The sequence below is a fragment of the Bidens hawaiensis genome, unplaced genomic scaffold, assembly GCF_021521415.1.
Source record: "Bidens hawaiensis isolate Kalapana, Puna unplaced genomic scaffold, B.hawaiensis_p1.1 tig00010465_1, whole genome shotgun sequence".
Classification (NCBI taxonomy): Eukaryota; Viridiplantae; Streptophyta; class Magnoliopsida; order Asterales; family Asteraceae; genus Bidens; species Bidens hawaiensis.
The window spans coordinates 148,960-221,048 of NW_027491798.1; the positions used below are offsets into that span (position 1 = coordinate 148,960).

The 72,089-nt window shown below is 36.5% G+C and overlaps 3 protein-coding genes and 1 pseudogene across 3 annotated transcripts; 2 read left to right on the top strand and 2 right to left on the bottom strand.

Annotated features, from left to right (window-relative positions):
• Nucleotides 1–11,080: 11,080 nt before the first annotated feature.
• LOC143535298 (uncharacterized) lies at nucleotides 11,081–13,727 on the top strand. The gene is made up of 3 exons (XM_077029589.1): nucleotides 11,081–11,274; nucleotides 12,276–12,385; nucleotides 12,966–13,727. Exons 1-3 carry the CDS (start codon nucleotides 11,081–11,083, stop codon nucleotides 13,571–13,573), a joined length of 912 nt encoding a protein of 303 aa, XP_076885704.1. The 3' UTR covers nucleotides 13,574–13,727.
• Nucleotides 13,728–19,712: 5,985 nt separating this feature from the next.
• On the bottom strand, nucleotides 19,713–20,621 carry LOC143535300 (zinc-finger homeodomain protein 2 pseudogene; annotated as a pseudogene).
• A 6,835-nt stretch (nucleotides 20,622–27,456) lies between these two features.
• On the top strand, nucleotides 27,457–32,404 carry LOC143535301 (sugar transporter ERD6-like 6). The gene is made up of 18 exons (XM_077029591.1): nucleotides 27,457–27,919; nucleotides 28,301–28,363; nucleotides 28,462–28,551; nucleotides 28,962–29,021; nucleotides 29,158–29,223; nucleotides 29,321–29,386; nucleotides 29,488–29,563; nucleotides 30,198–30,262; nucleotides 30,342–30,434; nucleotides 30,508–30,588; nucleotides 30,674–30,758; nucleotides 30,836–30,882; nucleotides 30,961–31,023; nucleotides 31,112–31,171; nucleotides 31,248–31,313; nucleotides 31,429–31,488; nucleotides 31,594–31,708; nucleotides 31,772–32,404. Exons 1-18 carry the CDS (start codon nucleotides 27,695–27,697, stop codon nucleotides 31,882–31,884), a joined length of 1,494 nt encoding a protein of 497 aa, XP_076885706.1. The 5' UTR covers nucleotides 27,457–27,694; the 3' UTR covers nucleotides 31,885–32,404.
• A 7,921-nt stretch (nucleotides 32,405–40,325) lies between these two features.
• On the bottom strand, nucleotides 40,326–41,881 carry LOC143535303 (GATA transcription factor 19-like). The gene is made up of 2 exons (XM_077029593.1): nucleotides 41,444–41,881; nucleotides 40,326–40,826 (listed from the first exon to the last, which is right to left on the bottom strand). The coding sequence occupies exons 1-2, from the start codon at nucleotides 41,771–41,773 to the stop codon at nucleotides 40,521–40,523; spliced, it is 636 nt and encodes a 211-aa protein (XP_076885708.1). The 5' UTR covers nucleotides 41,774–41,881; the 3' UTR covers nucleotides 40,326–40,520.
• Nucleotides 41,882–72,089: the final 30,208 nt, after the last annotated feature.

Here is a 72,089-nt window from a genome sequence, read left to right on the forward strand (position 1 = left end):
TCGCTCAAGACAGACAGAAGTCGTATGCTGACAAGCGGCGACGACCGATTGAGTTTAACATTGGTGACAATGTGATGCTCAAGGTCTCGCCTTGGAGGGGGATTATTCGTTTTAGAAAGAGAGGGAAGTTGAGTCCGAGGTATATTGGACCGTTTAAGATCTTAGATCGTGTGGGTGAAGTAGCTTATAAGCTGGATTTACCCGATGAGTTAAAAGGGATTCATTCAACCTTTCATGTTTCTCATCTGAGGAAGTGTCTAGATGATGACACGTCTTACGTGCCATTAATGGACATCGGGGTTGATAAACATCTGAACTACATCGAGCAACCGATAGAGATTGTTGATCGCAAGGAGAAGCAGCTTTGTCACAAGGTTATACCTTTGGTGAAAGTGATATGGAAACATCGCAAGGGATCGGATGCTACTTGGGAAGCGGAAGATGAGATGCGCAAGTTCTACCCTAGACTGTTTATGTAATAGTTAGGTTTCGGGGATAAAACCTCTTTAAGGAGGGAAGACTTGTAACATCCTAGAATTTTCGTATTTAATAAAAGAAAATCGCGTTTAGTTATTGGGCCTGAATAATTAATTAGTATTATTAAAAATCATGGACTTGGACTAATTAAGATGAATTAAAGGGAATGGGCCTCAGGTCCATGGGCTTTAAGGGATATAAATATCCCCTTAAACCACCCTTAAACCCTAAACCCTCATTCTTACCATCTTATTCTCTAACACTAAAAAACACACACATATCACCACTCACATATTTCGGCCGAGAGAGAGGTGAGATCCAAGCCGAGCAAGCAACGTGATTCTTGATAGACCATTACTACGCGAGCTGCATACAAGATCGATAACCCGTAAGCAAGCTAACCTAGAGCAAACGAGCTCGTAGAGGTATGTCGTTTACCTTTAAAGTTTACGTTCTTATAAGCGTTTAGCCTCGAAACTTAGAACGAGAATGGATAGGGTATGAACGAAACGTAAAGAGGTAAACTTGATGATAAAACAACCTAATGAACCCGTAAACATAAACGGCTCGTTAAACCGTAGTTATGTTATTAAACGTTTTGAGCTTAAAGATCCAAACTTTATGTCTTTCCGGGCTAAGTTTTACCCGAACAAGGCCATGGGAATGATCGCGGGATTTGTTAACGTCATATCCAAGAATTTTTCGATGAAACGAGGGTGATTTTGGTGATTAAGAATGAACAGAGGCGAATGCTGAATAACTTCGCCTGCAAGCCAACTTCGCCTTCACGCAAGTTCGCTTGCAAGCAAGTTCGCCAGCCAAGTTCGCCCCTGACAACTTCGCCACAATAAGTTCGCAGCTAGTCAAGTTCGCCCGAAACTAAGTTCGCTGGCCAACTTCGCTTGTTGACAAGTTCGCCTATGATTAACTTCGCTGGACTCTAAGTTCGCTGACCCCTAAGTTCGCTTAAGTTAAGTTCGGTAATGAATCGGATTATGAATCAGACTTAAATCATTATGAGGAATTAGTTAACGAATTAGAAAATAAATTAAAATCCTAATAGAAAATGTGTTAAGACAGTTAATGAAAATAGAATTTTTCCAAGCTGATCTGGCAGCTTAACCCCAGCCAGGGGCTCTACCCCTTGGACCCCGCTAGGGGCTGCCGCCCCTAGAACCTCGCTGCCAAGGGCGCTGCGCCCAGACCCCCGTTAGTTGCGGGTAATGATTGAACTAGAAAGACGATATGGGTAGTGATAGTTAATTGATACGTGTAATTGTTATCCAGTTAGTCGTGCACAACTCAAGAAAGGGATTACTATAAACGGAGAATGTAACCGCATTCAGGTGAGTTTCTAGCCCCACTTCCTTGTTATGTTTTCGGGGCTGTGTGCATACTCGATGTGATAGTTAATACACTTACCTTGAGTGGTAAGTGTATGCCTTGTATGATTTATGTATGATGATTTCTTAACGGTGCGTGAACGATTTTCGAATATTGCATGTACCGTCAGGTGGTAGTTAAAGATGTGATTGATATGTATGATGTAAGATAAGATGTATGTATGAATATATATGATGTATGCATAATGTATGAATGATATGTTGATGGTACATGAACGCTCTTCGGAGATTGTACGTATTATCAAGGAAAGTATGTAAGAACAGGTATAGTACAGTTGCATGAAATAAAGGGACCAGACCCTAATAATATATGTGATGGTAGGGACCAGACCCTATTAATATCTGTGATGGTAGGGACCAGACCCTAATAATATCTGTGATGGTAGGGACCAGACCCTAATAATATCTGTGATGGCAGGGACCAGACCCTAATAATATATGTGATGGTAGGGACCAGACCCTAATAATATCTGTGATGTTGGGGACCAGACCCTTATAATATCTGTGAGGTTATAGGGTGAAAGGCTCTTTAAATAGGATGGATAGTTATGTATGTAGAATATGTATGATTAATGTACACCCCTTCGGGCACATGTGGAAATATGAGGACAGATTGTATGTTGCATGATTAACTAGAACTCACTCAGCGTGGCTGACTTTTAGTATGCACGCAGGTGAGTAGACTGAGGCAGCTTGCATAAGAGGAAGCACATGGCATGGACTGGAAGAAGCTGGCATCTCAAGGAAATGTTATGTTATTTTAAAGACAATGTTTTATGTTTAAATAATCTGAATGCCCGTTAGAACAAGAAAGGATGGTTATGTAATATATTGGTTGAATGTTTTAATATTCCACGAATGTTTTAATTAACTCTGATATTTAGAACTACGTTTATGAGTAAATCCAACGTCCAATGTGAGGCACCGGTAACGGGGCCTTACAGTATAATGTCCTCTTGTGGCGATTTCAGCAAGATCCCGAGACCTGTTCCTCTAACATTTGAAGCACCATCAGTGTATAGAGTCCACTTATCTTTGGTTTCTTCAAGTTGTTGGACTTCCAAGTCTGCTTCTACTTTAAGTTCACTGGTGAAATCAACCACAAAGTCTGCTAATGCCAGGGATTTGATGGCAGGCCTAGATTCATATGTTATATCATATGCACTCAGCTTTACAGCCCATTTTGCCATCCTACCTGACATTTCTGGTTTTCTCAAAACAGACTTAATAGGGTAATTAGTTTTAACAAGAATAGGATGAGTTTCAAAATAATGTCTAAGTTTAGTAGATGCCATAATAAGTGCTAAAATTAATTTCTCAAGATAATAATACCTGGTTTCAGCATCCAATAGACTTTTACTTACATAATATATGGGATGATGTTGACCTTCGAGATTCTTGGCTAAAACTGCACTCACAGCATTATTTGATACAGCTAAATATAGAGATAGAGGTTCACCTTCTTCGGGTTTTACCAGTAGAGGAGCTGAGGAAAGATAAGCTTTTAAGGACATCAAAACTTCCTCATGCTTACTGGTCCATTCTAACTTCTTATTTTTCCTCAGGATATCATAAAATTCTTTGCACTTTTATGAGGATTTGGATATGAATCTGTTGAGTGCTGCTATCCTGCCAGTCAGCCTTTGAACATCCTTGACTGATGCTGGGGATTTTAGATTCAGGATAGATTGTATCTGCTCTGGACTTGCCTCTATCCCCCTCTTGGTGACCATGTATCCCAAGAATTTGCCAGCCTTCACTCCGAAATGGCACTTCGCATGATTCAGCTTCATGTTATATTTGTCGAGGATAGCGAATGCAGTCTTGAGATCCTGGAGATGATCCTCAGCTTTTTTGGACTTCACCACCATATCATCAATATATACTTCCATCGTGTCCCCTAGTTGCTCTTTGAACATTATGTTAACTAACCTCTGGTAGGTTGCACCTGCATTTCTAAGTCCAAAAGGCATAGCAATATAACAATAAATACATGTGGGAGTCATGAAGGTTGTGTCTTCTTGATCTGAGGGTTCCATTTGGATTTGTTGAAATCCTGAGGATGTGTCCATAAATGTCAGCATCTCGTGGCCGACTGTAGCATCTACCATTGAATCGATGTGTGGTAGAGGGAATGGATCTTTAGGACAAGCCTTATTCAAGTATGTGAAATCCACACAGACTCTCCATTTTCCATTCTTTTTCTGCACAACCACCACATTTGCCAACAATCGGGGATATTGGACTTCCCTAATCATATTTGCCTTCAAAAGTCTTTCAACTTCTTCTTGGATAATTATGTTTCTCTCAGGTGCAAACATTCTTCTCTTTTGATGGATTGGCCTGAAAGAATTATCAATTCCAAGTTTATGTGTTATAATATCTTTGGAAATACCTGTCATATCTTCATGTTTCCATGCAAATGTTGACAGTCTCGACTTGAGGAAATCGAGCAATTTTGACTCAATATCCTCAGGAATACTCGTTCCCATCAGCACTTTGACTTCAGGATCCTCGGGATAAGGAAGTACTTCTTTGATTTCTTGTTCCCTGGCCTCTATTACGTCTCGTGCTGGCTTCTGTAATTGCTACGCCTGCTGGGGTTTGGCAGTACATTTCATAGAAGAGGTGTAGCAATTCTTTGCATCTTGTTGATCGCTGATGATTTTGATGACTCCCCACAGACTTGGGAGTTTCACACATTGGTGATAGGTGGAGGGGACTGCTTTCATGTCGTGTATCCAAGGCCTGCCTAATATAATATTGCAACAAGACAAACAGTCAATAACACAAAATTTTTGATTTTATTTACCCCTTCGACATATACTGGGAGCTTGATATCCCCAATAGTATTCTTAGTTTCTCCGCTGAATCCAACCAATACTGAGGAGGTGGGGATAATCTCATCCTTAGGAATATTCATCTTCTTAAGTACATCTAGTTGAATAATGTTGACAGAGCTTCCACCATCTATGAGAATCCTGCATACATAATGATTAGCCACATATAATGTTATTACCAAGCTATCATGATGAGGATCCTGAATATTGACTCTATCGCTTTCGTCAAAGGATATGGTCTTTTCTTGAGTGAGGATGGATGTCTTTGTTGGTCTGTCAACCACTTCTAACTTTCTTTGGTCAGCATTTCTTTTTGCAGCAGAATAAGAGGTTCTACAGATGTCAGATCCTCCGCATATGAACATGATTGTTCTTGCATCTGTTGGTGGAGGAGTCGCCTTTTCAGGAATATTTTCAGGATTTTGCTCCTTTCCCTTCTTCCGGCCGAGTAGCTCTTTGAAGTGGCCTTTGCTGAGAAGATAGCTAATCTCCCTTCTGAGTGCAATGCAATCCTCAGTCAAGTGCCCAAAATCTTCGTGGAAGGCGCACCATTTTGATTTGTCTTTGTAGGTTCCTTGTTTCTATAACTTCCTTGGCCACCTGGCTTTTTCACCTAAATCCTGCATGGCACACATTAATCCACCAATATCAACAGAAAAACAATATTCAGATATTTTAGGATATTCTTCATCATCTTCATCATCTACTGCATTAATCCTGGGTTTTCAGGCTTATAGTAAGGTTTTGATCGATACGATTTTCCCGGGGATTCGGATTTCCTGTTCGTCTGATCATACTTCGGGATATAGACCTTTTTAAAGTTTTTCTTATCGTCTTCTAGCCTTATAAACCTCAGAGCTCTGCTTCTTGCTTCATCTAATGACCTGCATGGAGTCATAACAAGATCATCATCGAAAGAGAAGTTTTTTTCTAACCCCAACTTAAGAGCTTCCACTGCCGAAGCCGGGTTTAGATTTGGAATCTCCAATGACTCCTTGCTAAACCTGGTAATAAAATCTCTCAAGGATTCCCTAGGATTCTGGGTAACCCTGTAAAGATCACCTGTCATTTTCTCAAATGTTCTACTACAAAAAAACTGGTTATTGAACAAGTTAATTAAATGGGAAAAGGAAGTGATAGTATTAGAAGGAATACTCAGTAGCCATTTCATGGTTGCTCCAGTCAAGGTAGACCCAAATCCGTTGCAAAGACACACTTCCTTGATTTCCATAGGGATTGGGTTGATCTCCATACGCTCTCTATACTGTGCAACATGTTCCTCGGGGTCCGTCGAACCATCATATAACTTCATATTTGGGGTTTGAAACCGTTTAGGGACCTGTACGTCACCAATTGATGGTATAAATCGAGATACTCTGTGAGTATCAGTGGGAACTTCAGCTATAGGACGGACTACACCAGGAACATTTGATATCATATCCTTGAGCTTCTGTAATTCCCGGGCTAAACTTGAACTTATGCCTGCATCCTGCAAAAATCCTTGATTAGCATTAAAGGGAATTGTATTGAAAGTGTTACCCTGATTAATATTCTGAGGAGCGGTCTGGGTGTTATAGCTTGCATTCCCAAACACAGTATTTCCTGGAGTGACAAAACGAGTGGCCGAAGTGTTAGCCTGCATCGGGATGAAGTCTCCCTGGTGCACCTCAGAGGACCCTACAAACTGCTGAGTCTGAGCAAATGGCTGCTGAGGATTGAAGGACCTTGATGGAGGCACTCCTGAGAATCCTGCTTTTTGCTGAAATCCTGAGGATACCACCTGCTGATAAGGACCTGAGGATCCTATCTGGTGGGAAAATCCTGAAGATACGGACTGTTGGAATGATCCTGAGAGTCCTCCCTGATGCGACAATCCTGAGGATAACGCCTGCTGATAAAGACCTGAGGATCCCGTCTGGTGGGACAATCTTGAGGATCCCACCTGATGGAACAATCCTGAGGATCCAGACTGTTGGAATGATGAGGGTCCAGGGTTGTACACCATGGCTGACTCCGGACGCACCAATCCTGAAGATCCTGGAGGAGTGAAATCCAGAGATCTCGGGATTAGTGGTGTAAACTCTTCCACCGGCTTTTTGGCCTTCCTCATATCTTCCAGTTCCTTCACAAGCATCTGGTTGGTCTTATTCTGGCGATCCATCTGTTCCTGTAGCCGTCTATAAAGAGACAGCAGGTCGTTGTTGGACACCATGATGGGATCTTGGGGAGACGGCCTTGATCCCGAGAACACGGGAGTAGCAGGTTTCTTCTGAGTGTTGTCAGGTTTCTTCGGGATAACGCCAGTAGGAGGAAGAGGCATAGAAGGCCTCACAAAGGAATCTGAAGCCGCAATAGAAGAAGAATCAATTTTCGGTTGGGAAGACATGTTGTGGATGTTGAGAGTAGGGTTTAGTTTGAGAGTAGATAATGATCAAAGCACCGTTTGCCCCACGGTGGGCGCCAAATTGTTTCGGTCAAAAATTAACAAAGTAACTTTTGATCAAATTAGTACGTGAGGTAAAGTGCTTGATGGTAAAACGAATGAACATAGTGATTTGATTACGAGGAAAAAAACCCTTCATTATGATAATCTCCGGCACAAAAAACCTTTTCACCGTCACTTTTATTAATAGTAAAAAGATGATTACAAGTGGTGGAGCTGATAGAATATCGAGAGCTAAGTGTTACAATGATTGCTAGTAGCTAAGTGGTGAGAGTGTGTGTTCCAAATGATTCTATCAGCTCATTTAAATAGAGAAAGTTACAACTGAAAGAGTCTTCCAATATAGCCGTTGGGGCACTCTTTTTTTGAGTCTATCCACGTTCATAAATGTTCATCCCACGTCTTTGACCGATTCTTTTAGGAGTTACTCATCAAACATGGTCCCACACGTGCTAATATTAATTATAAGTGCGATATTTCAGCATAATAGTCAATATTTGACCATTAACCATTACTTGGCCCTTAATCCTAGCGGTTATAACTCATTCCACACGTTTTATGTAACCACCAACCGTGTATTCGCATGGACTTAATCAACAATTAATATCTGCAATTATAAATCAACACCAAGAGAGAAATATCTATTTATTAGCATTAATACTCAGGATACTAAACTTATCTGAGAATCCTGAACATATTCGGGATCCCAAGCATATTTAGGATCCTGAGCTGATCCAGGATCCTGAGCGACCACAGATCCGACTATAAAATTTGGGCCCTAACAGTCCATATAGTATATATATTGAAGATTTATTGTGATAAAGTCAGTTACCATGTTTTCTCAAACAGTAACTGTTCGAGAAGTGTTGCATTAAAATTTCGATATGAAATTAATTATTCGTTTATGAACGATTTTGAGGAATCTAAATTTTCGTATCGAATGCATTCATGATATGCTTAAGGATCCTATAACTAAAGGTCTACCCGTAAGTATTATGAAAGCGCTTATAATCATAGGGGTTTATTGATGACCATGCACAACTACATATCATACTATCATGAATGATTAACTATTAAATTTCCTCATCAATTTTAATTTTGTACATCTCTTAACATGTTCTGCATGCATAATGACATATAGACGAATTAATATACAAATCAAACGTTCTGAAGGATTTACTTGAAAATTTTGATCATAACTACTTAGGTTTTAAATAAGGACTGCAGTATAATTAATGAGGGTCATGAGCTGATGTTCAATTCAATTATTGTATTTCTCTGCTCCAGTTTAAGTTTAAAGCTAAAATGAGTGTTAACTCCTGATCAAGCTTATTTAATACTCATAATAAATGATTACTCGGTCAAGTGGGAGAATGTAAGATTAAATATATAATTATATATATATATATATGACCATTATAATCATTTATATTATGATAGATCAAAATATTAACTATAAGCTTGGTAATTGTTGATGGGCCATATTACCTATAATTAACTAATAAAGGGTTTCCCCTTGGGTGTATATAAAAAGAGATAAATATTAACATCATAACATAATCTCACACATATAACAAGTTTGTGTGTCTCTTCTCTTCTAAACCGGGTTCCTCTCAAGAACCCTAACACCATCCTTAACTATACACCCTAAAGGGGAACTCGATCAAGATGACAAACATGTAGACTACATCATACTCTGTTGCGGTTATTACTCTTCATGCTGCAACAGGTTCATAGGTTTCTTTTTATTCATGTTTTCTATTAGTTACATGAAGAACTGATCAACAATTCTAAGGCTGACAAATCATGCGGACACAGTAGATTGGATAAAGAATATAAGAAGGGAGATTCATGAGGACCCGGAACTGGCCTTCGAAGAAACCCGAACAAGTTCAATGATCCGGTGAGAACTTGAGAAAATGAGTATTGGCTACATGTGGCCCATGGCCAAGACAGCAGTCATTGTGATGGTTGGCTCTGGTTAACACCTTTTGTTGCACTCAGAGCATACATGGATGCTTTACCAATTCAGGTTAATTAGTTGTAATACACATTGTTTTTGTTAAAGAATAAATCTTCAACTAAGAAAATCTAAACTCTTTTATTAATATTTTGAAAATGGTTGATGAAATAACTTAGTTTTCGAGGGGGGTGCGTAGGAACCGGTTAATTGGGAGCACAAAAGCAAGATCAACGGTGGTGGTGGTCGGAAAGTGGTGGCGGTGGAGTGGTGGTGCTGGTGGCTGAAAAGTGGAGATCATGATAATGGTAGTTGTGGTGGTGCATGTTTTTTTTTTTAAAAATCGTCTTCAAAGACGAAATTCAATTGCAATTCGAAATTCATCTGCTCAGATGAATTTCAAAAAAACACGAATTTCGATGATTTTTAGATATAGTTTTCGTGGAGATGATTTTCATTTATAAATTATCGGTCCAGACGGATTTCATGTGAAAACCATCGGTTTGCGTAAGAACCTTTACACGTGGCACAATTTCGTTTGTAGACAAAAATTATCGGTGAGAATCCAAATGTCACAGCGGAGATGGTTTTGGTTGGATTATTCTTAAAAACTTTTTGAAATTTGGGCTATTTTGAAACTTTCTCTCCTTATTTGGGCTATTTTAGGAATTTTCAATTATTATTATTATTATTATTATTATTATTATTATTATTATTGATGCCATTTACAAAACCGATCGATAATTGTTTGTTTGTCTCAAGTTTCTCGTATCGATTGGTAATATTTCTTATTATTTTTAAAAATTTGTTTACCAAGCTTTCTTCCTCACGGAAGAATGATAAGTACACCTCAATCCCTTTTGTTCACCTTCAATATTGTACTTTATTTTAGCTTTTTCGCTAACACGTAACTCACAAAACCTTTAAGACACCAAATGACTAGATCGTGGCTTACCCATGTTATGGCCAAGTTTTTAATAACTTTCAGAACTTGGCATAATAATTCCTTAGGTATCATCATTCACCCCAAGATTGACTAACTCAAAATGAGATGTTGCACAAAGCTTTTCATCTAACATTTATATACAAAGCTAATTTCAAAAGTATGGATGACAATGAGATCGGTTTTGGTAACTCAAATCAGTCTCTTAGCAATTATAAAATTGTATCTTGTATCCTTTGATATTTGAGAGTATATTTGACTCTCATGGATATAGGGGATCCCTATTCATGTTAAAATTCACATAGCCAGTTATGAGTTAGGCCAAGTGTAGTGAGCGACAAATAGGGACGACAAAGGGCTGAACACGTGTCAAAAATCCTTAAAATTGATTAGATGAAAAGTCTTAAGGGTCTCAAAAATCTTTGCTGCAACATGTAATGCCATGTGGAGGCGTTTTCGTTCCTGGCACATGACATAAATCCACGTGATTGGCGGATCCGCAGTACGCACAAACACTGTCAGGTGAGTAAGTAAATCAACGACATCTACGCACCAAAAATGATATGTTTGGGAATTACTCAATCATAAAAACCTATATAGACATCATTTATTCAGAAAAATAAGTCCGTTAGTTTTATTCAACTTTTTATTTAAATTTATACCAGGAATTGTTGTAAACAAATTTTTTAAAAAAGAGAAAATTAATTAAAATTTTTAAATTTAAACTGTTTTCGAGAACCATAACAACGTAACGTCTAGTGGTTTGTTATTTTAGTAATTAATTTGTATTTTGATGAGTTTAAGAAAAACGTGGCGGGAAGATAGGACAACCAGAAACAAGAAACCACCAGATATCGCCACGTTGCGGAACGTAGTCGGTACACCGTCCCTCTATAACCGCAACATCTTCCATTTTAACTTCCTCTCTAAAACTATCACAATCTCTTCCATTAATATTATTATTATTATACTCTTTATTTCTCAGGCTTGTTAGTTTTCTATTAACCGATCAAAATGGGGAAAGCGGTGGTTGTTATGGTGTTATGGCTAGCAGCTGTTGCGACGGTTTGCCGGAGTGCTGGCACTCCGGCGGAGAAGGGCGTGGAGAACGTAAAAGACAAGGTGAGTGATGCCGCGGAAGGTGCTTTGAATGAGGCTAAGGATAAGAGTGGTTCATGGAAAGATTGGGCAGTCACTAAAGTCACTTCGTAAGCTATGTTTTTTTGTAGAACACTTACATTAGCCGACATGCTAGATGATATATTAATCTAATTTTTTGTTTCGAAGTGGTCTGGTCCTAGAAACATCTAATTTGGTTTTTAGGCTGTTCTCAAATAAATAAATAAAAAGTTAAAAACCTAAACTAAATGTTAACAAGCATGGCAAGCAAAAACGCCAACCAATTTCCTAGAACATATAGAAAAAAAAAAGTTTACATTATGCTAGCTGTTTAATTTATGCTGTCTAATTTGAGTCGATTCGACTGTTAGAAAATGAATCCTTTAGGTCGGTTTCTGGTATTACAAAGGTCCTACAACTTTTTAATAAAGCCTATTTTTTTTCTTTTCTTTTTTTTTTTCACGACCAACTAAGCAACGCCCAACTAAGTAACATCGGGTATTCCGTACGCGGCCCCATTGGCTAAAGGTAGCCCGAGCAGGCCACCAGTCCGGACGGACGGAGCCCATAGCGGTCCACCTTTTGAGGGATTCACCGGATAAAACCCGACCCCCACACCCGCCAAATGGCACGACAGCGAAGAGCCGGTAAAATCGGGTGAGATTAGGACTCGAACCCTGGAAAGCCAGTGTCATCCCTCATATCTCTCATATAAATTGGTAATAGTGAGGTTTGAACCCCTTAATTTTTTTTTTCTAGTTTGCAACTTTTCAACAAACATATAATATTATGGAGAACATAAATAATATATAATAATGTGTTTAACAATTTTCCAACGAATTGTATTTTCGTTTAACAAAAAAGCACATTGTTACCATTTTGTTGCAATACAAGCGCATTGTTACCATTTTATTGCAATATATAGCAAAATCATAGCTAATTTTTTTTTTCAAAGTTGGAAATTCGTTTGAATTTTGTTGAAATTACATGTAATCATAGCCATTGTTTTAGTATATTTGGTGGATGCCATCTTCTGAATTTCCTGGGATTAAATTCAGTTATTTCATATCTCATGTTTGTAAATGTTTAGGGGTCTTGGTATGGACCAGAAGGATGTGAAAGAAGGTGCTCAAAGTGCGGTGGATAAAGCCGGCGAGGCTGCATCAAAAAGCACATCGCAACTGAATTCTGCTGTTTCTGGTAACACCTATCCACATACATTCATGAATTAATACGTGCATCGATACACACCTATGAATGGGTATAATCATGCATTTCTCGTTTCTTGGAAATAGATTCTTGTTGTGTGTATGTTATGATGCTGCATCAAGAAGTACATCTATAGTAAATTTTGTTGCTTGATGCATATATTTTTTGAACTAGTAGGCGGTCCTAGATGTAGCCAAGTATTTTTAGGCATTTTTTGGAAGTTTTTTGTAGTACTAGTCACTTAGGTACTACAATTCACTTGGGTGACAAGCGAACGTTATAGAGATGAAAGACCTTAACACAGGTTAAGTTCCCGTGAAAGCTCATTTTCACTCATTAGTAATTTGCTTGTACCCGCAAGAATGTGCCAAGTTCGCTTGCCTCCCCAGCAAACTCATACAAGAAAACTGCCGGTATGAGTTCCACTTGCGGAGGTAGCTGACTAATTAACTAGAAGTACAAATACTTACAAAGAAGCCTAAGTAGAGTAGTTAGATAAATCCTAAACACCTACTAATCATACATTTATACATATGCTTATAATGTAATTAGTCCTATATTTTTCTTGCAGAATCTTCTAAGTTGGCATCTGAGAAAGCAGGTCAAGCCGTGAACATGGCTGAAAATGCTAAAGAAGATGGCAGTGCGAAAGCATATTCATACATCTCCGAACTGGCACATGAAGCCATGAAAAAAGCTCAAGCTTTTGCTGGGGTGGTTGAAGAAACAGCTGAAGAGAAAGGGAATTATGCATATGATGCCGTAGCCGAGGGGGCTGATAAAGCAAAGGTCAAGGGTTCAAACACGGCCAAAAATGCCAAAGATAAGGCATCAGAGGCATACGATTCTGCATCTGAACAAGCAGATAGTACCATACGGAAGGCCACAGATAAAGGTTCTGAACTCAAGGGGACAATGGACGGAGCAGTCGCGGATGGTAAAAATAAAGCACAAGATGCGTATGATGCGGCTTCGGATAAGGCTGGTGAAGCTAAAGACAATTTAAAAGATGCAATGTCTCAAGGAAAAGATCAAGCCAATGCTGCTAAAGAAAATGCTTCGGATGCTGCAGCGAACGCTTATGCTACAGCTAAAGAGCAGGCCAATGAAACCTATGAGGTTGCTAAGGAAAAAACATCGGATGCTGCAGGGAATGTTGGAGCAGCAGTGAAAACATAGAATGTATGGAAATGCAACATGTACACCATGTGCACCTACTCAATCTCCATGTGGTTTCGTTCTTTGTTTCTCGTTTTTGGTAAGATATATACTGATGTTAGATTGTTGTAGGTTCTTTGCTCTACGAAGGCAAGTTATATATGATTTGATTTGTTTCTTGTTGGAAGTGTAATAAGGTGTATACGGTAGCGAGGTGCCAATATGATGATATGTTATATATGATGAATTCTTTCTAGGTTTGTAGTGTTTGCTCTTAGGTTGTCGTTTGGTTAATTTCGTTAATAAACTGGTGCTTCCATATTAATTCTATTCGATTTGTTACATCTTCATCACTTCATGTAATCAGGAATCGGTCATTGTGTGAACTGTGTCTTTTATATAAATATATATATATATATATATATATATATATATATATATAATCAAAATATGAACCGAGTAATTGTTTAGAAAAAAAAAAGATGGGAAGTAAAGTAATCTTGGAGCCTCAAAATAACAATGTTTTTTATTAAGATTACAATTAGACGATAAATCAGTACGAGACGACTCTTAATTAAGCAAATATTTGAAGTTACATAGATGAAAGCAGCTTGAACAAATTGTTACTTTATTTTATTTTTCATTGACCTAGATACCTTGTGGATTCTAAATTTTCATTTTAATAAAAAAAGCATATTCAACCGCACAAAATCAATACCAGATAAGACAAAAAGTAATGTATAAATTTTTACGAAAACAAGCTGAAATCTGTATATTAAAATGGGCTAATGGATTATTTTTTGTTTACGGTTGACCATCACATACTCAGTTGATGGTTATAGCTATTAGTGGTTACACTATTTAAACTCGCCGGAAACCATCAGGAAATGTCAGCAAATATATATATTAGGGGTAATAAGTTACTACTAACGCTCGGTTAGCAAAAATATATATTAGGTGTAATAAGTTACTACTAACGCTTGGTTGGCGCTAATACTCATTCTACCGTTATCGGACTAGGTTGCCATCAGTGGTCAACGACAACTCAATTTTCCGTGCAACTTTTATTAGCCATGCAGATTTGATTTGTTTCCAGTAGGAACATTGCCTCTAGATCAGCAAATACTCATTTTGCTACTGTTATGTGTTATTTGGTATCCCATACTTGTCTTTCTCGTTTTTTGGGGGGGGTAAGAGTATCTCTTATTTACAAGATTAATGGGCCTAAAACCAGTGGCTAAGGTTAAGTTACTTGTAAAATAGATAAGAGCGATTCTAATTTACAATATCTTTGGCTTACAACCAGTGACCGGGGTTATTAACGTGTGTTTAATATAAATTTTAATTAATACAACAGATATATTATTAATTAATTACAAAATTTGATAGAGAATGAGAAATAATTGAAGTATGCAAAACAAAATAAACCTAAAAGATAAATCGTACTTCATGTGATAAAAGTCAAAAGACTTACACGGAAATAAAGACAATTCTATAAAAAGTGGCAATGAAATCACAAGTTAATTTATGACCTTTTAACTAATAAGAAGAGACAAAAACTACAAACTTGAAAAGAAAGCAATAACACTATAACACTGGTTCTTCCCTACCAGCGTCGGCACCTATTCAGCCCTTTCTCTTAACATTACTTTCTCATTCATTATATTGACAGAATTAAAACTTCTTTATCGAGGTCATCATGAGGCCTATTCTCTACTAACTACAAGAAGGTACAGATCAATTTTTTCTTTTAAAAATTTCAGAACTTTTATATAATATCTTACAAATTTCCCATGATAGTGTGTCAACGGATTCTCTTAGACTCCCTTTGGTTCAACCCTATACCACCAATGTTTTCAAAGAATTTGGGACATAGTCAGTACTAAATAGTTAAGTATCATCGTACATGTTACCAACTTTTGTCCGGAAACGTGATAGACATGAATTATACTCATGTTATTTGTTTAGTAGTTAGCTACATACATCCCGACCAGGGCCGTCTCTAGGGACATCGAAATAAAGCTAGGACTTTAGGCCTTCACTTTCTAAGAACTCCAATTTCTGAAACAAAATTAATAATTATACATTTGTAATTTATGTTTTGGTATAATTAATGTGTGTGATCAACGTTTAAAGTGAATAATGTCTGGAAAAGTTTGAAAAACTGTATTACTAATGTATTTACAAAAAATGATGACATTTTGATTTATTTGGAGTGAAAACAAGATAATTTTTTTTATAGACAGAATTACAAATTTTGTCCTTTAAAAAAAACCAAATTATGATTCGTGTCTTTTTTTTAGTTTCTTTGCAGACGGTGTACTTTAAACTTTTTTTTTCTACACGTTATGTCCTTTATGCTAACTGGGTTAAAAAAACTCAGTTAAATGCCCTCACGTGAGGTGCATGTGAGGACATATCGGTCTTTTAGTCTACACTACAAAAAGTTTTATAACACTATTTCTTTCTTCCAGAACTCATCCACCACCACAACACCCACCATCAACACTCACCTTCACACCACCATTCAACATCCAGCAACCACCACCAAAACCCAATGGCATCTTCCAGACCAAACCAAAAACCCCAATTCCATCACCGGAGCATAATATTAACTCAATCCGGAGCTTCCAATTCCGTCAACTCGCCGGAGCTTCCATCACAACTCGCCGGAGCTTCCATTTTCTCACAACCAGAGCATAATAATAACTCAATCCACCCACAAACCCGTAAACCCAAATCATTAACCCTAGATCTCAAACCCACCAAATCACCCAATTAACTCCGGCGACAATCCAACACTAACCCACAAAACCCACACCCCCAATTCCCACCACCACCACCACCTCCGCCGCCGTAAACCCACCGTCCAAAACCCAGAATTAACATATCTTCAATTGAGGCTTTAACCTGGTCGATTGAGGAGAGGTTGATGGCAATGGAGCTTTGTTTCTGCTCAGTTGTTATGAAATTAACCTCAGATGAGTTCGATATACAAACAGAGTTAGAGGGAGGAACTCATGTTTCCTTATCAAGGAGGTTTGGGTACAAAATTACCACAGGTGCAAGTGGGTTAGTGTGTGAATGGTTTATGTCAGGGGAATAGGAGGATCAGGAGGTTGAATCGGTGGACTTAAACCCACCGATTGAAGAGTTCATCACAAAGGAAAAGAACGGCTAGAGAGAAGGGAGAGAATTTTAGAGAGAGAAAATATTTTATCAACTGAAAAATCTTGAAATTGAGGATTTGGGGGAATTGAGAGATGGGTTTGATGATTGGATGAAGATTGGATCTGAGTTTTGAATTAATTTGATTTTGGTGTGGTGGATGATGAATAATTGAATTGAATTGGTTTTGAATTTGGGGGAAATTGAAAAGGATGGAGATAATAAAGTGTTTTTTGGTAGCAGGTATAGACGAAAAGACCAATATGCCCTCACATGCGCCTCATGAGAGGGCATTTAACTGAGTTTTTCTAACCCAGTTAACGTAAAGGACATAACGTATAGAAAAAAAAAGTTTAAAATACACCGCTTGCAAAGAAACTAAAAAAATGGCACGAACCGTAATTTGGCTTTTTTTAAAGGACAAAATTTGTAATTCTGTCTTTTTTATATAACAAAGCCTCGTTTTAGACCGCTAAAGAGGTTGAGCCAGCCTTGATCCTGACAAACTAAACCTGACCTTCTGTTTTATTGATTTAGAAAAGGGATCGACATGCGTATATCTAAAGCCGAAAATTGATGCAACACTTATAATAACAAATTTGTTTTGGAAACACAACATTTCCAAAATAATTTGTTGGTTGGGATGTGTGGAGGTCCTTTTCATTTGCGGAGATATTTATAGCATCCACAACAACAAACATTCATAAACAGACACATCAATGTCACATCAGATTTTAAACTTTTCTCAAAAACCTAACTTTTTACCATAACAAACGTTACAAACTTCATTAAAATATTATATATGTAATATACATCTATATTTGCATGTGAGAGAATGTGGGAAAGTGGACCCACAACCCTTGTTTGTTGAAGGTTTGTAGAAACAACTCTCACAATTTAAACTTTAGTCCTACAACAATGATTTTAGTCTACCCTTGTTTAACTCTCTTGCTACCTCATTCAAACATTGGGCATTGCACCCTCAACAGGGTGCTCTTAACATTCGGTGTTTTAACTTCCCAGTGACAACATCAATATAGTGAAACAAATTCATAAATTTTAAATAGAAAAGATTAAATCTATGAAACATGTATATCACATGGACCGTACATGTAATTGACTCAACTGACTTTAGATATTTTTCTTTTGGATGCATGTATACGTACTATGTGGTGGAAATTGATCGATGTCGAAAGGTTAATCAAAAAAATTTGTCAATACTTTTACTAGCAAGGGCAAGGTGTCGAATCCATAGAGAATCAGTGGAAAGTGCTAATCAAGTTCAATACTTAATAACTAATTATGCTATGTGGGCAGATGCTTTCAAGCATATTAAATTGATTTGGTTGTAAAACAATTAGAGAAAAGTAACCAACTCTAGCGCTTTCAGGTTGTGAGACAAACTAGACCAATTGATTATTTAAAAGACTAGATATCTGACCTTGCTGATCGTCATAACTTAATCCGAGCAATTGGCTTAGTTGAGTAATAACTTAATTGATTACTAGTTTTAGGGTTTGATAAATGAAAGTGATTTGATGGCTAAAGATAAATGAGTCAATCACTCTAAGAACCTAATCCTAAAAGTTGATGACCACAAATTAAATAATTGATAAAATCACAAAACATTCAATTACGAAAAACTGTTGAATGCACAAACAAACGCAAAGATTCGACTAACCGAATGATTAACTAAATCCAAATCCAATAATAGGTTTAAAATACCAAAACGCCAAACTACAATACTACCCTTTAGGGATGGGATCGGGACCGTACCGGTATCGACCGGTTCCAGTCCCGAAAATCCCGGTACCGAAATATTTGGTTCGGTATCGGTATGGGACCGGGATTGAAGGTAAAATTTCGGGAAATACCGGACTCGTCCCGTACCGGTACCGAAACTCAAAAAGTTGGTACCGATTCGGTACCGACTGTACCAAATCGGTACCGATTTCGTTATCTGTACCTGTACCGATTTTTCTCATCCCTATTACCCATCGCCCGGAGTTGATCACGAGAGCTTTAGCATGTTCATCATGAATGTCTTGATTCTTGGCTGAGAGGATGAAATCATGGATGATTGTGTGATTGGAAGGTGTTAGGATGGTGTGTGACAACTACCAAATCGCCCCAAGATGATAGAATATGAATAATAATCGACTTTAGGGTTTCATGGGCTTAAATATGGAAGAGGAATCAAGAAAATAATAATTCCCATCAGACCCAGCCGTAGACGACTGATAGCTTCTTCCAAAAGAATAAAAAGGATACTTTCACAAAGAACCTCTAGCTCTAAAAAAATCCCTTGACATATGAATAAAACCAAGTAATATAAATTGTGGTAAATGACTTATAAACCAACACAACATATGAAAGCATATAATCAATCATATAGAGATCCAAAGCAACTCTACATAAATCTATACACCCTCTAAAAGTTCATAACATTTTTCTATGTTTTCAAGAACTTCTTTCTTTGATAATGTCCTCGACGAGGTTCAATTTTACATATTTCGCCTACTCCGCTCATTCCATGTGAATTTGGGCATGCGTCTACCTAATCCCGTCATTTGTAATCAATTTACATGACCGAACCATCTCGACTTTTTTTCTTATCTTTTCTTAATCGAAATACATGTCGGTGCCAACTCTTCTCCAAAATCACCTTTTTCTTATGTATAGTTATTGTGCACATTAATAAAAAAAAAACCCTCTTATTTGGATGTAGTTTGTTTCAATTATTTTCGGCTCCTTACCGGATTATGTTGTTTTATACATTTGCCATTCAAAATAAAAAATAAAAAATTGTGCACAATAATCAAAAAGAAAATCTTTTCATAAGATAAGATCTTATGTAACATTATCAAATCCATATACTTTTATTTATAGTTATAATAACATATTAGATATAATATTTTCACAAGAATTAGAATCGAAATAACACAAACTAGTAATTTATTTTAATAGAAATCTTGGAAACTATTAATATGGCTATCACCAAAATGCAAGCTTAAACCCCTATGCTCATTATGGTGGTTAAGAAAAAGATGATATCTTTCTCGATTTTAATTGAGCTTATCTGAATCTTGATCTTGTTTCTTCTTGCAGGCTTGTTTGCTGTTATGCATCCATACTTTGAACACTTTTTTAGTGATTCCAACTTCATCACAGAATTGTAGAATTTCTTGTTCATCTTGCTTTTGAATCTTCCACCCTAGTTTCTCTGCAAAATCATGCATATTTTGCTTTTGCTCTTCGGTGAATTTTGTTCGAAATCTTTTCTTTAATGGTTCTCCACCGTGTGTTTGGAACATGCCAAGATCATCACTCGATAATTCAATCGGTGGAGGGTTGTACATGTGGTGGTGCTGCTGATAAGGCGGCTGCATGGTCGCAGCAGCTAGAGGCGACGGGTTATGCACAGCAGGCATCCGTGTGGCAGATTGCGATTCACCCGCCATCTCTCTTCGGTGGAAATTGCGGTGGCATTCGCAGGCAGCACATATTAAGCCATCTGGTGTGCCTTGTCCTCCTTTGGGAATGAATTCCCCACAGCCATCTACAACATAAGCGCCCATGCTAGCAGCATGGTTCTTTTGGCATTCGCGATAACCAACCACCATGGCAGCCTCAATATTATTCGATGAGGGCGGTGGAACTGTCCGTGGGGGATGCATTCGATCAAGGTTCGATTCTCTTCTTTCTCCATGTGCTTCCATTTGGTCTTCATGTAACCCTTGATCATAATCTAGATGGATATGAGGCTGATCTAGGGTTTGATTTGATGAAATTAAAGGTGCATAAGTAAAGATGGAAGATGATCCTTGATTGAAATGAGATGGATTATTGTGATTTATGTTTGACATCTAATCTCTCTTTCTCACTAAGAAACTATTAAACTCCTAAAGATCTCTCTCTCTCTCTCAGCTTATTAAGCATTTAAAATGTACCAGAATTTATATTACTCTTATTCGAAAATTTTGAAAAGTAAATGAACAAGAGAAGTACTAATAACCTAAAAAATGCATTGGACTGTAGTAAAAAAGAATCTTGAACTGCTAAAGATGATATTTTTCTATCTAATGGAACCCTTGAGACTTTGCTTGATATATACATAATTGATGCAGTAGATTGTAAAGCTCTATAACATGCATGTATACATGCACGGATGACATATCCAGGTTTCTTGAGACTTAATTGCAGGCCAAAAACATTTCTATCTACTGGGACCCTTAAGGCTTTGCTTGATATATAATTGATGAAGTTGATTGTAACAGCTCTATAACATGCACGGATGATATCCAGGTATATCTGGGCATGGGATTTAATGATTTGTGGATACAAATGGAGGAGAGTGTACTGGGTAGGATGGGGTAGGGGTTGTGGTTTAGGAAGAGTGTGCAACAGGCCATCAGAAAGTGGTCAATAAAGGAAGTAGTAGAAGCAGATGGGGACTAGCTCATTGACTAAGCTTGTTAAGGGCAAGGGGTGGGCCCCGACCCTATTGTTTTTTTTTTTTCTTTTTTTGCGTAATAGTGTAAATTAATCCGTTTTTCACTCAAAAATTTATATACATAGTTTAAATTTACTCGTTTTCTGTCAAAAATTTTAGCCCAACCCCATTAATTTATGAAATTTTCATACAATTTGAGTCTAACCTCCCGACATTTTTTTCCAAATTTCGCCATTGGGATAGCCGGTGTCAATGACAGGTCCACTTGAGTCCTTAAGCTAGAGTTAATTACTCAACTTAGATATTCATCCTGATGGGGACATTTTGGGCATTTTTAGGGATGTGATACCAATGGAAAGAGAGTTGCATGACCGGATTTCGTGATTACAATTACAAATAATTGGACAAGAACACACGAAACATAATTATGAAGACCCCTAGAATGTGGCCTGTGGAATCAACCACAAACTGTAAGTGCTAATAGTAACAAGTGACTGAAGAACAAGCACACCAATAACTAAAAAAATTTCTATTATCATTAATATTCAGTAAGATATACAGATTACTTACGATTTCGGAAGGAATAAATGTCAGGTGCGCCCATTAATGATATTCCGGATATGTGTAAGAGGTGTCTCATCGATGTGGCCCAAACATGTTATTTATAGGCACTGATATTCCTTCTAGAAACCATAATCATTAGCAAAAACATTCTAAATATATTACAAGTGTAAAACATGTCTCCGAGCAAACATTTTCCTTGTCGATTAGAGCTCCTAAGACATTGTAAACCTTGAGTATGCTCGAAAGATTACTTCGAACAAACTTTTATTTAGAATATTTTCCAACGAAAATATTTCTCTCAAACAAGCTTCAATCTTCATGATCAAATCAAACTTTGCTCGGAAAGATCCAACACCCAAACAAGTTCTTGTTCGAATCTCTTCAATCTTCTTTATTGGAACAAACTAAATATACCAGGGTATTGTAGCTTTCTCGAGATTGAACTTTGTTGGGAGTAAGACTTAGATAAATTTTCATAAATTCCCTACTAGCATACTTGATATTCAACTTTATTCCATCCTTGCTCGACCCACTAAGTTGCTCGGGAACTTAGTTTAAGCAAAGATATATCAAGGGTTTGCTCAGTAGAAACCTTGCTTGATAGAAGAACTAAGCTTGCTCGACGAAGTGTAGCCTGCTCGAAACTAACACTTAGAAGATTTCAAGAAGATAATCCTGCTCGTATAGGATATCTTGCTCGAGGAAGTAAAAATCTTGCTTGGAGTTCTTGAACTTGCTCGAGTTCCATACTTAGACAATTCTGGAGAGGTTAAGAAGATTCAATATTTCATTTAAACCCAACAAGAGGAGAGACATATAGACACCTTATTGATAAGGCCGTCCCAAATAATCGTTAAAAAATTGCTTACATATATAAAAACAGAAAACAAATAAATAAATTTGCTTCTAAGTTGCGAATAATTTTTCTACACTTGGCCACTACGTCCTTAAAAAATAAAATATCATCGACGGACGAGATTTTAGTAGCGGGTCTTTACAATCCCTAAAGAAGATGAAAATGTTATTAAAGAAAATCAGTAAATAATTATTGAGGGATGACCATCGGTAATTGGGTATATTCTTTTATGAAGAAACTACGTATATGCGGTGTGTAAATATGCACGGGTGATTATATATCAGTTAGCGTTTATCCATCGTAAGGGGTCATTTTATATTACTTTTTTATAATTTTTATATATATTTTTAGATTTTAAATTTTAGTTATTGTAAGTAAATTAATAATATACTTAAGATTTAATGATAAAAGAGTTTTACAAATAAAGATGTTATAACTCGGTTTATAAGCTATCTGGTTTGGTTAAACCCATGACCCACTTATTTTTTTTAGTGTAAAATTGTTTTTAGTTAGAAATAATATTGTATTTAAAAAAATGATATTAATTTTTAGTGTATCCCTATTTTATAGGATTTTTTCATATCAAATATTTGGTGAGATTTATTTTTAATTTAATGAAATGTTATAACCCGTTTAAGGGCTATTTAGGTATGGTGATACACATACCCGTGAATTCGGGTTAAATACATGAGAAGCCTGCATTTACAAATAAAACAATTTTGTAGTTTGAGAGAATGTATGGAGCAATCAGAAAGCTTTTAAAGGTTTCGTTTATATATTTTTTTAAGATTAAGATAGGAACATGAACAAGGACTTATGCTAACCAAAGTAATGCAAACCCAGTGGGCCCAATAAAAAGATTAAAAAAATCTAGCACAAACTTGAGAAGTTAGACCATGTGTAATCATAAAGTCTCATCCCTGGCGTCACGTCACGTGACGCCCAGTCAGAGTTATGGTTTTTTATAAAAACACGGTATAGTCATAAAGCACCACCCCTGGACGTTATGCGCCACGTGGAGCCCAGTTACTACACTTTTTTGTTTTTTTTTTTTAATTTTTTATTAAGAATAATCAAATAACAATAATATTTTATTAAATAAATATATATTTTTAACTGATTTATTTAACATTCAACTACTACAAAGCGATTACAATAAAGTGGCAGGCAAACGGGCAACAAGCTGCGCCGCAACCCCCTTTTAAATAGCAAAGTCAATCCTACTAAAAATGAAACTTTGGGTCCTATGAGCTGAATAGGTTCCGTGTACGACACGCTGAACCCTACTCAAAAAATTCACAACCTCTGGGCCAGAAACCAAATGTATCAAAGGCAAATGGGAGAAAGACATGTTGATTCTCTAAACAAGATTTCTCGTGTTTAACAACTTTGCCCGATTCAGCCTTTAGTGCAGCCTGACCCACAACAAACCCAGGGTCCCTGAGCCCAGCAAGAGGAGACACTCCTGTAAGATCCACACATGCGTGTTTTCCCCCTGCCCACCCGGACACAAGAATATCAGCTGGTCGTAAAGTATACCTCACTTCAAGAGGATTTGTGAGAAAGTTAACAGGGCTTCCTTTTTAGCAGAAATCCCTGCCCGTTTAAGAACATCACACAGAACATCCATAACCAAATCATGTCTGTATTATAAATATTACATTAAAATAAAAAAAACTACTCGCCGTCATCTTCATCGTCTTCGCCCTCGTCGTCTTCATCGTCTTTGCCCTCGTCGTCGTCGTCTTCATCATCGTCTTCATTGTTGCCCTCGTTTTGATTCTCGTTTTCACCAGGCAATTGCCGATTCATCCAAAGATGTTAGACCAAATCCCCCTTTAGTGCGTTATGTATCTCCTTGACCGCACGAAATCCGAAAGCGAAGCCTAAAGGTCTTCGAGTTCTTGTATCTCGGCGAGTCGCCAAAGTAATCCGCCATCAACCGGTTGTTAGCTTCGATACGATCTCGTTCGATATATGCTCTTTTTTAAAAAATGGTGGAGGAGAGCTAACATAACTCATATAAGTTGTCGCGAGCACAATCGCACTCGTAACCGCCTCTTCCTCCGTGTCGTCTTCGGCTTGTCGGTCGGGCCCGAAAAAATGATTATATATAGAAGAAGGAGAATCTAAGAAAATATAGAGTACAAAGAAAGATTTATAAATTTGGTGAGTTTGATTGGGGATGAAGTTGGTTTATATATAGAAAATATGTTTTCTTATTTTTTTAAACGGTCATATGACCGCTGGGAGAGAGATTTTGATTATTTTTTTTTTTTGCGTTTTGTGTAAAATGCCGGACAAAAAAAAACAACCCAAAACACCCCAGGGGTGGGGGGGGTGGGGGGGATGCCCCCGGCGTTATACCCCAAAACGCGCGCATAAATCCTCCAATATTAAAGGTCTTAGAACCATGTGTTGGGGTTGAAGATAATATTTCTACAAGATTGAACTACTAGATAAACATGCTCTATTAAGATGATGTTGAGTAATTTGAACAAAATTTGAACAAGAAGTTAGTGGTGCTAGCTGTGTATAAGGCAACTAGACGGATGCCCGCGCTATGTAGCGGGAAATACAAACCTTGATAATTAATCACGTAATAGATTTATGGATGTTCACTGTTTCTTTTGTAATCGTGAAACCGTTTATTGGTATAGGTAGATTAATAATTCTTATTTTAAACTCAATTTAGTATCGGAGTACACCCGAAACCGGAACCTAACCATTGCTAATGGTTTGGTTTTGTTGAGTTAAATTTTCAACGGTCTGGTTTTAATTTTCGGCGACAAAGCGTAGCTAACAGCTTGACTCACGGTTTAATTTAAAACCATCAAAACCGAACCACAAACACATATACGTAAAATGTTATTTTTAACTGAAAAAAAAACTATGACAATATCATACTCAAATTAAAGAGAATAATGCTCGTTTTTATGGTGCAGTTTTATAAAAAAAATATTAACGTACGAAAAAGTTATGATCGTTTAAAAATCGCGGGGGTAGTTGCATTAAAAATGAAAATATAAAGAATATATACATAAAAGATGAAGGATTAAAGTTGTAACTATTCTTTTATTTTATAAAAGTTAATTAAAGTTAAGGGGTATATATTGTAAATATTTTGAAAAAATATGGAATGCATGTGAGTTTTTATGTTAGAAAGACTATTTTGTCCTTCTTTAAATTTGTACCATGTGCTTGAAACTTTTTAAAGTACTTAAAATCACTGTCTTAATTTGCCCTTCATTACCGTATTATATATAGTATAGATATATAATTGAAAAATATGTACCATTATAAACCTCTGTTTGGCTACTATTTATTAAGAGCGTGTTTGGTGACTATCTATAAAGGTGGGGTATTTAGTAGATGACCACATGGTAAGCACGAAGCGGAGTGAAAATCCAAACTAAAAAAAAAATGGCACAAACTAAAAAAAAACATAGCGTGAGCAATTGGTTGAGTTACACCCATTACTAGTCTATGGAGAGGTCTCGAGAAGTCGGACCTTGTGGGAAATTATCGTAGGTGGTTTGGATCAGTTGTTAGGCCTAACTCTCATGCGATCTTCATCAAGGAGTTGGATGTTATAACCTCCCATGTCTCTTTTTCTGTAGTTAAGTTTTCGATTTATAAGATTTGTTCCCTGGTATCGGCTTAAACAAAAATACAGCTGTTGTTGGCAATCCAATATGATTATGGGTTTTTTTTTGCACTCTACACGCCACACACAGTGAAGATTTCCTTAATTCTCGTGCCTCATGTCCAGTGACGAATCCATGAATTTTTTTCAGGTGGTGCACTACTTTTAGATGTTTCAATTTCATAGAGTCGGGTATAAAAATTTCCAGGTCGATTCGATGGTTCGGAAAAAATTCATTACATAATAAAAATACGATAAAATAATTAAAAAAAAGATTAGAAATTAAAGAACACATAATATAAATATAATAGTCTTTACAATGACCACGAAAAGCTAATGGACCATTCAACAATGCATTAGTAATGCATTAGTAAGTCTGGCCGAAGCATGTAATCGGATTCTATATTGTTTTTTTTTACGTAGATCAATTCCTTTATCAACAATTACAAACCAACAAATTAAAAACTAACAAATTAAAACTAGAATTTAACAAATAACTTAACAATTAACAAAATCAAGAACAATTATAGTGTATAATTGATATAAGGCTGAATTTAAAAAAAAAAGTTGAAAAAACCGTTGGTATGCGAAGTCAAAGCCGTGACCTTCTTACCAACTATACCGTCGCTCATATTGTTAATTGAGTGGTTCATTCCTAATTTATTAGGTGGTTCCCTCTAAGATTTTCTATATATCGTACACTATAATTTCAAAACTCGGATGGTTCCGGGGAACCACCCATTTGTTATGTAGATCCGCCATTGCTCATGTCGTATAATTCGTATGATGTCACACCCCGTTTTAGCAGAAATACAATGTGTGAAGGATAACTTAAATGGGGACAACTTGGCTTGGGCTCTAGGCAACTAGAGGTGTATATTCCGGTTAACCGATAACCGATTAATTTTCTAACCGGTTAATTATTTAGCGGGAAATAACAGATTAGACTGGTTAATCGGGTCGGGTACTAAGCGGTTTTGAGACAAGAAACCCCTACATGGTATAACCAGTTTCAGGAATAACTGAACCGGTTTTTTATAAAATAATAAAAAAATCGTTAACCGTTTCGGTTAATCGGTTTCGAGAGTAAATTAGCTAAATCAATCGTTAAAATTGCTACCTTTATTTTTGTTCGATAGCAAATTTTGATGGCAATTACTCATTAGTAGTGCTAAAATGCAATTTAAATAAAGTTAAGAGAATTATTTAGAAGAAGCAATAGACCATGGACTAACGTGTAATTTACCCAAGATCGAAAACTCCCGCGAAAAGCTCTTGGCAGTCCAGCATTCTCTTGCGCATTTCGTGCCCCTCTCAAGAGACTCCGTCTTCCAGTCTATTATCAGCTTGCATGCCCGTCTCTTCCGCATGCTGTCGAACAGAAAGACCTCATTCCTACACTCCTAGTTCCTCATTACGTCCCATTCTTGTCAAACCTTCCGAATCAACTTTCCAATGGCGACACGAGACCCCGAGATCGAAGAAACTAGCGGAGGTGGTGGCGGAGGTGGCAGCCTCAAGAAGCCACTCCTCCACACGGGAAGTTGGTACCGGATGGCCGGTATGAGCTCCCGACAGTCCAGCATGTTAGCCTCCTCCGCGCAAATGCTACGTGAATCCGTCTCTATTTATCTATGTGTTTGCATCGTCGCCTTAGGCCCCATTCAGTTTGGGTTCACTGTATGTTATCTTTCATTTCATGTATAATAATATATATATATCTAGAATGTAGGGACGTCAAGGAGAATTGCTAAAAAATTTTGGTCCGAAGTAAAATATAAATTCGATAACTCATATATAAAAAGTAATCGTGTAATTTAGATGCTTTGGATGTTAGGTCTGACTTATTGAGTATTGTTTAAACAAAACTTTTGATTGAGCCTAATACAGTTTTTTTATAAAATAAATCTATATATAATTTTTTTTAAAAATGTTTGGGCCTCTGGGATGATCGGGCCTTGAGCGGTCGACCTCCCTGTCTTCCCATCCCAAACCGCCCTGTTAGAATGCCAAAATGAATATGTGCTGGAATTAATTTAGTTGTGTTTGTTCTTGTTACAGTGTGGGTATTCAAACCCTACGCAGGCTGATATTATAACGGATCTTAAGCTTAAAATTTCGGAGGTTTGATTTTTAAACGAATACGCTAGCCTTATTGTTGTATTATTTACTACTGGTGAAAGTTGGGTTGGTTTTTTTAATGTAATGTTTGTTTATGACAGTTTTCGGTGTTTGGTTCATTAGCAAATGTGGGAGCTATGGTGGGTGCGATTGCAAGTGGTCAGATTGCGGAAAATATTGGACGAAAAGGGGTAAGATAAGTGTACGAGTTTGGTATTACTGAATTGCCTCTACATACAATGTTATTTTTGTGACACCTTATGTAAATCGCATATTCTACTTGGGTAATCAGTAATAAAATCATACTGATTGGAAAAATGAAAACATCCATTTTAACCAAGGATATGTTGCACCAAATTATCCAATCTATCTTATTGAATTGAAATATGTTGCGCCAAATTGAAATCCGTTGCACCAGAAGATACACCTAGTTGATTGGTAATTTTTAAAAGTCAAGGCTATTTTGTTGATTTTCTCGGTCAAAATGGTTATTTGCATGATCTTATTAACTGCGAGGGATAGGATATTACATTGTCTTGTAAGAAAAAAAGTAAATGAATGAGCACTGAATGTTGTGAATTTGTTTGTGTTGAGAGTGCAGTCATTGATGATTGCTGCTATTCCTAACATACTTGGATGGCTTGCCATTTCATTTGCAAGAGTAAGTAACCGTTGTTATGCTCATTCCCAGCATCATAAGCAATATCTTATTGTTCTACATTCATCAGTTGGTGTGTAATTCACTCACTTCCTTCCGCTTACTATCTTAATTGGTATTTTTGTTTTGTTTTTCATAGGATTACTCATTCTTATGTATGGGAAGGCTATTGGAAGGCTTCGGTGTTGGTGTTATATCATACACGGTGAAATTTAACTAGGCATCTGCTCATTTTAATATCATTTGTTGATCAATGGACAATTAAATTAACCACTATTACTTTTGCCTGCATATGATCTTAGGTTCCTGTATATATCGCTGAGATCTCACCTCAAAACTTGAGAGGGAGCCTTGGGTCTGTGAACCAGGTTGGTCATTATTTTAGAAACCATATCATGATCCATCATCTTCTTTTGTTTTCCTGTGAACTAGTGTACCATAACTTACCATGGTATTCGCCCTTTTACAGCTCTCTGTCACCATTGGCATAATGTTGGCTTATCTTTTGGGGCTTTTTCTTCCATGGAGAGTGCTGGCAGTTTTTGGTGAGGTTTAACATTTTACGGGTTCATTATAATTACGCGTTAATCTTACTCAGAGCATGTAGCATTATTACGCAGAGTAGAAATCACGAAAATATAAATAGATAATCCTTGAAAGAAAATGATATGATATTCAATGAGAGAAACATTACATAGGAAATTTTAAATTGGCAGGCATTATAAAATCTGCAAAATTTACACTTAACAACAATCAAAGAAATTAAAGGAAAAAATTAACACGTAAATTTAGACAATCAACAATTAACAACATATCGGAAAAACTGCAAATATTGGGGGAAAACCCTGATGCTAAAACCAAAGCCCTAAGCCCCTAAATTATGGTATTCAAGCTGGACACTTAGGCCCCGCAACTTCACTTGTAGCCCAACTTATGCCCGGTTTATGTTTGGGCCTTTTCCGTCTTGTTTTCACTGTCAAATCCAAGTAGAAGTCAACTAGTTCTTAGATCAGCTTCTTATCACATTATAAATGATGAGTTTACAAAGTAGTAATGCTTCCAAAACATTTATTTGGGGAAGCATGATGTGTCCAGTCACAAGTAATTAGATTCCTTAATATGAACAAGTAACCAATTTCACCACTTTCAAAACTAATGCATCTTCTTGCCTTATAACAGGAACCTTGCCATGCATCTTTCTGATACCGGGTCTATTTTTCATCCCCGAGTCTCCTCGCTGGTTGGTAAGAGTCATCTTCATTAATTATATTTCAGATACCATAAGCAATATTGATCTTTTTTTTAACTTTCAATTTTGGATAGGCCAAGATGGGATTTATGGAAGATTGTGAAACCTCTTTACAAGTTTTGAGAGGATTTGATACAGATATTTCTACCGAGTTTAATGAAATCAAGGTATAAGATTTAAATAATATCGATCAATTCTGATATATACAAATTCCTTGATTTCTATATATGAATTTCACAGAGATCTGTGGCAACATCAGGAAAACGAGTTACAATTCGGGTTTCTGAGCTTAGAAGAAGAAGATTTTGGTACCCTTTAATGGTATAGTTACCAACTGCTGCAAAGTTCATTAAATTTGAAAACCGTTTGAATTTAAATATTTATTCTTTAAAGTCGTGTTATGCAGGTAGGAATAGGTTTACTTCTTCTTCAGCAACTCAGTGGGATAAATGGTGTTCTTTTCTACTCTAGTAACATCTTCTATTCAGCTGGTCAGTTTATGACATGTTTTAATTTATATATTATTGAATATACCATTTTATTTAAAATATTTCACTATCTGAAATAGGAATTTCATCCAGCAAAGCTGCAACATTTGGCCTTGGTGCAATTCAGGTATTTAACAAATAATTTATGTGAAAAGACAATCCAAAACACTTATTGGTCAATGGTTGGAATCTGGCTTTGATGTAGGTTGTTGCTACTGCAATTACAACATTCTTGGTGGATAAAAGTGGCCGTAGAGCGCTTCTAATTGTAATTACTTGTTGGAATTTTAGTTGAGACATTTTATGACCCATTTAAGTAGAATGTTAGAATTAAATTATTGCTTTTTTTGTTGTAGGTTTCTTCGTTTTCAATGGTTGCAAGCAGCCTTCTTGTTTCAATGGGTTTCTTTTCGAAGGCTAGTAATGTTTTATGTTTATAACTGTTTTTCATGTTTCATGGTTATTAAATATCTACATTATTTGTAATTTCAGCATCTGGTTTCTAAAGATTCGTCCATTTACGGCTTCTTGGGAACGTTGGCAATGATTGGATTAGTGGTATTCTTTGCTTGAATTTGTGATCTTGTTCCTTTACTTTCACTCTTGTTATAAGCACGCGCGTGTGCGTGTATGCTGAGTCGTCATTTAGTCGCTTTAATTGTAACCAATCCAGGTTATGGTGACCGGCTTCTCTCTAGGACTTGGACCTATTCCTTGGGTTATAATGTCTGAGGTATGTTAAACTTTGTCATCAAAATTCATGTTTTTATGAACTGTATCTTTTTCTCGCGCTGAATGAACTATATAACTAAATGTTTTGACTATCTTATCATCTCAGATACTTCCTGTAAATATTAAGAGCCTTGCTGGCAGTGTTGCAACACTTTTTAACTGGTTGGCAGCATCAATTGTGACAATGACAGCACCATTACTCTTGACTTGGAGCAGTGGAGGTACCCTTTGTGTGTGTTGAGTTTTGTAATGAATTAGTTTACTTAATTGTTGCTTATATACAGGAACCTTTATCATATATGCTGCTGTCTCTACTTTCACTCTATACTTTGTGAAGCGATGGGTTCCCGAAACTAAAGGAAAAACTTTGGAAGAAATACAATGGTCATTCAGATGACATTATTAGGGTCTGTTAACATGATTTTTACAGGAAAAATGCATATTTATTTCAAGAACAATATGGCGTAGAAGACGAACCATTCATGTCAGCAGCAATCCCTATCGTTTAACACGTTTGATAATGAGACCCGCAAAAACAATGCATTAAGAAAGTTGGGGAAAGTGATGAGTTTTTGTATCTATGAGAACTGAGGAATGGTTTATAATTAATAAACATGATAATGTCTTCAATCTGTCATCATCATTTCTATATCTATGTATCTACATAATGCAAAGCAAACACTTAATCAAATCATTAGGATAATTCAATAGATGTTGGTCCATTATTTTGATTCCATTTTATGTTCTCCAAGAATCTTTAGGTTTGTAATGAACTAAACGTTCAACGAGCCATTCATAAGCTATTTTATGTTAGTTTATTTAATAAGCAAGCTTGCATAAACAAAAAGAAATGTGCATTGGTTAGTTGAACGAACCGACACGAACACATGTCAAGTTTGTTCATAAATGTTCATTTATGTTTGTGTGCATCTTTATCTGAATTTATTTATTATTTAATACCATTACTAATTTTAGAAACCAAGTCTTGGGTAATCTCTTAACGAATTGAACGAACAAACAAGAATACATTCATGTTGTTTAGAATATAAACGAACTAACATAAAAAAAAACATGGAGAATTTAACTTCTTAACAAACGAACACCAACTAAATTACACTTCTTTAAATATTTGTGTCCTTCATTTGTCCAGTTAAAGTTGAACGAAGGAACTGAACAAGTCTTGTTCGTGTTTGTTTGGTTCGTTACGTGATACGATCATAACAAAATATTAATTGAGTATAATATATATTTATTAAGTTTATCTATTATTTAGTTTCCTTATTATAGTTTAATTAAGTTTCCTTACACTGTGTTTCCGAGTTTCATTTAAGAAGAGAAAAGAAAGGGAGGAGAACTGAAAGAGAGGGGAAGGAAAATGTGTCACTTTATTTCATTCCTGAGTTTAATAAAAATGAAAGAAAAGGAAAGAAATTTAAGAGTTAATAGGTAGTTAATGTTATACACACGCATTTTCTCGCCTAATCTTTCCAATTTGGAAGGATGAGCATGGACTTAAATTTTCTAGTCTTTTCTCTCCCTTCCCCTCCTTAAAAAATTTCTGGAACATGATACCTTCACATTTTCTTCTCATTTCTTTCCCTCCCCTCTTTAAATGAGACCCGGGATCTTTTCCTATTTTTATGTCTTTGTTTTCCTATATATTATAACCTTGTTTAAGAAAAATGATCTAAAAATTGTCTCAAGTTCGGTTTCTCTTCTTCCCTTTTGTTCTTGGAGCCTAACCCACTCTACGGGTCTATCGGAAAATTGACCATATCGAATCGGTCTTTATCATTAAGCATCACCATGGGTGTTCCTTTGGGCATTCTTGTGTGTGCACATCCCCTAGGTGCATATCTTATGTTTTGCATTCTTATACTAATCTTAAAGGTAGATGGGTAACAAACTACGAGCCACCACACTAAACCACCAGTAGTCTAGTAGTGTGTTTATGGGCTGAAATTTGAAGTTGCTCACTACACGGGCCCAAATATGCAATACTTTTAGGATTAAGAGAACATTATATATACATACAACTAGTTTTATAGCCCGTGTCACACACGGGATAATTCAAAATTATAAAATTAAAAGAAAAACAATAATTACATAACGTATATGAAAAAATGTATCACATATGTGCTTGTATCTATACTATGTGCACATAAATTGATTTTATTTATATCACAAAATGGTTTTTTTAAATGAACTTAATAAAAAATGCACTTGCAAAAATGTACCCGAGATGCTTCTTTATATTGAAATTTTCATTATTAGCGTCATATATGTATAATTGAAAGAATTTTGGTTATGAACCAATATCGGAAATAACACTTCTCATGTGATAGTAGTTCTAACCACTCAGCTTAAATATAGAAAGAGCGCTACCTTTATTGATATATTTATCAATTTACCACTCATCGAAGGGAATGAGACATTAAATTGTAACGACGGATGTTCTTCAAGAACTATGTTCTTTTAGATACACCATGAAAAAGATTTTGATACGTTCTAGGGGCTTCTCGACTTTGTCGTATGACAACATAAAAATAACATGCTAACACTTTCAATTTTGTTAATATTTTGTTTCATTTGAACATAATTTTGCATGACATGTTTTCCATACAACGTTCAGATCACCATTGAAGGAAAAATTAATGCTGACATAAATATTTCAAATTTGATGAAAGTTAGAAGCATTGATAGGCATGAGGGTGACATGTTAAAAGTGTTTGCAATCTTTTCTTATATTTTAATACTTTAGGGAAAAATAGTCAATTTGCTAAATCCCGAACCTTTTGATTATTTCAAAAAACGCCATTGAAAATAAATTTGAAATCCGAATCATGTTTAAAATTCTAATTTTCATCTGTTTGACATTTTCAAGTCAACACTTTAAACCCATAACAAATTTGACAATAAATCTATTTGCGTTCTCAAACTTTTAAAAATACTCAAATTTCTCACTTTCAAATTTCTCACTTTTGACCTGTAACAAATTTTGATCTAAATGTAGTTAACTTGTACCAAACTACCAACTTTTGACCCATAAAAATCAAATTTAAGTTCTACATAAAAAACCCGAAATAATCCTTGATAAAAAAAACTAAAAAATTAAATATGATAAACTTTGTTACGCCTGAAAGTGTTTCGTATACAATATCCTTACATTTTATAACACACACACACACACACACACACATATATATAGTTTACTAAATTAACCGAAAAGATAAATGGATAAATTTGAAGCATATATTTATAATTTATAAATTTATATGAAAATTTACAATAATAATAATAATAGATAAATGGATTTATTTTAAAAATGGATCGACTTTTAAGTATATATATTTATAATTTAATGATTAAAAAAATTACTTTGTAGGAAGGAATATTCGAGTTTGTTTTTATTTACAATATTCTACAAGTTACATAGTACACTATTTTAATGATAGCATTTGTAATTATACTCTTTTCAATCTTTGAGAAACATGGTTTGTTGGTGATTTTTGAATTTCACCAAGTATTTGAAATATATAATAAAATAATATGTTAATATTTATTTTATAAAAATGTATAGATTTAATATAAATAGAATGTAAAAGAAAATAACTAATAATTATTGATCTATTGCATATATTAGGATCAATTGAGATCTTAGTTTTTAAGGAAAAAACTTGTAAGAATTATTCAAAATATGACAAGTGTCCACAGGTATTTATTTATTATAATAGGTAGATTTATAAATTCGTATATTATATACGGGTTTAACCTATTTAACTTTTTAAAGTTTATTTGTAATTATTTAGTTAATTTCAAATTTTTGTTTTATTATTTTTAATTTCAATTTCACCGACTATACTATATATATATATATATATATATATATATATAACATTCTCATCCATACTATTTAAGATTTCAGTAATTTGATTTTTATGTAATAACTTTTATTCGTTACCTTTAAATTTAATAGAGACAAAATACATGGTTGTGTGTATTTTGACATTCCCAAATAAATTTGGTTGAAAACAGAGCAATACTAAGTAAATAATATATTCTCTTTATTAGTAAGCGATAGCGACGCCCCGTGAGCAACAAAGTTGATACTGACCAAACAATATAAGTACCGGTATCTGTATAATCAAAACTGATATCGGTATGATTTTCGATAGATGTGAAATACGACTCTAATTATTTTGAGGGTTATGTCATATAACCTTGTTTTTTTTTAAAGTTTAAAATATTATCAACAACTCGTCGCAACGGGCATCCACGTTTACCAGAGTTACGTTAATAACGAATTTTTATAAAGGAAGCATATATAGTTTCTTAAAAAAGGACTAAACTAGAGGTGTAGATCGTACCGGGTTGACGGGTTAATAGGTTTCGGGTTGGTGGGTTAGCGTGTTGAGATTTTTCAACCCTAACCCAACCCATATATTTATTCATGTTGTGTCGTGTCGACCCATTTAAATTTGTCTTGTGTTGGGGTTGTGTGTCGGGTCAACCCATTTTACGTTTATATACGAATATGAGTAATGCTTGTTGACTTGGTGATAAATTAAACGATTAATTACTCTTATTTATATAAATTTCATGAATAATGTGTAATAGATCTAATTGTTTTTGTGTATATATCTCTCATTCCTATTTAGCAAAATTAGGTTCATATATTTGGCTCAAAATAATAACAAACGAATGAAAACAATCAAAGAATGCACAGTTAGAACTAATAAAATAAAAATGTTTACATAAAAGTAGTTTAAAAAGAAATTAGTCTTACTTTTATAAGTTAATTAATATATGAAAAATTAAAAATCTAAATATTTAACTTTAAATTTATAACTTCTTATCTCTAAAATCAAAATATTAAATTCTCTAGAATTCTTAAACAGGTTAATAGGTCAACCAACTTTTTAACGGGTCGGGTTCGGGTTGACCCGTACTTTAAATGTATCGGGTTCGGGTTCATTTGTTTTAGAAAACGAGTCATGTCGAGTTTCGAGTCGTATCAGGAATTGACACCCTTAGAGTGAACTTATAAAATAGCCACCAACCATATAATTTCCCCACCCTCCTAAAATGTCCAAAGCACCATCTGCTTTTGGTAACCCACCGGCCACCAGTGTCACCATTGCCCCTAGTTGGTAGGCCACCATTTGACCACCACGGTCATCACCCATGTCTTCTCCATCATCCACCATTTCCATCTCTTGTAAACTTTTTGGATTTTCTTATCCTATGTAGCCATCTCCATTCACCCCACCCCCACCACTCAGCCCCACCACATAGCTTACCGTTGCCTATAACCTCTTGGAAATCTAAGTCACAAAACACAAAAATCAATGATGTAAAATCCTCAAACACAAACATACAAACAACGATCACTTACATGATACGGGAAGAGTTAATGTAATAACAATATTAACGTGCTAAACATGAGAACTGAAGGAATTTGTGAAAAACAACGATGACACCTTTGTAGTTATCTGAAGTTAATTACTCTACTTATGAGATAATTACTCTAGCTATAACAATAATTACGCTAAAAGAAGGAAGTAATATCCATACACAAAATTTTATTTTGATGGTATGCATGACTTTTCTAAATCATATTATTATCCAAAATTCAATATACAAGAACTTAAAAACCAATGAAATTTAAAATATTCAAATATTTTTTAATTAAGTTTTGGATTCATGTTTTTAGTAAAGATAAGGTAGATTTTTTTAGCTAACATATGGTGGAGGCGACGAGTTTTGAGCTAACATGGAGCGGGTACGATGAGTTTTGAGCTAACATGGCAGGGAGGTGACGGGTTATGAGTTAATATGGAGGGGAAGCTGCGAGTTAAGAAACATATCGTCTCAATTTCCTAACGTAGAGCCAAAGACGAGTTAATAAATGGACAAAAAAAGAACTTGAGTTTTGTAGGGACATATTTAGAATCTCTCTCAAAAAATGAGGATTTTGGAAATTTTCCCATTATTAGACTATAAGGTGTACATACTATTTTACCTCTTATTTTATTGCGTCACATCAGCGCCACATAATATATCACTCTACTCCACTATTTTCAACAGTATAATGGAAATGGTTACCATTTCACCACTTCCCTCTCTTTCTAAATATAATAATAATATTAATATAAGTAAAGGTAATTTTATATAACTTAAATAAAAATATTAAATTTTGTGTACAAACATAAAATAAAAAAATTAATTTTCGAGTACTCATCGTTGTCGAGTATTCAACAAAGTAAATATTTAGCTAAGCTTGACGGTTCAAGCACGTGTCAAAGTCATTTACGAGACAAAAAACTTTTTTTTTTCAAAAAAAATTCGTTTTCGTTAAAATGTATACCGGGATGTTCATAAATTTTTTTGTACAAGCCTATGTATTTAGTTTTTATAAGAAAATTAACAAAAACAAATTATTAACTAAAACCTATTAAACCTACTTAAATAAATATGAAGTTTTTTTCTTAAATTATAATAAAAATATTAAATTAAGTTGAAAAACGTCCACTTCTTCTCCTTCTCGACTCCACGGCTCCAAGACATCTGTAAAATTTCTTCTCACTACCATCCTCAATTTGGATCACCTACAACATGTGATTCAAAAAATCAACACCTATTTAAAAGAGAGGAAGATAACTTCTTTTTGTTTTGAAATATCAAACACACATCGGCATATTCATCGGCAATTTCTCCACCAAAATTTCACCGCTAGCGGCACCGATGCGAGCGGGGTGGTGTTCACCGCCGACACCGCCAGCCACGTAGACTCCTTCAGCGGCAAATCTCCCTCCACATCTGATAGTCTTAAAACTTCAAGAAAGAACAAGGGGAGTTTTTTTCCCAAACTAGTGTTGATGAAAAAACTATTTACTACTTTGTTGTTGATTAAAAAGTATTTACTAAACTAGTGTTTTTTATTTATTTTGTATTAATCTTTTACTTTATTTTAAATATTAGTCTTTTTAATTTTTCCTATTTAGTTTGTCAATAATCAATTTTCATATCATATGTTCTATATATTTTTATGCTATTAATTCAATATTGTATGTTTTATGTTATTTTTTTCCATCATCCATATTTTACTAAGTCGATATGAAAATTTTGTTTTGTTTTAATTTTTCTAATTATTTTTTTCATTGAAATTTAATTTTTATAATATATATTTTATTTTACGAATGTGTTTTTTTAGTATAGTTTTGGTACCGTAACGAGTATAACTAATACAGACTTGAGTTCACGTCAAACAGTCGCCACAATGATTGGGTTTTACCAACTTTGGGTTTTACCGATTTATTTTTTTTGAATATGTTCATTTTACGAACTTATTTTTTGGGTTTTGTTCATCGTAATGATCCTAATAGATACCAACCGAATTTACGTCAAATAGTTGCCACACCGCTTGGGTTTTACCAACGCTCGGGTTTTACCGATTTTTTGTTGTTTTTGGTTTTAAATATGCTCATTTTGAGAATTTAATTTTTTGGTTTAGTTCCGATACCGTAACAAATCTACCAGATACCAATCGAAGTAATGTCAACGCTTGGATTTTAACAACGCCGAGTTTTACCCATTTTTTATGTTTTAAATATGTTCATTTTATGAAAAATCGGTAAAACCCGGATGTTGGCAGAACCCGAGCACTATAGCGAGTATTCGACGTGAATTCAGTTAACATCCACTAGGTTCATTAAGATACCATAACTAAACTCAAAAAACAAAACTTGTAAAATGACGATTTTGAATAAATGATCATATTTATCCAAAAGAGTTAAATGATTAAAGAAACACAAAAAAATTTGAAACCAAATTCATAAATGACGATTTAAATAAAAAAAGAAAAAAAAGGAGAAACCAACTAAAAGAAGAAAAAAAAAAGAAAAGATTCATAACTAAATAGTTAAAAAAAAAGAGTCAGTTTCAAAAAATGATTTTGGATTGATCGGAAAAAATATTAAAGAAATATGATAATAAAATAGAATTTATGAACTTTAAAAAAAGTTACATAGTCTCTAATATGTTAAATGTAAAAGTAAAAGGTTAATACAAAATAAATAGAAAACACTAGTTTGGTAAATACTTTTTAATTAACACTAAAGTGGTAAATAGTTTTTCCACCAACATTAGTTTGGGAAAAAACTCTGTGTTATGCTATGGCAATCATTAGTTGTTAGTTAGGTGATTGGGTAAGGACTAGTGATTTATCAGGAATAAACAAAATTAATTATGATTAATTGACAATTAGTTTAAATTAATTAACAATTAATCAACGTTTAGTTTGAATTTTTACTACTAGGACGAAAAGTTACTCCTGAACACTTGCTAATATATATATAAATTATGAATTACTTTTAAAGAAAGCATAAATATATACTAGTTTTTGAGTTTATGTAATCATTGGACAAAGCACCTTGAGACCGAAAAGTATATGTTTTTTTGAACGGCCAACTACGTAACGCCGGGTACCTTGTACGTGGTTTCCATTGGCTAAAGGTAGCCTGAGCCGGCCACTAGTCTGGACGGATGGAGCCCCTAGCGGTCCACCTGTTGAGGGATTCACCGGATAAAACCCGACCCCCACGTTCGCCAAACGGCACGACAGCGAGGAGCCGGTAAAACCGGGTGAGATCAGGACTCGAACTCTGGCAAGCCAGGATCATCCCTCATATCTCCCATATAAGTTGATGGTAATAAGGTTTAATCCTCCTACCTCTCATTTATAAAGTGAGTGCTCTACAATTGAGGTACAACCAACTTATCTGAAAAGTATATGTTTGACCGACAGAACCCAGAGGACAAAAAAAGATACTGTTAATTATTAAAAACTAAGAAAACAATTAAAAGCGAGTCTTTCCCAAAGCAGAAATCGACAAACATCAATGCACCAAGTACAACTGATTACAAAAGTGATGCTCTGGAATATAACTTTTTTGCTCTGGAAATATTATAATTAATTAATTTTTTTTTTATACTTCACTTCCCGTTGGTCTCTTGTAACAACCTCCGACACTTTCACCTCGTAAACCCGTGGACAAGCCCTGGACCATCTGTCACGTTGAGACGCCACGACAGATACGGTGAATCTCTGTCGTCCACGTCATCTATAAACCTAAACTCGTTCACTTTAGCTGCCGCCGGCAAGTAACACGATGGTAGTTTATGTGCAGCTGCTTGTGTATGGTGGTGAACCCATGGGTTGTTGTTCATCATTGCTTGGTAATGCTGTGTCTCCGTTGTATCGTTGCCACCAGCCGTTGCCGCCGCGTTCGCTCTTCTCTCTTCCTTCTTGAACCTGATTCCACAAGCGTTACATAGCGACTGCAAATTCAATGTCATAAAACAAATCAGTATATATTTTCATCGAACATATCATATTTCCTTTATTTTTACTTAATGCATTTTCGTTAAACTTAAATTGAATAACGAACGCTAAACCCCTGAAAACTCTCAAATGTTTTGAGACTTAATCTATCTAGTGGTGCTTCGTTTAGGCTTAAATAAAAATATAGCACATGAGTGCGATCCGAACCCGTGACTTCAAATAAAAAAAAACTCTTAGGTAAGCCTAATATATTTTTCTTTTTTTTCTTTTCATATTAAAAGAAAAAAATACATTGTTTTGATATTTTCTAAGCTAAAAATTTTAAATTTTAATTCCCTTAAATATGTTAGGGTTTTGGTAAATGTACTCATCTTTTCTTCTTTGAAATGTTTTTTCTTGTTGAACTTGTCCCCTTTAAAGATGTCATATACTTTAAATTTCATATTTTCCCCATATTTAAACAAAACGAAAGGAAATCACTTGATTTGATGTTCTAGACTTGTGCGTGATGATAGTTTAGAGAATGATATATTAACAAAACCTCTTATTATGTATAAAGTAAAACATGTTACTTACAAACCACCTTAGTAAATAATATCAGGAAAACCTTTACCTTAGGTCCACGGGGGCCGTTTCTCCAAAGAGGGGTAGAAGTGGTGTCACAGTTAGCACACCGCCTAGCCGGTAACGGTTCCGCTATGGCGTTAGCCCCTCCACGGTTAGTCTTCTGGGAAGATGATGAGTGCAAAATATCCCAACAAAAGTTAGCCGACCAATTAGCAGAAGGCCTTCTATCATTCACCCTATCATAATGATCTCCGGTCAAACGAGTAGCCGGTGTACCCAAAGAAAGCGTACAATCAACAGCGGACGAAATAGGTGATTCGCCATCATAAGGCATTGAGAACATCATGGTGTTATTAGAGCCACCACACCTATACATGTTCTACGTGTATGTATAAATGTTCCCTAGTGGGAGCTTATGTGAGAGTTTATATGGAGGATGGAATGAGTGTACGAACATATAATGATGGAAGAGTGTGAAAATAACTCAAGAGTTGTGATATATAACGGTAAGGGGTGAAAGGTAGCAACAACTTTTCATTGGTAAACCTACTACATGTGATGATGAGAAAGAGTACAAACATATATTTCTTTCACCAAAACCCGGGTGTTTTTGACATGTGGGGTCCCACAAAATACAAACTCCTGTCGAATGAATCCAACTTAAAGTACTGCTTATAATCACACTCTTTCACCACAACGTGCTTCACTGCCATCTACTTGACTCTTATTTCATCTTCTTATACCACCCCCACCCCCACCCCCACCCCCATCCTCACCCCTTACCGTTATATATCACAACTCTTGAGTTATTTTCACACTCTTCCATCATTACATGTTCGTACACTCATTCCATCCTCCATATAAACTCTCACATAAGCTCCCACTAGGGAACATTTATACATACACGTAGAACATGTATAGGTGTGAAAATATTCGACAGGAGTTTGTATTTTGTGGGACCCCACATGTCAAAAACACCCGGGTTTTGGTGAAAGAAATATATGTTTGTACTCTTTCTCATCATCACATGTAGTAGGTTTACCAATGAAAAGTTGTTGCTACCTTGATTTGTACACCTACTTTTGTATGTCTACTTTTATGTGAAAAAATATGGGTGGTCATGATAAACTTATACAACTCACTATTTTTACCCGTTTCCTGTTAGAATGGGTGAGTCAATTCATCTCATCCACTTCATCCTTCTCTCTTTCATGTTTCGATCGTGCACATCTTTCGTATACCTCTCGTCTGTCAACCTTTTGGGTTGTACATTGACATGGATTGTGACACACTTTAGTTCAAGATAACCAATCTTCAAGCATATATAAGATGAAGAGAGAATAAAGCGGGGACAATATAATTTCTACATTTTTTCATTATGCAAAACGGTTATAATTTAAGGAATTGAAATGGAAAGGTGCTATATCTAAGAATAAAGAATTATATTACTTGAACATGGATTGTAAATGCAAAACTAAACTGCTCACAACCCCTCTAGTTTCATGCATGCATTGCATTGCATAAAAACAAGTAGTGGGGTTGAACCCTTCTTCACTCCACTAATCTGGCCGGGTACATGTCGGGTCCTCGTGGGTCGGATCTTGTCAATGGGTTAGGTATCTAGAGTCGTGTCAGATTGGTTGTACATCATGTGGGTGTATTTGTGTTATTGCGCAGTATGTAATGTGGGACATGAAATGGGCAACACCACAACAGGATGGATGGTGGTGTGCCCGCTCGGCATCACAAGTCTACTTGTGTGTTGCCTTGTGGTAAAGCTCGCACGTACTCCATGTAATCTTGTATTGCATAATTGTTTTGTCAATTATAAAGTGAATAAATTTTGTGTAAAAAACGTTAGAAAATTTAATAATAACATATTAGGCAATACATACATAAAATATTAGTAGAATTATCAAATATATTGGTTAAAGGGTTAAAAATACATGAAGATAAGACGGTGTTTGGGATATGAAACTACATATATTTACACTTGCATGTATTGTAAATACATTATCTAAGTATGATAATTAAAATACATAACAATGATATTGTCATATTTTATCGAAAGAAGTTTTGTCAATTATAAAGTGAATAAATTTTGTGTAAATAATGTTAGAAAATTTAATAATAACATGTTAGGCAGTACATACGTAAAATATATTAGTAGAATTATCAAATATATTGGTTAAAGAGTTAAAAATACATGAAGATAAGACGTTGTTTGGGATATGAAACTACATATATTTACACTTGCATGTATTGTAAATACATTATCTAAGAGCATTCTCATCCCATTCCTCATATTTATGTGAGGAAAGTTTGCAAATTATAGGGTGAGGTTGTGAGTGATTGTGAGTGTAAATTATATGATAGAGAGAGAAATGTAGTGATTTTTTGTAAATTTAGGGAAACATTTGAGGAAACATTATTTCCCTTATTTATTTTTTAATATTTGTTGGATTGGTTGTGAGTAGATGAGAGAGAAAACTATAATGATAAAGGTATAAAAAAATATTATTTAATTGAACAAAAGAGAGAAATGTAGTGTTTTTTAGTGTAATTATAGAGATATGGATGGAGAATAGGATGGGAATGCTCTAACTATGATAATTAAAATACATAACAGTGATATTGTGATATTGTCATATTTTATCGAAAGAACTATGTCTTAGTGGTAGAAGTCCCAAAGTAACCACTTACAAGATGTTTTATACTTCCTTGACATGGTATGAATTCCTACTAAGTAGTACTCCGTTTTCGGTCTTCTCCTCAGTGTCTTCTCGTGTTATAAACATGCATGGTATAAAACCAATGTTACATATATTTTAACATCGAATTACCAAATAATAGGGTGAAAACAAAATCTAGGCTTTGTTAACCTAGAAAAAAGACGAGAATGTAACGATACCAACATTTTAAAATGTTGAAATGTACAACTTGCATTATGATGATAAAGTGCAAATACAACTAGATGAAATGAACAACTAAATGAGAATGTAAAGATACCGAATGATTCATGCTTATTGAGTGTTAAGATATGTATAACTTCATACATTAAACATAATACAATAACCCTTATACACAAGTATTACAGAAAGTACGTGACCTTAAAGTGTAATAAAAAATAAACATCATTATTAGATTCATATGCTCCTACCATTTCATCTAAACTTATCTAACTTCTAATACCATTTAAATTATGTTCATTTAAAGTCGATTAGAAAATTGGATGGTTATTTCTTAAAATACAAAACAAGTATTGTAGGGTCCCTTGGACAGATCTAACAACACAACAACTAGTCTACTTGGATCAACCTCTACACTAGCTAACGAAAATCACTAGTGAGGACCGAGATCTCAGACCTTATTTGGTTAAGTTTATTTCCGTGAGGGAAGAGAAGGAAGAGAGCAGAGAGAGTTTGTAATTAGGATAAGGATAAGATAATTGGAAAAATGTTAGTTTGCATGAGATGCACACACTATTTATAGTGTGTGTACTCATGCATATTTCATTCATTATTTACGGCCCATTGGGCTCTAACATACATGGCATTGGGCCCAGATTTACAAACAAACAAAGTCCAACTAACTAACGTACATAAACGATACTCTATAATAAAATACGAATGACTAACACAAAAATGGGCCTTATAATCTCCCTCTAGTCTTTGGTATTTGTTTCGTTAGCTCACATCTTCGGTCGGACTGGTACTCAAACACCTCATCTTGATCAAAGGTTGTTTTTCAACAAGAAGACGAACAAACTTGTTGAATTTTCCGACGATGGCGTTGGTACAGTCCCGACGCATATCCTCAACCATGCACAAAGGAGATCCATGCAGCTTTAGCATATTTTCCTTTCCAAATCCAGACAGCTCGTGTTCATCAAATAAGCGAAGGTGATGCATGATGAGGCAGTAAATAATCACCTCCCTATGTCGTTGTCGAACTCCCACGAGATGAAGTCGTAAAGAAGATTATCTTTAAAGGGCATGCTGTTTTGGTCAAAAATCGGTTTAAGGATAATGTAACCAAATCTGAATTTGTGAGGTAGAGTGCTTGTATAATAATGATGTATATGTAAAAAAAATAAGGATGAACACGGATATTTGTTATGAGGAAAAACCCTTGATCAGATGATGATCGCCAGCACAAAACCCCGGGTGATGACAAATCGCCTATCACCACTATATTAATCAAAAAATAAGGTTACAAGGATTGGAAGCCTTGATTAGCAATTACAATTGCTTCTAAATGTGTGTATGTTGCTAGAATTACATATAAAAGTCATGAATGATGTTGTGTAATGTGTATGATATAAATCCTAGCTGATCATGCTTCATTAAATACAAAAAATATACTAACAACATTTCCTATTTTTATGCCACCTTCCCTATATAGCTGCTACACTTCTTTGACCACGTGCTAGAACACTTGGAGGGCGAAATAATAGGGTAGACCACGTCTCCAGCCGTTATACCTGTCAATATATTGATATACAAAGAGAAAAACTGTTAGTAAATAATAAGTACTGAGTATCCTTGATCCTGACAGGAATCGAACACATGCTAAGGATAACTGATCCTGAACATATGCCAGGATAACGTATCCACAGTGTCAAATTTCCATGCCCTAACAATTGCCCCCTCAAATGGCAGTTATGATAAGATCACAGCTGTCGTTTTGCCTTTGAATTCAAACTTCCTGCAAAAACAGTTGAGATTTAACAAGCTAGATAAAATTATCATACATCTATAGAGTTTCCTTGGGAAATTTCCTTCCGGCTATATATCCAAAACCTCTTACTCTCCCTGCAAATCATGAACAACTAGTACACCAGTTTAACCCGGTTGGATGGTCCATCTTTATATGGTGAAATCCGGGTTAAAAGTTTTGGTAAGACCATGTGACCTTTAATAAATTAAATATTTTGACTATTTGTTTATTGTTTATCATTATGAAAACATAGTTGTTATAGTTTAGATTCATAAAAAGTTTTAAGAAAGGTATTAAGAAAAGTTTTAAGGGTAAATTATCCTTGTAAAAACAGATTAAGGATCCTGGATCCTAAAATTTAAGAATTTCTAAAGACTTAATCTGATCGAATGTAATTTGATAAGTAAAGATCATACCGTAAGGTCTGATTAGACATAAGTTACCACAAATGTGAATGCTTTCACGATCATTGTAGTTAGAATTATGATACCTGATGCAAATAGCTTATCATACTAACTGGAATTAAACCCAACAAATTGGGGACAAGCCCAAAAAACTGGGGACAAACCTAAATAAACTGGGGACAAGCCCAACAAACTGGGGACAAGCCCAAATAAACTGGGGACAAGCCCAACAAACTGGGGACAAGCCCAAACTGGGAACAAGCTCATATAAACTTGGACATATGTGAATGCTTCCATGATCCTTATAGTTAGATTTAGGATACTTGCTGCAAACAGCTTATCATATTAACTGGGAGTAAACCCAACAAACTGGTGACAAACCCAAATAAACTGGGGAAAAGCCCAACAAACTAGGGACAAGCCCAAATAAACTGGGGAAATGCCCAACAAATTGGGGACAAGCCCAAATAAACTGGGGATAAGCCCAACAGACTAGGTACAAGCACAAATAAACTGGGGACAAGCCCATATATACAGATGTTAAACTAGGGACTCGCCCGAACCGGGATTTAGCCCAAACATGAGTGACGTGAAAATGCCAAAACCTTGTGTATGGTACGTCTACCATTAATTCGTAGGATCCTCCATATAGCCGAAAGAAATGAAATTGTCCGCCACTAAGCGTGTACTGGTCCTATTTTTCCAAACTATACTTTGGATAACGTGCGCTACAGGCGAGAGTGTAGAAACTCTAATTTGTGAGAAAGGTGAAAACCTTTAAACCTTAGAAGGTGTGATCATCGGGGATTACACCTTAATCGTGGGATTATACCAGAGAGATATTGATGTACCTTAAGTGTGGGGGAGAGGTGGCCAACCTCTTAACCATTGAATCCCTTATTGAAGTCTGCATTGTCACTTAAATCTTGGTAAAGATAAATGTTAAGAATATAGTCTCCTTTGATTAGTAATATAAATTTAAAATGAGTAAATGATAAGATAAGATTTTACCATTTTTAGGATCCTTGATCCTTTAAGAATCCTTGATCCTGACTAGACGAAGTATTTCTTAAGATGGATAGCATTCCATGCTCTTGACAGTTGGTCACCTTCCATGGTTAACAGGTGGTATGCCCCTTTTCCTGTGATTCAATCAAGTAGGGCCCTTCCCACTTAGGTGCTAGATTTCCATCTGCGGATTAGTTGTATTTTAGAAAGCCTTCCTTAAGACCAAATCTCCTTATTGAAATATTCGAATTATGATGTTCTTGTTGTATGCCCTAGCCATCCTTTGTTGGTATGCTGCCATTCTGATCTTTGCTAGGTCTCTGAGCTCATCAATAGTATCTAGATCCTGGATAAGACTTTCATCGTTGGCCTGAGGATCACAGATGCTTGTTCTAGTAGTATGAACCACCATCTCGGTAGGGATCACAGCTTCTGCTCCAAACACTAACGAGAATGGTGTTTGACATGCTGCATTCTTGGGTGTTGTTCAATCAACCCAAAGAACACAAGGAAGTTCCTTAGCCCACTTTCCTTTCTTGGATCCTAGCTTCTTCTTCAAGTTGTTGATGATAATCTTGTTGCTTAACTCCGCTTGACCATTGGCTTGAGGATGAGCTGGTGTAGAAGTGATCATCTTGATGCCCCAACTGTCACAAAAGTTAGTAGTTCTTTTCCCGATAAACTGGGATCCATTATCACAAACAATTTCAGATGGGATAACAAATCTAGTTATAATATTTATTTTAAAGAAAGATATAACTTCCCTTTCACGGACTTGAACAAATGTTTCTACTTCAATCCATTTGATATGTAATATGTCATAGCAAGCATAAAAACCTTTCCACCTGGTGCCTTTGGTAGTTTGCCTACAGTATCCATTCCCTATTTCATGAAAGGCCATGAAGTGAGTATAGGATACATATGTTCTGCTGGCTGGTGAAGAATGTTTCCATGCATTTGGCAAGCATCACACTTTCTTGAGTATTCCATAGCGTCCTTCTTCATTGTTGGCCTGAAGTATCCACTCCTAAGTATCCTGGAGAATAATGCTCTCCCCCTGTGTGGTTGCCGCAATCACCTTCGTGGAAGTCCTGAAGCACCTCTTGTATTTCTAGATCCTCAATGCATCTCAAGTAGGGATCTGCAAGAGATTTTCTATATACAGTATATTGTAAAATAATTAACTGTGATACCTTTATTCTGAAAGCTTTAGGATTTTCCCCTATAAGGATTTCTCCATCTTGGAGGAATTTCTTGATTAGAAGGATCAAAGATCCTACTTTTGGAGAGGATGAAGGATCCTTAAGTCTTTCTGCACAATCCGTTGTCACCTCCATAGCTTCCTGTTCCCCAGTTGCCAAAGACAATATGTGAATGATAGGTATCTTTACATCATCCGGGATCTTTAAGGATGATGCTAAATTTTCTAAGGAATCCGCACCAACATTTTCTTCTCCCAGTACCGCGTAATACTAAAAAAATCGAAGGATTTCGCTAATTCCTTCACAACTTCTAAATACTTGATCATATTCTCACCTTTCACGGTATAAGAACCGTTAAATTGGTTAGTTATAAGTAAAGAATCTATATAAACTTGAAGATACCTACTCCTCATTTGTTTGGCTAAAAGTAAACCTGCAATAAGGGCTTCGTATTTTGCCTCATTTTTGGTGGCTTGAAATTCACATGCAATGGACTGGGGTATTATGTCCCCCTATGGCAATTTCAGAAGTATGCCCAATCATGTCCCTCTTACACTGGATGCTCCATCTGTGAAGAGAATCCAAGGATACTTAGTTTCTTTTAGTTGTTGGACCTCTATATCAGCTTCCTTTTGCATGCCACTAATGAAATCAGCCACAAAGTCTGCAAGCGCTTGTGACTTAATGGTTGTTCTGGGCTCATACAGAATATCATATGCTCTCAGCTTCACAACCCACTTGGCCATCCTACCTGACATTTATGGTTTTCTAAGCACATTCTTAACAGGATAGTTAGTCCTTACAATAATAGGGTGTGTTTCAAAATAATGTCCCAACTTTGTTGAGGCCATAATTAAAGCAAGAATTAATTTCTCTAGGTGAGAATACCTCATCTCTGCGTCTAAGAGGCTTTTACTCACATAAAATACCGGATGCTGTTGACCTTCATGATCATTGGATAAAACAACACTGACCACATTACCTGAAACGGATAAGTATAGGGAAAATGGTTCACCATCTATTAGCTTCATCAAGGCTGGTGCTGAGGATAGATAATCCTTAAGAGCCTTAAGCTCATCCTCATGCTTTTGAGTCCATTCAAACTTCTTATTCTTCCTCAAGATATCATAGAAGTCTTTGCACTTCTCTGAAGATCTGGAAATGAATCTGTTCAGGGCAGCTATCCTTCCCGTTAGTCTTTGGGCGTCTTTTGCATTCACAGGAGACTTTAAATTGATGATGAATTCAATCTGTTTAGGACTTTCTTATATTCCTCTCTTAGTTAGCATATATCCTAGGAATTTGCCAGCCTTGACACCAAAATGGCACTTTGATGGGTTTAGCTTCATATTGTACTGATCCAGGATATTGAATGCTTCTTCAAGGTCTTTGAGATGAGCCTCAGCTTTCTTTGACTTCACTACCATGTTATCTATGTAGAATTTCATGGTATTTCCTAGCTGATCCTTGAACATCATGTTGACAATCTTTGGTATGTTACCCCTGCATTTCTTAGTCCGAACGGCATAACAATATAACAATATATGCCGGTAGGAGTCATGAATGTTGTATCCTCTTGATCAGATGGTTCCATCTGAATTTGTTGAAATCTAGAGGAAGCATCCATAAAAGTGAGCATTTCATGTCCTACCTTAGCATCCACCATGGATTCAATATGTGGTAAGGGGAAAGGATCCTTGGGATATGCCTTTTTTAAATCAGTAAAATCGACACATAACCTCCGCTTTCCATTTTTCTTAGAAACTACTACTACATTGGCTAACCATCTTGGATACTTTACCTCTCTTATTATACCTGCTTTTGAGAAGTTTTTTGACTTCTTCTTGAATAATGATATTTCTTTCAGGCGCAAATTTCCTCCGTTTTTGGTGGACGGGCCTGATAGAATTATTTATCCCTAATTTACGTGTAATAATTTCTTTAGATATACCTGTCATATCAGAGTGTTTGAAGGCAAAGGTAGACTTCCTTTGTTTGAGGAAGGATACCATATCCTCTTCAATGTTGCTGAGGATATTGGATCCTATATACACCTTTACATCTGGATCCTCGGGGTCCAAAGATACTTCTTTTAAATCTTTTTTCCGGGCCTCCACCACCTCTCTTGAATTGTGCTTTGACTGTTATGCGATGGTCTGCTTCGTAGCTGGCTTCATAGAAGAAGTATAGTAGTTCCTTGCCTCAATTTGGTCACTGTCGATCTTCACTACTCCCCATGGGGTTGGAAATTTGATACATTGATGGTAGGTGGAGGCTACTGCTTTCATCTCTTGTATCCAGGGCCTGCTAAGAATCACATTATAACATGACAAGTTATCTATAACACAAAAATTTTGGAAAGAATTAACTCCCTCAATGTAAATAGGAAGTTTGATGTCCCCCAATGTGTTTTTGGTTTCTCCACTAAAACCAACGAGGACAGACGATCTTGGTCTGATTTATGTTTCAGGGATGTTCATTTTCTTGAGTACATCGGCCTGAATGATGTTCACTGAACTCCCACCGTCTACAAGGATCCTGCGAACGTAGTGGTTAGCAATAAATAAAGTAATAATCAAACAGTCATGATGAGGATCCTGAAGGTGCATGCGATACTCTTCGTCAAAGGCTATGATCCTTTGATCGGTTAAAGTTGTTGTTTTGATGGGTCTTTAACAATTCTCCAATTTGGTTTCCTTGGCATGCCGTTTTGCCGAGGAGAATGAGGTTCCACAAATGTCTGGACCCCCCCAGAGATAAAATTGATGATCTGTGCATAAGGTGGTGGTGGAGTTACTTTTTGTGGGATTTCTTCAGGATCCTGGATCCTTAATTTCTTTCTTCCCATCAACTCCTTGAAGTGACCCTTGCTTAGAAGATATCCAGTTTCTCTTCTCATACCGATACAATCATCAGTCATGTGTCCGAAGTCTTCATGGAATGCACACCATTTGGACTTATCCTTGAAGGATGTTAATTTCTCATTTTTCCGAGACCATCTTGCTTTTTCTCCAACATCTCTCACGTTGCATTTTAAGCCATGAGTATCAACAGAGAAGAAATACTTGGAAATTCTTGGGTAATCCTCATCATCATCGTCCCCTTCTTTGACCGCACGTACAGTTTGGTTATTGAACTTCAAATGCGGCTTGGGATTGTTGTTCCTGTATGAGGTTCCTTGTTCTTGTCAGGTGACTCCTGTTTGGTTGGAGTTCTCAACCGTTCTTGGATCCTTTTATCATCCTCCAGTCTTATGAACCTGACCGCCCTGTTCCTACTTAATCTAATGTACTGCATGGGGTCATAACAAGATCATCATAAAGTGGGGAGCCCTTTGTAACCCTATCTTGAATGCCTCAACAGCCATAGCCATGTCAAGAGTTGGGATTTCTAAGGCCTCCCTTCCAAACTTGGTGACAAAATCTCTTAAGGATTCATCACGAGGTTGGACTTCGCGATATAAATCACTAGTTAATTTCTCGAATTTTCTACTACAAGAAAATTGGCTATTGACTAAGTTAACTAAGATTGAAAAAGATGTAACAGAGTAGGGAGGAAGACTTAGCAGCCATTTGAGAGTGGATCCAGTTAATGTGGACCCAAAAACTTTGCATAGGTAGGCTTCTTTAAGCCTTTCCGGAATGGGGTTGATTTCCATTCTCCACCTGTACTGAGCCACATGCTCCTTTGGATCGGTTGAGCCATCGTAAACCTTCATCTTGGGGGGTTTGAAAGCGCTTCGGGATTTCAGCATCACATATCAGTGGAGCAAACCTTGAGAGCTTATGACTTCTTTCCAGAATTCAGGAGTGGGTCAAACCACTCCTGGAACACTGGATATCATATCCTTCAGTTTCTGTAGTTCCTTGGCTATGGCTTGATTTATACATGTATCCTGCGTAGAACCAAGGTTAGTGTATAAAGATATATGATTATAAAGGTTACCTCTTTGTTGATTACATGTTGGTATCCCATAAGAGTGTCTAGGATAAGAAGCATCAGTTATGACAGTTGGTCCAATGGAAGCCATGGTCTACATAAGGATAAAGTCTCCCTCATGAACTTCTGATGACCTTTGATGTTGAAGACCCGAGGATCCTTGAATCTGCATGAAGGATCCTTGAGGCTGACAGTTGAAGGATCCTTGATGAAACAATCTAGAGAATCCTAGCTGAAGGATGGATGATCCTTTCTGAAGGATCAAGGATCCTTTAGTGTGCTGACCCATGGATCCTGGTTGAAGGATAGTGGTTCCTGGTTGAAGGATGGATGATCCTTGCCGAAAGATTGAGGGTCCTTGAGTGTGCTGACCCATGGATCATGGTTGAAGGATAGAAGATCCTTTCTGAAAGATCGAGATCCTTGAGTGTGCTGATCCGTGGGTCCTGGTTGAAGGATAGATGATCCTTGCTAAAAGATCGAAGATCCTTGAGTGTGCTGACCCATGGATCCTGGTTGAAGGATAGAAGATCCTTGATGAAAGATCGAGGATCCTTGAGTGTGCTGATCCATGGATCATGATTGAAGGATAGATGATCCTTGTTGAGACATGGAGGATCCTTGAGCATTTTGAGTTGTGGATCCCGGAGTGGCGAAATCCAGCATCATCTGCATAATGGGAGCCTGATCCTCCACTTGCCGCTTTGTCTTCTTGAGATCTTCAATTTTGCGTAGGATCGTTGGTCTTATTCTACTGCTCCATGTACGCCTTAACTTGTGAAAACATAGCAGAAACATCATTGTTAGAAGTTACCACAGAAGTGGCAGAAGAGGACTTGGAGCCTTGGAAGAGTGGGGTTTGCATCTTGCTCCCAGCATCATTGGTCCTCTTTGCTCTCGCGGGTGGAGGAGGCATCGAAAATAAGGCTTTTGATAAGAGAGAAAGTGATGAAGGCATGGTAGTTGAAGCAGAGGTTTATTGGGAGGCCATTGATAATGATATAGGTTGAAAATGTTGAAAATTGATGAGAATTTTTCTGGATTAAAGCACCACTTGTCCCACGGTGGGCGCCAAATTGTTTTGGTTACCAAATCTGAATTTGTGAGGTAGAGTTCTTGTATAATAATGATGTATATGTAAACGAAATAAGGATGAACAAAGAGATTTGTTACGAGGAAAAGCCCTTGATCGGATGATGATCATCGGCATAAAAATCCTGGGTGATGACAAATCGTCTATCACCACTATATTAATAAAGAAAATAAGGTTACAAGGATTGGAAGCCTTGATCAGTTATTACAATTGCTTCTAATTATGTGTATGTTGCTAGAACTACAGAGAAAAGTCGTGAATGGTGTTGTGTAATGTGTATGATATAAACCCTAGCTGATCATGCTTCACGAAATACGAAAAATATACTAACATGTCCTATCTTTATGCTACCTTCCCTCTATAGCTGCTAGACTTCTTTGACCACGTGCTAGACCACTTGGAGGGCGAAACAATAAGTTAGACCACGTCTCCAGCCGTTATACCTGACAATGTATTGATATACAGAGAGAAAATCCGTTAGTAAATAATAAGTACTGAGAATCCTTGATCCTGACAGGATCTGAACACATGCTAAGGATTACTGATCTAAAACATATGCCAAGATAACATATCCACAATGTCAAATTTCCGTGCCTTAACACGTGCCATGCATGATTGGTTCTCCATGTTCTTCTGGCATCTTGTATCACCATCCCTTTTTCTTCTTGCCTGTAATGGGATTCACTTCTTTAGTCTTGAATGATCTCTCCGGATTTAATGGGAAGTTCAGGTAGTCTTTTCTCCGTTCATGCTTTAAGAAGCGCTTGAACCATCCCTCCTATTTTGGTCAAAAATCGGCTAAGGATATTGTAACCAAATTAGTTTTGTGAGGTTTAGTGCTAAGGTAACAATTATGTTTGTGTAAACGAAATAAGGATGAACACAGAGATTTTTTGTGAGGAAAAACCTCTTGATCTTGATTAGATCAAAGGAAAAAAAACCCCGGGTGATGACAAATCGTCTATCACCACTTTATTAATATCAAAATCGGGTTACAATAGATGGAGATATTGATCAGTGTTACATTGAAAGCTAAGTGTATGAGCTAATATAGAGAGAATGCTCAGCAGTGTGTGATTACAAGTGTCCCCTCTAACTAATCGTTTATCTCAATTATAAAGAAAAGAAAAAATAACAACAAACTAGAATTCCTACATTTATGCCACTATTCCCACTAGCCGTTTCTTCTCTCTTGACCACGTGCGGGAATCTTCCAATAGCACAAGAAGTGGATGACTTAGTCTTCTAGTCGTTATATCTATCAAACACAACACCATTCAAACACAATCATTAGTAAACAGATAATACCAAGAATCCTTGATCCTCTACAATTTGGAACATATCATAAGGATAAGTGATCCATAAATCATTCAAGGATAGAGGATCTTCAGCATAAATTCTATGCCCTAACAATTGCCCCTAAAATGGAGGGTGTTTATGCAATATAGCTGTCATTTTGAAATTTGAATCCTGCAAAAGATAAATCGATTAGACGTGTGTCAGCAATAATTATCATCTAAAACCCTGAATATTAACCATCGCCGCCTATATATGTGATTCCTTCAATTCTATATAACCACATATCTTGGCAACTATTCAGGTATCCTTCTTCCTCTTATTTCCTTATTATAATATTCTTAAAAATGTCTGTCGCTTCTTCTTCTTCTCCCTCTAAACATTCCGACCAGTCTGATGACTCCAAGTTGTCAGAGATGCAACCTCAAAACCTCATTGCCAATCCGTCCATGGTGATCTGCAAGTTCACCGACCCTGGAATCGACGAATTTCGGACACTGTTCCCACCAGAAACCGTTTTCTGACCATACGATTCTACGATCCGATGTGATGTTTATTCACAGAGTTGGGTCTGTTTTCCGGCCTGCCCTTTTCTCATTGGTTATACATATTCGTTTCCTTCTTTTACCCAGAATTTCTTCGAATCCACCGGCATGTCTTATATTCAGGCCATGCCCATGATTTGGAGGGTTTTAGGTACCATCGAAAGAATCATTGAGGAAGAGAAGATCGATTTCGGCATCCAAGAGTTGTCGCGTATTTATACCTTAAATACCCATGGATTCTTGCTGAAGTCCAAACCTCGACAACCCAATCCGATTTCAAAAGTAACCTTGAACGATTCCTTATGGAGGAATCAGTTCTTCTTTGTGAATCTAAACTCCATACCTGGTGGCGCTGATTTACCTCTAACTTGGGTTAAAAAGGGTAGGATCCTAGATCCTTAATAGAAAGACAATCCATGACAACTGATCTAACCCTCAATCTTTTTCCTTGTTTGCAGTTGAGAACTTTGCTTCCTTGGCCAAGCTACCTTGAACAGAAGAAAAAGCAAAAAGATTTCTTGCTCGGGATCCCGATGTCAGGACCTTCCAAGCCAGATTTGTGGAGGCTTTTTGTGAAATCTCTTCAGATTCCGACATGTCAAGTAAGGTTTATATTTTTATATTGAATAAAATAAAATGGAATACTTATCTGTTACTTGGTTTCTGCAGGTGCTCAGAAATCTCAAAAACCCGCCAGCAAGTTTTCCTTGGAGGACATTGATAGTATGATCACTCCTCAAACTGTCAAGAAGGAATCTTTGAAGGCAGCTACCACTTCCGAGCCAAGGACCACGACTACCAGGGCCAATGTAACATCCCTAAAATTTCGATCCAAATTTGACAACTTAGGAAAGTTGAGGGATCAAAAATAATCTCAAGATAAGTAATGGGAAAATATTAAATAAGGAATTATAAGAAAAATAAAGAAATAAAAATATTTCCTAAAGCTAAGTATTCTTACATGGAGGAAATAAGTAAAGAGAAAACTCCATCCCACATTGGAAGATGTAAGAAAGTGGAAGCATTCCACCAAGGTATAAATAAGGAAAATGGAATCCATCCCACATAAAAAGTGGTAAAGAAATGGAAGCTCTTTATAAGGAAGAGATTTTCCATATATTCTTTTATGAATATCAAGCACTAAGTGGTCCTAGCGGAGGGTGCGTAGCACCCGACGCGCACGCGTTCGCGCTTGGGATCGGGCAAGGACGAGGACGATGGCGATGGCGACGGCGAAGGGCGTTGGGCGCAATGTGGCGCTTTGATGGCGCACTTTGCATTTCGCACGCTCGCATCGCCAAGAGCCACCTTTGTATTTTTGGACAATGAGAATTAGACCAGATGTGACAAGTTACTAAAGTACATGGACTGAAAATGAAAAATAATTTCCAGAGACCCATCGCGCTACGCGATGAGTCCAAGGAGACGGCCACCGCGATACGCGATGGGCCGTGATGAGTCATCAACACGTGTCGCACTCCGGCGACAGGTGGCAATACACCATGACACGTGGCAGAACGTGTCAGACCACGTGGCAGACGTGTCAGGCCACGTGGCAACACGTGGCATAACCTTAGAAAGCTAGGCATCGCGATACGCGATGAAGGAAGAAAGGAGCCCATCGCGTATCGCGATGGGATCCAATATTGGCTATAAATAGGGAGGCTCACGGCATTTCCCACACACACATTTCCACACTCTCTCTAGATTTTTACTCTCTCTACCTCGGTTTGCGTAACGAACATCGTTTTGCGTGTCACTGACCCGACAAATAACACATCGTAATCCGTACCATAAACCTGGCGTTTTCCTCGAAGTTCGTGCCACTCGAAAGTAACCCGACATTTCGTCTCGAAGTACGTGCACGATCCGGCGACTGAACATTGCCTCGATTTGCGTGCTAAGGAAGGTGGATCAAGAACGCCTCGAGAAACGTGCAGATAGAGTAGAAGTGCTGCCCGTATAAACTTAGGAAATCTAACTCCGAATACCCGTGCGTGGTAAGGGGTTCTGCCTAAGTTACTATTATATTATTAAAAATGGCTTAAGACCATAGTCGAAATTATAGCCGAACCTTGATTACGATTAAGAATAAAATAACTTTTCTTAAGCAAAGGTTATAGTCAAAATAGTATTTCTTTATGACTAAGAAATATAATACAAAAGATTATAATTAATGTTTCTTCTTGAAGAAGAAACTCAGAATAGACGTTTCTTCCTGAAGAAGAAACGTAGCATGTAAATGATAAACAAACAAAGGGACTAAAGGACCAAATGTTTTGAATAAACAAATACTTTTATCAAGGTTAAAGCTATACCAAAATGGACTAAAGGTCTAAAGCTAGATCGATGATCTAGTTATTTACACAAATGTTATTCTCGTACTATAGGTCCGAGGTAACAAAACAAGAAGAAGAATCAGAAAACAGGAATCAGTAAAAGAAACTGATTATAAACAGACAAGGTGAATACGCCCCAAACCTTTTACATTGAGTCTGAATGTTTGCATTGGATTTACGAATCCTTAAAAACTTTGTGTACAATAATAAGAAACGGACACTCTGATTAAGAGTACACATGTGTCTGGATCCAAACATACATGGTGACTCGGCATTTCCCCGAGGCCATGCATATCATCAACATGCCTCTAAAGGTCTACGGGACTGTTCCGAGAAATGATATTGTATATATAATTAATTGTACATGGTACTTAGGGTAATTTGATCCCAATATAGTTAGGGTATACTTTGATTAAGAGTATACACGTGTCTGGATCCAAACATACATGGTGACTTGGCATTTCCCCGAGGCCATGCATATCATCAACATGCCTCTGAAGGTTTACGGGACTGTTCAGAGAAATGATATTGTGTATATAATTAATTGTACATGGTACTTAGGGTAATTTGATCCCAATATAGTTGGGTGCCTAATGAGTAGTCACAAAGGTATTATTGTTGGTTTCACAAAGGTATTATTGTTGGTTTCACAAAGGCATTGAAAAGATATTTTTAGAGTCAACGTTATTCACCAGCTTTGTGCTGACGTATTTTCCCACCCATGTTACAGGGAAACAAGAAAGGTTAGAACATACAAGCAAGAAGGAATAGAAGATTGGAGTTATAGTCATTAGATGCTATCTGATGGCTCAGATATTTTATTTCAAAATATTACAAAGAGTTATGTTTTCTAAAGAATGTATTTGAAATATCAAACGGGTATTCAAACCCGAGATTTTAATAAGTTTTCTATATAATAATATTTTACTAAAGACTTCCGCTGAAATAAAACCCGCAACTCTGATTTATTTACAAAACAGGTACCAACTTGTGGTCACACGCCTAGGCCCTAAGTCGGGGTGTGACAGGTTGGTATCAGAGCCATCAATCTTAGCGAATTAGGTATTTAATTATACCTAGGCTTTGATTAAGGATAAGTTTTGAAAACTTATTATATGAATATTGATTCAAGCAAACAAGATACTTAGTTAAAAAGTTTCTAGAAATCATTCAAAACTAAATACGGATAAGATATAACAAATAAGATAGGAGCGTCTACCTATCCCTAAAATTTAAACCTCGCGCAGATGTCCGATCCGCAATCTAGCGAAGTATCTGTTAAGCTTCGATCTGGTAAAGGGAAGGATTTATGGGAACGTCTTTTCTCCCAATTCCTATATCTAGTGATGAAAGTTCATACCAAACAACAATGGAGGAAGATTCGGATTCATTTTATTCTCACAACAATCCTCCCAAGAAATCGGGAAACGAAGAAAGCATTAATAATAAAGATAATGAAATTCCCGCCCAATATAAAGAAGAAATTCAAAAGATGATTAAGGAAGCTATCAAAGACATTTCTACAAGTCAAATTCAACCTAACAAGAGAAATCAAAGTAAATCTGTTCCTTCAAGAAAGGAGGAAGATTATGATAGCTCTATGTCTGATAATCAATTAAAGAATAAGAAACGAAAGAAACTCAAAATCAGTGGATGTTCGTTCAAAGACTTCAAGTATTATGGACCAAAGGAGTTTCACGAAGATAAATGAGCCATCACAACCGTGAGGTGGTTTGAGGAGATGGAAACAATAGTGATAACAAGTAAGTGTACTGATGAAGAGAAGATTCAGTATTCCGCCTTAATGTTTAAAGGAGAGGCGCATGAGTGGTGGAATGCTCTGTTGATGAGCAAAGGGAGAGAAGTGATGTATAACTTAAGTTGGCAAACATTCAAAGGTTTAATATTACAGAAATTTTGCCCAACTCATGAAATGGATCGGATTCAAACTAAGTTATGGAATCACAAGGTTGTTGGCACAAATATTAGGGAATATAACACTAAATTCCTAGAATACTGCCGACTGGTTCCACATCTAGTAACTCCGGAATATAACAAAGTAACTCGTTACATATATGGGTTACCAAGAGAAATAAGAGACATGGTAAGATCCCATATGCCAGAAACAATAGATTCGGCTATGGAAGTGGCCGGATACTTAATCAACAGCATGATAAGGAATCAAGAAGAAGAAAAGGAGAAAGACAAAGAAACCAAGAAAGTCAAAGATTCCGAAGAGATAGGAAAAGAAGAAAGTACTCCCAAGACAACTTGTAAGACTTGTGGAAGAAAACATACTGGGAAGTGTCGACTAGAAAATTCAAACAATTGTGCATACTGCAAGAGAGCTGGACACACAATAGATGAATGTCGTAAGAAGCCAGGAGTATGTTTTACGTGTGGAGAAACGGGTCACTTTAAGACTGAATGCCCGAAAAGAAAAGCTAATCAATATTAATGAATGACAAGATCATATCAAAGAAATGTCAAGATAGATTAGCTAACTTTTGTATGTTTGTAACTCGTTCTTAAACGAGAAGTTTTGTAATCAAAGAAGGGTATTTAAGTCCCAAAGTTATAAATGAAATATTAGCATATAGATCGTGTTAATACACAAGAATGCTTATATTCGTTACCTCTAAAGAACAATCAAGAGGTTCAATTATTGAAAAGTTCATGCGAAACTTAGAACAAGGAAGACGTTGAGAAAAATTTATCATCTAGGAAGATGATATACCAAACGTTAGAAAATATTTAAATATGCAAGGACATTATCGAAAAGAATTCGTTCAAATAAATACGGCTGATGGAATATTATACTACCTAGAAAAGTTGATCAAAAAGTCAAAGAAAGAGAGCTCGAAAATATTCAAGAAATACAATTGCTAAGTATAGAAAATGTGATTAAAATCAAAGTACAGGGGTACTGTTAGAATACAAAGAATATCATTAATCAAGATCAAGGATAGAATGGATTCGATAGACTGAATCTAAATAACAACTTAGTGGAATAGATTCAACAGATTGAATCAAAACAACAATGTAGTTAACATCAGTAAATGTTTAGAATACAAAACGATAAGGTAAATAGTTAAACACAACTGATCAATGTGTTTAGCAACTTATATTTACTAATGAAATTCTGAATTATTGACTGGTTACATCATTCAAGGATGTAAGTTAACAACAAAACAAAAACCTTAGTAATTCTGCATAGAGATTGTAACAAACAACAACCGGATTAGATAGAATCTAATCAACAACTGAAGGTAAGATCCATTTACACTTAACACAACGAATCTCGAGGACGAGATTCATTCTAAGGTGGGGAGGATGTAACATCCCCAAAATTTCGATCCAAATTTGACAACTTAGGAAAGTTGAGGGATAAAAAATAATCTCAAGATAAAGAATGGGAAAATATTAAATAAGGAATTATAAGAAAAACAAGGAAATAAAAATATTTCCTAAAGCTAAGTATTCTTACATGGAGGAAATAAGTAAAGAGAAAACTCCATCCCACATTGGAAGATGTAAGAAATAGAAGCATTCCACCAAGGTATAAATAAGGAAAATGGAATCCATCCCACATGAAAAGTGGTAAAGAAATGGAAGCTCTTTATAAGGAAGAGATTTTCCATAGTTATATTCTTTTATGAATATCAAGCACCAAGTGGTCCTAGCGGAGGGTGCGTAGCACCCGACGCGCACGCGTTCGCGCTTGGGCTCGGGCGAGGACGATGGCGACGGCGACGGCGAAGGGCGTTGGGCGCAATGTGGCGCTTTGATGGCGCACTTTGCACTTCGCACGCTCGCATCGCCAAGAACCACCTTAGTATTTTTGGACAATGAGAATTAGACCAGAAGTGACAAGTTACTAAAGTACATGGACTGAAAATGAAAAATAATTTCCAGAGACCCATCGCGCTACGCGATGAGTCAAAGGAGACGGCTACCGCGATACGCGATGGGCCGTGATGAGTCATCAACACGTGTCGCACTCCGGCGACACGTGGCAACACACCATGACACGTGGCAGAACGTGTCAGACCACGTGGCATAACCTCAGAAAGCTAGGCATCGCGATACGCGATGAAGGAAGAAAGGAGCCCATCGCGTATCGCGATGGGATCCAATATTGGCTATAAATAGGGAGGCTCACGGCATTTCCCACACACACATTTCCACACTCTCTCTAGATTTTTACTCTCTCTACCTCGGTTTGCGTAACGAACATCGTTTTGCGTGTCACTGACCCAACAGATAACACATCATAATCCGTACCATAAACCTGGCGTTTTCCTCGAAGTTCGTGCCACTCGAAAGTAACCCGACATTCCGTCTCGAAGTACGTGCACGACCCGGCGACCGAACATTACCTCGATTTACGTGCCAAGGAAGGTGGATCAAGAACGCCTCGAGAAACGTGCAGATAGAGTAGAAGTGCTGCCCGTATAAACTTAGGAAATCTAACTCCGAATACCCGTGCGAGGTAAGGGGTTCTGCCTAAGTTATTATTATATTATTATAAATGGCTTCAGACCATAGTCGAAGTTATAGCCGAACCTTGATTACGGTTAAGAATAAAATAACTTTTCTTAAGCAAAGGTTATAGTCAAAATAGTATTTCTTTATGACTAAGAAATATAATACAAAAGATTATAATTAATGTTTCTTCTTGAAGAAGAAACTCAGAATAGATGTTTCTTCCTGAAGAAGAAACGTAGCATGTAAATGATAAACAAACAAAGGGACTAAAGGTCCAATAAACAAATTCTTTTATCAAGGTTAAAGCTATACCAAAATGGACTACAGGTCTAAAGCTAGATCGATGATCTAGTTATTTAATCAAATGTTATTCTCGTACTATAGGTCCGAGGTAACAAAACAAGAAGAAGAATCAGAAAACAGGAATAAGTAAAAGAAACTGATTATAAACATACAAGGTGAATACGTCCCAAACCTTTTACATTGAGTTTGAATGTTTGCATAGGATTTACGAATCCTTAAAAACTTTGTGTACAATAATAAGAAACGGACACTCTGATTAAGAGTATACATGTGTCTGGATCCAAACATACATGGTGACTCGGCATTTTTCCGAGGCCATGCGTATCATCAACACGCCTCTGAAGGTCTACGGGACTGTTCAGAGAAATAATATTGTGTATATAATTAATTGTACATGGTACTTAGGGTAATTTGATCCCAATATAGTTAGGGTATACTCTGATTAAGAGTATACATGTGTCTGGATCCAAACATACATGGTGACTCGACATTTCCCCGAGGCCATGCATATCATCAACATGCCTCTGAAGGTCTACGGGACTGTTCAGAGAAATGATATTGTGTATATAATTAATTGTACATGGTACTTAGGGTAAATTGATCCCAATATAGTTGGGTGCCTAATGAGTAGTCACAAAGGTATTATTGTTGGTTTCACAAAGGTATTATTGTTGGTTTCACAAAGGCATTGAAAAGATATTTTTAGAGTCAACGTTATTCACCAGCTTTGTGCTGACATATTTTCCCACCCATGTTACAGGGAAACAAGAAAGGTTAGAACATACAAGCAAGAAGGAATAGAAGATTGGAGTTATAGTCATTAGATGCTATCTGATGGCTCAAATATTTTATTTCAAAATATTACAAAGAGTTATGTTTTCTAAAGAAATGTATTTGAAATATCAAACGGGTATTCAAACCCGAGATTTTATAAGTTTTCAATATAATAATATTTTACTAAAGACTTCCGCTGAAATAAAAACTGCAACTCTGATTTATTTACAAAACAAGTACCAACTTGTGGTCACACGCCTAGGCCCCAAGTCGGGGTGTGACAGCCAAGTCGGCAGCTTCCAAGAGAAAAAGATCTTCAGAGCCCGAGACCCACTTTGATATGATCCTCACTGTAAGTATCCTCTATCCTGATGTCTTGAATTTGAGGATCCTGTATTCTTCTAACTTTTACATAATTGCTGGTCACAGGCTGTGAATGCTTGCAAAGATCACTACGACAAGATTGTGAGCCAAATGAGTGACAGCCTCACAGGAATGGGAAGTGCAGCGGTCACCAAAGACAAAGCCATAGCCCAGCTCAACAAAGACAAGAAGCGGTTGGAGGATCTGTTATCCACCACAGAAGCCCAACGCCAAGAGGAGGTAAAGCAGGCCACTGAGGAAGCAAATATGTGGGTTGCAAGGTCGGTGCTGTAGGCCAGGATCAAGATGGTGACAAAATCCAGTGATCCTGCCTTTGACAAGGCTGCTTGGGATGTGAAGAAGTGGAAGGTGGCTTTGGTGGCTCTTGGTGGTGAAGAGGATGTGGAGATGACGGATGGGAATGAAGCTGGAACTAGCGGATCCAAGGAGGTGGTCAGGACCGAGGAAGGAAAGGATGCAACAGAAGGTGAGGAGGCTGCTTGAACGGGCAATGAAGGATATCAAAGACAAGGCCAGAGCCCGTTCTTTTATTTTTCTTTGATTATGTTTATAATGGATAATGGTGTGAAACAGACAATAGTAATTAGGGGAAGGATCAGTGATCCTTAAGACAATTTCAAGAAGTAGCAAAGGTGGATGGATCCTCTGTTTGTGGGATGAAGCCTTTGATGCCCCTGACTTTTATTTTCCTGCACTCGGTTAAACTGTTAGTAACTACTTACTTTAACCTGGATGGATGGTTCATGTTTTAAATGGTGAAGTCCGGGTTAACTTTTGGTAATATTAGGTAAGTTTTTAATAAATAATATATTTTGACTATTTATGTGTTATCATCTGTTATTCTCAAATTAAGTTTAATATAGTTTTAGCTTTATTGAGAATTTTAGGAAATGTCTTTGAGTAAAATTTTTTAGGATAGAATATCCTTGTAAAAATAAACAAAGAATTTTATATCCTTAAATAACAGAATTTACAAAGATTTTAACCAAATAAATATAAACTGATAGGCAGAAATCTTACCATGAGGTCGGATTAGACCTAAGTTATCATAAATAATGATCCTTCCGTGGTCCCTGTATAGATAAACTAAAGTTTTTTGAATCCATAAGTGTTGATACTCGTAGTTGAACTTAGGACATTTGTTGTAAATAACTTATAAGATCAATTGGGATTTGACCCATCAAACTGGGGACAAACCCATAAAATAAACTGGGGACAAGCCTGTGCAACTGGGGACAAGCCCAAACTGGGGACAAGCCCATGCAACTGGGGACAAGCCCAAACTAGGGGCAAGCCCAAAAACTGGGGACAAGACCAAACTAGGGACTGGCCCAAGATACGGATGTTAAATGGGACTCGCCCAACCCAGGATTTAGCCCAAACGTAAGATAAAATGAAAATGTTATAAACCAGTGGTATGGTACGTCTACCATAAATCGTAGGATCCTCCATATAGTCGAAGACAATGAAATTGTCAACTAATAAGCGTGTACTGGTCCCGCTGCCCCAGACTATACGTTGGATAGCGTGCGCTCCAGGCGAGAGTGTAAAAACTCTAACTTATAAGAAAGGTGAAAACCTTTAAACCTTGGAAGATATGACCATCGGGGGTCATACCTTAATCGTGGGCTATGCCAAGGGAATTAGTAAAGTACCTTAAAGGTGAAGGAGAGGTGGCCAGCCTCTTGATCATTGAATATCTTTTTAGTATCCTGCATTGTTACTTAAAACAATTTTAGGATCCTTGACCCTTTAAGGATACTTGATCCTTAGAGGATACTTGATCCTGATCATAAAAAGTTCTTCTTGAGGTGGATAGCATTCCATGCTCTTGGTAACCTTTTGCCTTCCTTAGTGAGCAAATGATATACCCCCTTTCTTGCTTCCGACTCGCTCAGATAAGGGCCTTCCCACTTGGGTGCTAGCTTTCCGTCAGCCGGATTGGTTGTATTCTGGAAGGATTTCCTCAAGACCAAATCTCCTTCTTGAAATATTCTGATCCTTATACTTTTTTTGTATGCCCCAGCTACCCTTTGTTGATATGCCACCATTCTGATCTTGGCTAGGTCTCTGAGTTATTCCACAGTATCCAAGTCTTCGAGAAGGATTTATTTATTAGCCTCAGGATCACGGATGCTTGTTCTGGATGTAGGAACCACCATCTCTGTAGGGATTACTGCTTCTGATCCAAACACCAATGAGAAGGGTGTTTGGCCTGTTGCATTCTTGGGTGTTGTCCTGTCAACCCAAAGAACATAAGGTGGCTCTTTGGCCCACTTGCCTTTCTTGGATCCTAGTTTTTTTTTTCAAATTGTTGATGATTATCTTGTTACTTGATTCCGCCTGGTCATTAGCTTGAGGATGCACTGGAGTAGAGGTAATCATCTTGATGCCTCAACTGTCACGAAAGTTAGTGGTTATTTTCCCGATAAACTGGGAACCATTATCACAAACAATTTCTGAAGGTATACCAAATCTAGTAATAATATTTCTTTTAATGAAAGATATCACCTCATTTTCACGGACTTGAACAAAAGATTCTGCTTCTATCCATTTTGAAAAGTAGTCAGTCATTGCAAGCATGAATACTTTTCCACCTGGTGCGTTTGGTATCTTGCCAACAATATCCATTCCCCATTTCATGAAAGGCCATGAAGAGGATATATGATACATTGGTTCTTCTGGTTGATGAAGGATGTTTGCATGCCTTTGACAAGCATCACACTTCTTAGAATACTCCATGGCGTCTCTCTTCATGGTTGGCCAGAAGTATCATGTTCTTTGATTCCTAGAAAACAGAGCTCTACCTCTAGTGTGATTACCACAATCTCCTCCATGAAAGTATTTGAGCACCTCTCGAATTTCAGGATCCTCGATACACCTCAAGTATTGACCTGCAACATCTTTCCTATACAGAATATCATGTAATAAAATATATTGTGATACCTTGAGTTCGAAGGACTTTAGATTCTCTGTGGCTGGAATTTCTTCATCTTGGATGTATTTTTTGATTGGGAGGATCCAGGATCCTTGATTATTTGAGGATAATGGATCCCAAAGTACAATTTGTTTTATCAGTTGTTATCTCCCCAACTTCTTGTTCTCCTATTGCTAGTGAGAGTATATGGATGATTGGGATCTTCGTGTCTTCTGAAATCTTCAAAGATGAGGCTAAATTTGCTAAAGCATCTGCCCGGCGTTCTCTTCCCTTGGTACCTGATCATACTAAACAATTTGAAGGATTTTGCTAATTCCTTCACAACATCTAGATATTTGATTAGTTTTTCACCTTTAATAACATATGAGCCATTAAAGTGGTTAGCTATCAACAATGAATCTTTATATACTTGAAGATACCTGATCCTCATGCGTTTAGCTAATTGAAAACCTGCGATCAGAGCTTCATATTCTGCCTCATTATTTGTCGCTTGGAACTCACAGGCTATAGACTGGGGTAATATGTCCCCCTGTGGGATTTCAGTAGGATACCTAATCCTGTTCCTCTTACATTGGATGCTCCATCTGTGAAAAGGATCCAAGGATGCTTGGTTTCTTCTAGTTGCTGGACTTCTAAATCAGCTTCCTTTTGCATGTCACTGCTGAAATCAGCCACAAAGTCTACTAGTGCTTGCGATTTAATGGCTGTTCTGGGCTCATACTGAATATCTTATGCACTCAGCTTCACAGCCTATTTGGCCATCATTCCTGACAATTCTGGTTTTCTAAGCACATTTAATCCAGGATAATTATTTCTCAAAATAATAGTATGTGTTTCAAAGTAATGTCTCAATTTAGTAGAAGCCATAATAAGTGAAAGAATTAATTTTCTAAATGTGAATACCTGGCTTCCGCATCTAAAAGACTTTTACTTACATAATAAACGAGATGTTGTTCACATTCGTGATCCTTCACTCGGACGACACTTACTGCATTTCCTGAAACAGTTAGGTACAGATATAAGGATTCTCCATCCACAGGCTTCACAAAGCTGGTGCTGAGGATAAGTAATCCTTTAAGGCTTTTAGCGCAACTTCATGCTTCTCCGTCCACTCGAACTTCTTGTTTTTCCTAAGGATGTCGTAGAAATCCTTGTACTTCTCGGAGGATCTGGAAATGAATCTATTGATCGCAGCTATTCTTCCCGTCAGCCTCTGGACATCCTTAGCATTCACAGGGGATTTTAGATTGATGATGGCTTCTATCTGTTCGGGGCTCGCTTCTATTCCTCTTTTGGTCACCATGTATCCTAGGAACTTCCCAGCTTTGACACCAAAATTGCATTTTGATGGATTCAATTTCATATTGTACTGATCCAGGATGTTGAAAGCTTCTTCTAGATCTCTGAGGTGATCCTCTGCCCTTATTGATTTCACCACCATGTCATCTATGTATACCTCCATAGTCTTGCCTAACTGATCCTTGAACATCATGTTGACTAATCTTTGATATGTTGTTGTTTCGGTCAAAAATTAACAAAGTAATTTTGTGATCAAATTCGTATGTGAGGTAGAGTGCTTGATCAAAAATAGGATGAACACAACGATTTGATTTCTAGGGAAAAAGCCCTTGATCGTGAGGATATCCAGCACAAAAAACCCCCGGACGGTGAAAACAATCACCGTCTCTTTTATTAATAACAAAAAGGGTGATTACAAGTGGTGGAGCTGATAGTAGATCGTATACTAAGTGTTACAATGAGTGTTGATAGCTAAGTAAGTGAAGTGTGTGTTCTAAGCGATCATATTAGCTCATTTAAATAGTCAAAAGTACACAACTGAATTTCGAGAAATCCGAAATAAGCCCTAGACTAGGTCCTATATTATCTGTTGCTTCCCATGTTCGAGTTGGCGAAGCCGTTACAAACCCATGTTCTTATAATCACATTAAACACGTGATCTTATCTGCAAAATAAACAAAAATAATAAAGGACAATTGAATTAGTCAAATACAATCCTCAGAATATTTGCATCGACAGGATAGGTCGAAATCCTTGAATCAAGTTCAATCCCGAGGATAAAAAATCTGCTCCCAACATTGCACCCAATTTTTACAGTTAGCGCGTGACATGCTGTAAAAATTTTAAATTTCAAAACTGAAAATATATTCTGCGATTTGAAAGGGCGGCACGCGAATTGAGGAAAACCTATAACCGTCCTTCTAGGTTATAATTAACCCAAACCCAAATTTCTAAATCACAATACTCTCTTCTTTGCTTGATATCCAGGTCAGTTTCTCTCTCCCTCATATTCTTAATTTTCTGAAACTTCTTGTTTAATTCGAACAATAATGAGAAAAAGAACCCCTCGATCACTCAACCCTTACTCTTTCGCAACTTCTGAGGATTTCATCGATCAGGGTCACATCCCTGCTACTGACGAGGATCAATGTCTCTTCAACGATCTCGATATTAGATTTCTCAAAAATTCCGGCTTGTTACCCGCTAAGGCCATCATCAGACCATACGAACCCAAAGCCAAAGCTGACTTATTGTCCGAAACTTGGGTTTGTTTTTTCTATTACTCTCATTCAATCGGCCTTTCATATCCATTTTCCCCGCTCATTAAGGAGATTTTTGATATCACTGGCTTCTCCAACTCCCAAGTTATGCCAATGGTGCGGAGAGTCTTATCTACAATAGATCGCTTGAATAGAACCCATGAACTGTACATAGGTATTCCTGAGATAGCCTCGACCTACAACCTTTGTACACACGGGTCTCACCGTTATTCCCTCCAATCCAAAACCAGCCGCCTCTACATGGTCCCCAAAGTGTCTGCTAACGACCACGATTGGAAGAAGAAATTCTTCTTTGTACGCCGTGACTCGATCCCCGACGGAGTGAACTTGCCTGTTGAATGGGTTCATAAGGGTAGGAAATCCTTAAGATAGAATTCCTTTTTACAATAGTTTGTGTTAACATATCTTCTCTTTTGCAGTTGTTTTTGAGGATTTGGTAAGGTATAGGAAAGATACGAATCGAAGGCTTAAGTCTTTGTTCAAAATTCTGGCACAAGAAAGTGAATTTCGGTTTGAAGGAGAAGTCGGCGAAACCAGCACGACTGCCGCGAGGTCTTCTGAAAGTATGTCTTCTGGTAAGTATCTTGGGTATTTCATAGAATCCTTAGGATTTCACTTTCTCGAGAATAACTTGATAAATTATTGCACAAAAATGCCAAAACCAAAATCTTCCTTCAGCTTGATCGACATGGACGACTTCATCGAGGTCAAAACCGTGGTAAAACAGGATCATTCCAAGACTCTCTTCCCAAAGCTGATGATTCCATCTACTCGCCAAAAGAGTGCTGCCCAGAAGAAAAGGAAGGCCACCACCTCAGCCGAGACTGAACACTTTGCTGACATGAACAATGTAACAACTCGGGTTTTCGAACTTATACTTTTACCCGACTCGGTTTAATGCTCGGGTTATTTTTATTAAATAAATATAATTGGCGTTCATCGAGCAAAACTGATTATTTTATTAATATAATTATATCTTTATCGTTTATACACTTTTAGCCCAAATTCTTGTGTCCATCTTTAGACATCAAGAATTAAATTGTAAGTATCGTTATTTAACCCGTTTTTGAATTTGGATCCAAACCAAAACCAAACCCAAAACGTTTAATACAAACCCTAGTTTGTTCTTGAGCCCCAATCCATCAACCAAAGTCTAATTAAGCGCTCCTAAACCTTAATTCGCATCTAGCTGACCCTAATCCCTCGTTTAATTACGTTTAGAAGGATCAAGAACATGGGCCTTGACTTATTATTCATGTAATGTGCCCTAATTCCCAAATCTATATAATCTGGATGTTATAGCTCAATTAAACTCATCAACTGCATCATCTCGCCATCGATACTCAAACCCCTAACCCTAATTGCATTTACAAGCACTGTACATAGCCGTTCGTGATTACTTTCTGGCCGTCACTTGTTGTTCCTCGTTAACCTACCTCCGATTGTTGAACAAGGTAATTGTTTACATGTTTAGGATCGAGATTTGAAGCAGATCGAAATCCCTAAACTGGTTTTGATTAATTGTTAACGATTGAATCAATTTATTTTTCTAGGGTTCTAGAATCATATAAGATCTGAACCTACATATGTTATAATTTAACGAACTGATGCCATTACGTGTGTCCATTGGTGGTTTGCTGGTTAAAACACTTGGTTATGGGGGGGGGGGGTGGGGCAGGTCGCGGGTTCGACCCCCTGCCACCCCGTATTTTTAGATTTATTGTTTATTTTCTTTTTAAACATTAAATAACTATATAATATTAATAATAGTATTTAATTAAAACCATTTTATTAAAAACCGACTTAATGATACTTGATTAACTCTCGTTTTCGTTCATGTATATACGTATTAACATATATATATATATATATATACTTATAAAGTATATTATAAATTAAATACTAATGTTTTAATATATATAAAAATTAAATAAACTAATTTTATATATATTTATAAAACTAATAATAATAGATGTGTTTGATCTATACTTACATATTTGGCAAATTAATTAGTTATAAAATAAGAGTCTTACTTTTATACCAATATTTTTATATAATAAAATATTAAAATACACTTTTAAACGGATTTAATGAATCAATAATATTATTAAAGATGGATTTTACTTGTATAATCTTTAATAAAGTATTATAATGTACTTTGTTTATAATTTAACAAACTAGAGATTTTTCATATAATATTTTATAAGATAAAATATTATTTAATTAAAGAGAATATAATATGACTTAATAATAATTATATTTAGCGAGCTTCTTAATCGATCTAGTTCATTAACTTAGTATTTTCGAATTCTATTATCCTTATTAGGCTTTATCGTCAGCACGCGTGATCCGCTTTCGTCATACTTATTGTTATCTAATTCCTTTGTTCATCTATCAAGGTCAGTACCACATTCCCCTATTTTACTGCTTTCAATGTTTTGGGGACATATGCGTAAATAATATTTCTTGTACATACTTATACTAAAAAACTGCAACTTTGTCTTATGTGTTAACAACCTATACCTTACTTGTTTATGTGCTTATTTTCTTTGTATTCTTTCGCATTCGGAGAGGTCCAACATAATCTCAGTCTAGTATGATCATACGCCAGTCGTTATAGCTTTGTGCTTCTTGACATCTCAGTTATACTTGCTCATTTGGTTAATTTGTTATACTCATAT

Coding starts and splice junctions, on each gene's coding strand:
- LOC143535298 (XM_077029589.1), top strand. CDS start 11,081: ATGGGGAAAGCGGTGGTTGTTATGGTGTTATGGCTAGCAGCTGTTGCG. Junction 11,275..12,275: donor GCAGTCACTAAAGTCACTTC/GTAAGCTATGTT, acceptor GTAAATGTTTAG/GGGTCTTGGTATGGACCAGA. Junction 12,386..12,965: donor ACTGAATTCTGCTGTTTCTG/GTAACACCTATC, acceptor TTTTTCTTGCAG/AATCTTCTAAGTTGGCATCT.
- LOC143535301 (XM_077029591.1), top strand. CDS start 27,695: ATGGCGACACGAGACCCCGAGATCGAAGAAACTAGCGGAGGTGGTGGC. Junction 30,435..30,507: donor CCGAGTTTAATGAAATCAAG/GTATAAGATTTA, acceptor TGAATTTCACAG/AGATCTGTGGCAACATCAGG. Junction 31,314..31,428: donor TGGCAATGATTGGATTAGTG/GTATTCTTTGCT, acceptor TAACCAATCCAG/GTTATGGTGACCGGCTTCTC.
- LOC143535303 (XM_077029593.1), bottom strand. CDS start 41,773: ATGTATAGGTGTGGTGGCTCTAATAACACCATGATGTTCTCAATGCCT. Junction 40,827..41,443: donor ACGGCCCCCGTGGACCTAAG/GTAAAGGTTTTC, acceptor TTGAATTTGCAG/TCGCTATGTAACGCTTGTGG.